General features: G+C 44.8%; 1 protein-coding gene across 1 annotated transcript; it reads right to left on the reverse strand.

Annotated features, from left to right (window-relative positions):
• Positions 1 to 18319: 18319 nt before the first annotated feature.
• On the reverse strand, positions 18320 to 58372 carry Klhl6 (kelch like family member 6). The gene is made up of 7 exons (XM_036203769.1): positions 58037 to 58372; positions 39427 to 39592; positions 32677 to 33126; positions 27925 to 28162; positions 22562 to 22764; positions 20959 to 21172; positions 18320 to 19646 (listed from the first exon to the last, which is right to left on the reverse strand). Exons 1-7 carry the CDS (start codon positions 58324 to 58326, stop codon positions 19345 to 19347), a joined length of 1863 nt encoding a protein of 620 aa, XP_036059662.1. The 5' UTR covers positions 58327 to 58372; the 3' UTR covers positions 18320 to 19344.
• Between the last annotated feature and the right edge of the window lie 13717 nt (positions 58373 to 72089).

Consider the following 72089-nt stretch of genomic DNA (forward strand, 5'->3'; position numbering starts at 1 on the left):
TAAAGGCAAGCTTACAGGGAATTTTTTAAATTAGTGATTTGTATCATGAATCTAAAAAGGTTTTATTAATAAAAAAAAAATACAGAGCCAGATATTGGAGTGAAGCTGGAAGATCAGAGGAACAGAACAAGCCACAGCCAACCTCACCTTACCAACTCCTCAGCCTCCAGAGCTACTGCATACTACTTCCTATATACTCACGCCTTTTATACCTTTCTGTGCTCTACCAACTTACTTCCTCTCTCTGCCCAGCTACATCACTTCCTCTTCCACCCAGCTCTATCACTTCCTGTCTGTCTGTACAGACCTCCAGACCTCTATGGGTAACTACCTGGCTCTGTTCCCAGTGTGGCCTTGAACTCACAGAGATCCAGACAAATCTCTGCCTCCCAAGTGATAAGATTAAAGTTGTGTGCCACCACTGCCTGGCACCTATGTTTAATTTAGTGGCTGGCTCTATTCTCTGATCCCCAGGTCAGTTTCATTTGTTAAAACACAAATAAAATATCACCACATTGGTTGATGGGTGAGGGCCCAGCCTATTGTAGGTGGTGCCATCTCTGAGCTGGTGGTCCTGGGTTCTATAAGAAAGCAGGCTAGAAGGGCTATCTCTGACTTTGTTACCTACTTTGGGGACCCTTTCCTTTTCTGTTATTTCATAGGAGAGGAGGTGCCTCCTCTTACTGCAACTTGAAGTGCTGTGGACGGCTGATAAAAATGGGAAGCTTGTCGTTTTCTGAAGAGAAAGGAGGAGGAGTGGATGGGGAGGGGAGTTGGGAGGAGGGACTAAGAAGAAAGGACGGACGGGAAACTGTGATCATGCTGGGAAATAATTAATTAATTAAAAGGAAGAAAGCAGACTCAACAAATCATAAGGAGCATGCTAGTGAGCAGCACTCCTCCATGGCCTCTACATCTGCTCTTGACTCCAGGTTTCTGCCCTGTTTGAATTCCTGCACTGACTTCCTTCATTGATGAATATGGAAGTGTAAGCCCAATAAACCCTTTCCTACTCAAGTTGGTTTTGGTCATGGTGTTTCATCACAGAAACAGAAACTCTAACTAAGAGCAATATTCTACCAGGATGTTTTTTGGCAAGCTGAACGTGCTCAACAATTGTACCCACTCAAGCATAGTACCTAGAGATAGGGCCACATGTAGTAATCTACAGCCACATCTCAGGCCCTGCATCTGCCCCTGGCCTGATCCCTTTTACTGTTTCTCACTTGATCTTGTGTTTCTGGGAAATTACTCAACAGATGTGCCTGTTACTACGTTTTCATTATGAAAGAATAGAATTTCACCCACAGAACTCATGTCTAAGGTCAGACTTACGTTTTTCTCTACAGTCAGATATGTCCCTCTGTTTTTTTATGGGGAGCTGCTGCTGGGGTTTAATCACAGACCACCAACTCTTTCTTCTCATCACCTTTACACAATCAACACCCTCCAGACTTGTTTTTCAGATGTAAGTTGTGACTCTCAACGGTAGGCGACGAAGTTAACTGGGTGGGTTGTGGTGGGTTGTGAAAAGCGCTTTAGTGAACAGCAGAAATGTGCAGTTTATTTTGATATTTGGGTTATAGTGGATCACAAATAGCACATTAAGGAATGGCAGAACACGCACTTTATTTTGACACCTGGTTTTAAAGTCTGAAAGTGCTTCTGTCGATAGATGGGTCAAAGTTTTCATACTAGTCACTTCAACATCAGTGCAAATGAGCAGCTCACCTGGTCCTTTGATTTTATTTACTTCATTAATCAAGGGCCACTGTGCACTGCAGTGCTCATCGTGTTCCCCCACCCCCATCCAAATCCTTCCCCCAGAGGTGTGGACAACACTATAACTTATCTTGTAGTAGCTCAAGGCCACAGCCCCAAGAATTACCCAACTCTCTCTTCAATTATTGCCTGGGATATGTCAAGGCTGCCAAAGAATTTATAAGCTGTACATACCCCTGCACTCAGGAACCAGACCAATTACAAGTTTGAGTCCAGCCTGGAGGATATAGCAAAAGCCTGTACATCATGTAACCTGCCACTAGGTGGAGACACAACCTTGTCTACTCCGTTAAGGGTTACTCGAATTGGCAGGCGGGGGGGGGGGGGGGGGGGGGGGGGGGGGGGGATCCTCTGGGAGCCACTCCCAGGAAGGCAGGCTCACTTGAGATAAAGCGCTTTTCCTTTACAGAGCCCCACCCCCCAGCACAGTCCTGAACTGGGGCAGCTCCTGCAGCTGTGCTACCAGGAGGGTCGGCTGGATTTGCCTGCAGCTCTGAGGCAGTCTTTTGTCAGCCTGTGTCTCAAGCGCCTTGGTTCTGTAAGATCGTCTGTCAGGGCTGGGTTCCTCAGGTCTCTGGTGTTTAACATCGAGAAGGCAATGTTCAACAGTGAATCATGTAGAGCCTCAAGTTTCTGTACTATTAAAAGATCTTGTGTCGACATAGTCATTTGGGTTGTTAAGTTGTTGGTTGGTTGGTTTGTTGTTTGTTGGTTTGTTTGTTTTGGCTTGGTTTGGGTTTTTTGTTTGGATTTTCAAAACAAGGTTTCTCTGTTGTAGCCCTGTCCTGGAACTCCCTCTCTCCCTCTCTCTGTATGTAGGCCAGGCTGGCCTTGAACTCAGAGATCCTACTCCCTCTAGGATTAAAAGCTAGCACCACCACTGCCTGGCCTGGTTATTAAATTTTTAAGAATAGTCTCTGAGCAGTAAAAAGGAAAACAGTTCTGGGACAAAAAAGTTTTACACATTTGGGAAGGGAACAGGAAAGACAGGAACCTGTTATGAAATGCAACAAAAAAATTGGGGTTTGGGAAGTCCCCATAAGGAAAAACAAAACAAACAAACAAACAAAGAGTAAGGAAGCCCAAAGCATTAGTTACAGAGTTTATAAGAAGGTTTGAGCTCTGATTAACATCTGAAGGAAAAAGTCAGAAGAGATGAAAAGAAAATAATTATGCCTTTCTGAGTCAGCCCTCAGAATAGCAGTGCTCAAGAAAACAGAATCAAGACAGACAGATGGATACCCCTGTCCTGTGCAGTTTGGAAGGACCCAGCGGCAGCTTTCCAGCTTCTTGCACTGTGAGGGTCCTTGCTTAAACAGGAGCATGGCACTAACCATTCCCGAAAAGGCAGGTTTCCCTGGGGAAGAGTGCTTGGAGACAGGAGTGATGAGCTTTGTTGCCAGTATGCTCCATAGAGCTTGGATTTTCCCCTCTTCTGCTAGAGAGTCATGAAAATCTGGATATAAAACATTAGATCATATATAATATATTAGATTATTTCCCTTGGTTTCTACAAAGTCAGTCCAGCTGTTGAATAGTATTAGAGGTTAATATTTCCTTTACCCAAACTTTTCCACCATGCAGCCTTGTACTGAGGCCAGAGAATATTGTAGGAAAACATTAGCCTCCCTTTTCAAGGTTCCCAGTATCTGACTTATCCTAATTCTGAAGGCTGTTATAGCCACAAGACTAAGCACATGTTGGCGATAATCCTAGGGACAAGGAGACAAGTAGTAGAGCCTTGGCAGTGGACTAGGGCAGTCCTGAGTCAGGGTTCTCTAGAAGACACAGCCAACAGGAAGAACTTACCCTGTTAGCTTTAAAACAGTAACCACAGCAGATTCACACTTAGCACTGAGGCTCAGCCATGGCACTCTATCACGGGATTGGGGGGGTCGGGCAACAACCACTGGTTGTTACTCAGTCCACGAGATCGGATCTCAGCAGTCTCACTCTGAGGACAGGAGCAGAGATGCTTCCTGGAGAGCAGAAAAGGTTTTTCCATGAGGAGAGCTTGGAAACAATGGTTCTGCTATCTGAGAAGGAATCAACAGCAAATCCATTTGGCACCATAGGGAAAACCATGTTAGCGAAAGGTGAGAAAATCCTCCTCCTACCCTACTGAGACCAGATGGTTAGTATGCCTTCCATTACTCCAGGTGTTCTTGAGGAAGATTCCTGAGCCCAGCCCTGAACAACTGGAAACTGGTTCCTTTATCAGCAGGGGCTGACCAGTGAGAGTCAAGAGCCACAACCAGCTTTCATCAGTGGGTATCAAGATCACCTCCTTCCAGTAGGAGACATACCATTGCTTCTTTCAGATATGTCATTAACTGTAAGTATTTGAGATGAATGAGAGGATACTTAAAAAGAAAAGGGGGTCTATTCTGGCCACAATGTGTTGGAGGCACAGGGTAACGTAAGTAAACTTTTTAAAGTGAAAGAACCCACCATTCAGGTCCAGTATTGCCTCCTTTGGATATATTGCTCAAGGGATACCTTATTATTTAGGGCAATATCTTTGAACCCATAGGTAAAGGGTTGTGTACAGAAATGAAACTACCAAGAATTGAGAGGGTTACGGGGGTGCAGGTGGTTGTTGCTGTGGGATGTTCTGTATGTCAAATGTGTTGCTCTGATTGGTTAATAAATAAAACACTGATTGGCCAGTAGGCAGGCAGGAAGTATAGGCGGGACAAGGAGAGAGAATTCTGGGAAGTAGAAGGCTGAGTCAAAGACACTGCCAGCCGCCACCATGACAAGCAAGATGTAAGGTACAGGTAAGCCACGAGCCACATGGCAACTTATAGATTAATAGAAATGGGTTAATTTTTTTTTTTAAGAGCTGAGGATCGAACCCAGGGCCTTGCGCTTGTTAGGCAAGTGCTCTACCACTGAGCTAAATCCCCAACCTGAAATTTAAGATATAAGAACAGCTAGCAAGAAGCCTGAGCCATTAGGCCAAACAGTTTAAATAATATAAGCATCTGTGTGTTTATTTTATAAGTGGGCTGTCGGACTGCCGGGGCTTGGTGGGACCTGGAAAGAAAACTACAGGTTGTCTAATGGATTGCCAAATTTGTTCTCTGGCACAGACAAAAATCTGAACATCTGGGAAAGAAGACAAAGCTCTGAAGAAAAGAACAGAAGCAACTTTAAGCTTCCGGGATTGGAGAGGCCTAATGTAAATCCATTAAATGGACTGTTGTGGGTGTTGTTTTGTTTTGTTTTGTTTTGTTTGTTTTGTTTTGTTTTGTTTTGTTTTGTTTTGTTGAGACAGGGTTTCTTTGTGTAGCCCTGGCCATCCTGGAACTAACTCTGTAGACCAGGCTGACCTAGACTTCACGGAGATCCACCTGCATCTGCCTCCCAAGTGCTGGGATTAAAGGTGTGTGTCACTACACCAGGCCTGTTGTGGGTGTTTTGGAGAGCTCTGGTCCTCCCCATTCATCTGTTGGTTCTGTTTAGTTACCCACACCCAACCCTGGGCCTTCATGTCTTCTTAGAACAAAAAAGCCACCACCTCAAGGAGCCTGCCTTCACTTTTCTTGTTTACCTTTGTCCTTCAAGAGCTGATAGAAAAGAATACACCAGAACAAAATAAAGCACGAAGTATAATTAATTAGGAGTTCTGAGAATGGAAAGAACTTACTGTTTTCTATCATATGGGGTCTTTCACTTGCTTGTTAGAGTTCCCCCAAGAAATTTCATAATATTTGAGGTATTGTTTCCCTGATTTTTTTCTCAGTTTGTCATTTGTATATAGGAGGGCTATCTATAAATTTTGCAATTTGATTTTGTGAGTTAATTGATTTTTGTGAGTTAATTTTGTGCCCAGCTACTTTGGTGGAAGTGTTTATCACCTGTAGGAGTTTTTGCATCTATGTTCATGAGGAAATTGGTCTATAATTCTCTTTCTTTGCTGAGTCTTTGTGTGGTTTGGGTATCAGGCTACTGTAGCCACATAAAATAAATTGGGCAATGTTCCTTCTGTTTCTATTTTGTGGAATAATTTGAGGAGTGTTGGTATTAGCTGTTCTTTAAAGGTCTGGTAGAATTCTGCACTAAATGTTAGTTTTTAAGTGGCGCTTTACCTCGCGAGGAACACGTACCGAACACGACAAGACCACAAAAGAGTTTTTATTAAAGAGGATAGAGGTGACAGGCCTGTGTGAAACACATGTGGGTGAGAAGATAAGGGGGGCTCATGCAAGATGGCACCGGCTTTATAAAGGTTGGGCTGCGCATGTGTACAGGAACTCCTGTGGGTACTCCACGCATGTGTGTAGATTACACAACCATGTAAAGCCACAGAGCCCTGGTCCCGAGAGATGTCTGACCCGGAGATGGCTATTCTGAACAGGAAATAGTTAGGCGGTCCGCCGGGCAAGCCCAACCGTGTGGACATGTAATTCTCTATCACTAAAACCATCTGGCCCTGGCTTCTTGTTGTTGTTGTTGTTGTTATTGGGAGACTTTTAATGACTGCTTTTACTTTACCAGGGGTTATAGGTCTGTTTAAATTGCTAATCTGATCTTGATTTAACTGTGGTAAGTGGTCAGATACAATTCTTTACATTGGTTCTCCATTTCCTATTGTTCTCTTCCTACAATGCTTTGTAGCATTGTTGATTCTGCTAGCTCACTTTGGTACAGCACTCCTGGCATTGAGGCTAACCACTGTCACCTGGAGGAAAAAACTTCTAACATTCTTTTACCTCTCTTGTGTTACAGTTCCTGGATTCATACACTGCTGCCCTTACCTCACCCCTGTTGGGTGCCCCTCTGTTTCACCGTAAATGCTTTGGATCGCTAAGAGCATAGAGGGAGCACCTAGAGGCAAGGGTGAGGCAGGTGTTGGCTCCCGGCCGATGGTGTACTGCCTGCCTGCTCTCAAGATCCAACTACAATCTCTAATTACCCAATTGAAAATATCTTTTGCACTGGCCACAACCCTCTATTTTTCCCTCTTCTAGCCACAGTTATGATCCTCCTATGGGCTCTACTCCTACCTCTCCCCTAATCTCTGGCAAGAGGGAGCTGGGTACCCCTCTTAAACCAAACTCACCAGGTTTTAAAGGCTTACTCATCCAACTGCTGGGTCTGTCTGCCCACTAAAGTCCAGTGTTCTTGGGATGCCCCTGGCCCCTCATCACTGTGGATCTACACCCCTCTCAAATTAATCTTTACATAATGACAATTCCTCCCAAGGCTCTCTACCCATAACAGACCTCCAAGATCACTCTGCTTTTTCTGGCCCCTCTCCATGCCTGATTCTGAGCTATCACTCTCTTCCTACCTATTAACTCTACCAGTATCCTTCCCGTTCAGACCCCCAACTCACCTCTGTTAAACACCCACTACTCCTTGAGACACAAGGCAGATCTTTCCCTGACACTATATGTTCTTGCAGGCTGCAAGAATATATCATAGAGATTAGCTATATATTAAAGCTATACCTTGACCAGTCAAGGGTCTGTCAAGAGACAAGTCATTTATTATGAATATTTGGTGCTATCCAGCCTTTAATATTCCAGCTGTCTTCTACTATGAAATTCCTGAGTGCTCAAATATTTCCAGACATGTTGAACTTCTCGGTTACTAACTCCCCTGCTGAGCCTAGGAGACAAGCTGGCTGGAGATGCATAGCTTTGCTTCTTGTGTAAATAAAGCTCAGACCATCCCCCCTGAACTGAGACTTAGTGGCTCTCCAAAGAAACTGAGAATAAAAGAGGTTTTTACATATCAAGGTGAGAGGTAGAATTACATTCCTGAGGAGGCCGAGAACCCAGGGGAAGAAAGGGCGGGCGTTTTCTGTACAAAGGGACAAAACAGCATGACAAGAGAGAAGAGAGGAGACAGAGGTTCCACAGAGGGGAAGCAGATCTCCGTAGAGTTTTCTGAGTGCCAGGAGTAGAGAGTAGCAGAGATGGAGAAAGAGGATGCAGAGGACGAAGATGAGGCTGGAAGCATAGGAGTTTAGTTGTTAGCAGGACTATGTGTGAGCTAGGGAACTGAAAAAAAAAATTTAGTTATGGAGACAGGATTTCATCCCAGAGAAACATAGTAGATGGATATAGAGTTTAGTGTATCTAGAGTTATTCCTGCCCTAAATGCTTGATGGAGCTATAGCTGTATTGATAGAATTTTCTCTTAGAGGAATAAAGTTAACAGACAGAAGAACATAGTGGTATGTAGATTTTTTTTTCCCTCAGATATCCCACACCAGATATAACTAAAACCCTGGGACCCCTGGGTACTCCATAATATGTGATCCCATACCTACAGATATCCACCTTCTTTCAATGGCTCCTTTCTGTATCTCTCCTACTTCTCTTCCTGCTTTACCTCCACCTTCCTGGGCAGTCCCTCAGTTTTGCTCTGTCACTGTGGTGGTTTGAATGCGGATGACCCCAATAGACTTATATATTTAAATGTTTGAGCAGCATAAGGAGGTGTGGCCTTGTTGGAGGAAATATGTCATTGGGGGAGGGCTTAGAGGTTTCAAGAGTTCACATCCTTCCCATTCTCTCTCTGTCTCTCTCTCTCTCTCTCTCTCTCTGTCTCTCTCTGTCTCTCTCTCTCTCTCTCTCTCTCTCTCTCTCTCTCTCTCTCTGCCTCAAGCTTGTGGATTAGATGTAAGCTCTCAGATACTGATTCAGCACTATGCCTGCCTGCTGCCCTTGCTTCCTAGCATGACGGCCATGGACTCCAACTCTCTGGAACTGTGAGGTCCAAATTAAATGCTTTCTTATATAAAAGTTGCCTTGGTCATGGTGTCTTTTCACAGTAAAAGAAAGTAATTAAGACAGTAACCAAATCATCCATTTTCAGCCCTCTAATGATTACTTAAATACAGACTTCTCCTGAGACACCAAGTTTTCTGGCCCCCTGAAACATCAAGATGATATATGGAAATCCCCCAACCCTTAGATTCTTTGCATGCCCCATGATGTCTCCCCCATGACCGCCACTTGTCCTTGTATGATAACCTTGACCCATTATCAGACCGCCACAACTGCACCCTGAATATACTGTCTTGCTATGGAACAGATGTCAAATTGTTGGGTCTTATCCATTTCCAACTCCTTTACCAGTGCATTCCAGAATTTAACTCTCTACCCTATTCATTTACAGCTAAAATCCACCCACAACTAAGACCTTCCAAATCCTCCTTTCTACTACCAACCCCTTCAACCCTTTTACAATAGCCACAAATAATATAAAATATCTTGGGGCAACTCTAACCAAGCAAGTAAAAGAGCTGTATGATAAAAAAAACTTCAAGTCTTTGAAAAGGGAAACTAAAGAAGATATCAGAAAATGTAAAGATCTCCCATGCCCATGGATCAGTAGGATTAATATAGTAAAAATGGCCATCCTACCAAAAGCAATCAACAGATTCAATGCAACCCCCTTTAAAATTTCAACAAAATTCTTCACAGATCTTGAAAGGACAATTCTCAACTTCATATGGAAACCACCCCCACACACACACCAAATAGCTGAAACAATCCTGACCAGTAAAAGAACTGCTGGAGGTCTCACCAGACCTGACCTCAAGTTATATTACAAAGCAATAGTAATAAAAACAGCATGATATTTGCATAAAAATAGATAGACTGATCATTGATTGGAATTGAAGATCAAGGCATAAAGCCACACACCTATGGACACCTGATTTTTGACAAAGAAGTCAGAAATACACACTGGAAAAAAAGACAATATCTTCAACAAATGCTGGCATAACTGGATGTCTGTGTATAGAAGAATGCAAATAGATCCATGCTTATCACACTGCAAAAATTAAAGTCCAACTAGACACAGAATCCGGTACACTGAACTGGATAGAAGAGAAAGTATCTTGAATGCACTGAACAGAACACTGATAGCACAGGCTCTAAGATCAATAACCAATAAATGAGACCTCATGAACCTGAGAAGCTTCTATAAGGCAAAGCACCCCATCACTCAGACAAAGAGGCACCTATATAATGGGAAAAGTTTTGGGGTTTTTTGTTTTTTGGGGTTTTGTTTGTTTGTTTATTTGTTTTCAAAACAAGGTTTCTCTGTGTAGCTTTGGTGCCTTTCCTGGAACTCACTCTGTAGCCCAGGCTGGCCTCAAACTCAAAGAGATCCGCCTGCCTCTGCCTCCTGAGTGCTGGGATTACAGGCATGCGCCACCACCGCCCAGCAGGAAAGGATTTTTATCAACTTCACAAGAAAACTGATTTCCAAAATATATAAAGAATTCAAGAAATTTGATATCAAAAAACCAAATAACCCAATTTAAAAAATGGGGTACAGATCTAAACAAAACTCTCAATAGAAGAAACTCAAATGGCCAAGAAACACTTTAAGAATTGTTCAACATCCTTAGCCACTGGGGACATGAAAATCAAAACTGCTTTGAGATTCTTACACCTGTCAGAATGGCCAAGATCAAAAACAAGTGACAGCTCATGGTAGTGAGGATGGGAAGCAAGGGGAACACTCCTCCATTGCTGGTGGGAGTGCAAACTTGTACAGCCACTATGGAAATCAGTATGATGGTTCCTCAAAAAGATGAGAATTCATCCACCTCAAGATCTAGCTATACCACCCTTGGACATATACCCAAAGGATGCTGCAACCTGCCACAGGAACACTTGCTCAACCATGTTCATTGCTGCTCTATTCATAATAGCCAGAAATTAGAAGCAATCTAGAGGTCCCTCAACAGAACAATGTATAAAGAAAGTGTGGTACATTTGCACAATGGAATATTACTTGGCTTTTAAAAATAACATCATAAAGTTTGCAGGTAAATGGATGGACTAGAAAAAAAAAAATGATCCTGGGTGAGGTAACCCAGACCCAGAAAAATAAATATTGTATCTATTTATTTGTTTATATCTGTATATTAGCCATTAAATAAATGATAACCAAGCTACAATCCATAGACTCAGAGAGGTTAGGTATAGAGGAAAGGACTGGGGAGGTGGGGAGAACAATGTATCTCCCTAGGAAGGGAAAATAGAGTAAGTTTTACTGGAGCTGGGTAGGCAGGACAAGAATGGGAGAATCAGGTGGGAAGAGGAAGGGGTAGGTTCAGAGTCTACGCTATGGGCCACAGAAGAGTCCCTTTTGTTAGTAATTGGGAAAGCCTCTGCCTATCCTGAAAATGTAGCTACCATTAATAAAAGGTATTTAAACCTTTTTTTTCCACAGGAGGCATATGGGTAAAGTCCACTTGCCAGGTCATGGCAGGCATCTGGTGTGTAGGAAATGATAGTATCTAAGGTTTGAATTGGAGTGGGTTCTCCTGCAGGTATCACAGGAGTTAGATAAGTCCCTTTGGAGCTATTTTTCTGAAGGTTGGAGGGGAGAGTGTTGTTGGAAAAATTGGGGTATGTAGTTGGAGTTTTCCTGCCTGGCCCAGAGTCAGGACAAGTCTCTCTTACCAGCCAGGCCCACAGATGCTCAGACCCAACCAAGTAAACACACAGAAACTTATATTGCTTACAAACTGTATGGCAGGCTTTTTGTTATCTAGTTCTTCTATCTTAAATTAACCCATTTCTATAAATCTATACTTTGCCATTTGACTCATGGCTTACCATTACCTTACATCCTTCTTGCCATGGCGGCGCTGGCAGTGTCTGTCCTCCCCAGCCATCTACCTCCCACAATTCTCTTCTCTGCTTGTCCCGCCTATACTTCCTGCCTTGCTACTGGCCAATCAGCATTTTATTTATACAGAGTGATATCCACAGCAGGGGTAGAACTTGGTTAGAGGGCTGGAACAGAGAGTGTAGGTAGGTGAGGATGTCTTTGGTCAGAGGAACACCAGCAGAAAGGGGTAGCTTAGGGGTGGGGGCCTGACAGGCGTGAGTGATGAGATTTTGTGGTCAGAGGGTGGGATCTGTAAGGTAGAGATGAGTGAAAGCAACTTGCTTGGAGAGACTATCAGCAAATTGTCCTGTGCCAATGAACAACCGAGGCTGTCTCAGTAAAGCAGCATTTAAGAGATTATGGACCTGGGCCAAATTAAAGATGGGAGTTCCCCTTTGGTTAAGATATCCCCTCTGTCTCCATACTAGGATGTTGGAGTGGATAATATTAAAGGTCTGTTTTTAATCTACATGGATGTTGACTTGTTTATCTGCAGCCAAGGATAGGTCTCAGTTAGGGGTGTGAGTTCTGCCTTTTACAAGGTCACAGTGTGATAGAGGAAGGGTCTAGCCTCAGCAAGAGTGTAAGATTGGCCCTAGATGATGGGATAGCCAGCCACAAAATGGGGTGTCATGAGTAAGCTCCCATTTATGGATGAGTTTAGGGTGACATTTGATGTAGCAATGAAGAGGGGGCAGAGAGAGGGCCTTGGAGGAGGTGGTGGGCAGTAAAGTGGTGCGGTTGAGGGTTTGGGGAGGGTTAGGAGGCTAGGTTGGGGTCCAGGAGATAGGCATGGAGAGTCTGAATGTATCAAAGTGCTAGGGTTAGGAGTGTATCATGATTAATGGGATCTTTAATTGACTGTGTGGAAAAAAGTAGTGAAGGAACTATGGTGTAGTTGGAGAGCTTCTCTCCAGGTTCCACCAAGCCCCCGCGGTCCCACAACCCACGTATAAAATAATCATACAGACACTTATATTATTTAAACTGCTTGGCCATTAGCTCAGGCCTACCATCGTCTAGATCTTACTCTTATACTTAGCCCATTTCTGTTAGTCTATACTTTGCCACATGGCTTGTGGCTTACTGGTGTCTTTACATGTTGCGTCTCATGGCAGCGGCTGGCAGTGTCTCCTCCCAGCCTTCCTGTTCCCACCTTCTCCTCCTCCTTGTCCCGCCTACCCGATCCTTCCTGCCTGGCTGCTGGCCAGTCAGCACTTTATTTATACGGGTGAACCCACAGCACTATGGAGGGATATTTCCTTGGCTTTGGGGATAAGTATGGTGGCAGTAGCCGTAGTCAGTAGGAAGGACAAGGAAGCCACCCTAACAAGTCAAGTTGTTTGCATTCAGTTGAAGTGACCCCTGCTCACTGACAGAGGACATCAAGGGCAAGGCCCTGGATAATGTGGAAGAAGAGAAAGAATGGCCAGGAAGGGTCTGGGAGTGGGAGGGTAAAGACTCTAGACAGAGACTGTTTTCAATTGTCAGTGGTACTAAGGACAGAGGGGGAGAGGAGAGCAGTTCCTTGATAGACCCTTTGGTGGGGATAGGCAATGAAAGAGAAGTTGTTAGGGATCCCGATTTAGAAAATTTGAAGAGGCCCAGAAAGGCCATAAATTCCCTCTTGGTGTATGGCATGGGGTAGTTAAGGGGTTCCTATGTTCACGTGAGTGGGATAGACCAAGAATGATGAGAGAGGTAGGCTACAGACAGAACTGAAATCTTGGGCAGAGGGGACCTCAGACCATTTGACATTTTGCCTAATGAAGTCTGTGAGGATTTAGAGATAAAAAATTGCTAATTCATTATCTCATTGATATTAGAGCCAGATATGGAAGGAGAGCAGCATAAGGCATAAGTCTGAAATCAATGAGATCTAAAGCTTCGGGGTTTGATTTTAGGAGTGTCAAAAGGGTGTCCCTCGGCACTGACAATTTGGAACATATCTCAGAAGGCAAGAGAAGCTACAGATGTTCCACAGTCACCACCTAGGTTCAGACAGCAGCTGGAAGAATGAGCCTGATTTACAAAAGAGGGTGTGCCCTGCTTGCTGACATCAGGTGGCAAAAGCTGAGGAACTCCTGGGGTTCCAGAGAAAGCCTTGGTCTGGACTCCTCTAGACATTGGCTGAGCCTTATTTTCCCAGTGAGTTTGTGGTGGATGCTGTCTGAGAGACAAGAGCAAAGGGTCTCCGTTCTGGAGATTGGTAGATACTGAAAGAGAGGGAGAGGGAAAGGGTAGAAAAGGGGGAAAGGGGAAGGGAGGAGGCAGATTAGGAGAAGGACACAAACTGAGTTTATATGTCACACCAATAAAACCCCAGAAAGAGACTTTCACATCTGAGGTAGATAAAGGCCACAAAACCCCAGAAGTTTCAGGTTGGGACTGTTGGCTGTTCAGTCCTTAGTAAGTTGGTGACCAGCCACACTGTCGCCTGGATGGATATCAGGAAAGGAAGGAAAGAGAGAAAGTGTTGACCAGAGAAAGGGGCTGAGGTGCAGGACTCCAAAACGCCTCCCAGGTTTTGGAACCAAGTGTTAGATTGGGATTGCTCAAGGCAACAAGAAAACAAGGAAGATGAGAGCAAGCTCTTCAGAAGTAGACTGCCCTTATTAGAACATGAAGGGCAGTGGTCTCTGCAGGGGTGGAGACTGTGCAGGGCCTTGAGGTTTTACAGGGCAAAGAGGGAACTTTTGGGAGAAGATTTCATCTGCAGCTCTTCTCCTACAGTCTCACATTGTATATATCAACAGAGATTGGTTGGTTGAACTCCTTATTGGGAGCTTCCAGGGTCCTAACTGCCTGCAGATGTTATCAGTGTGTCAACTTTCCGAATGTTCTCAGCTTCTGTGAGCCTTTTAGGACATTAGTGCTTCGGGCAATGCCATCTTGACCATGTCAAGTCACTATGATCAAGAATTCCTGGAAAGAAACTGGTTTAAATCACAGCAGTGTGGAGGGGTTGGAATGATGCCAGTCCAGAGCTGATTACCTGATCTTGGGCTAGCTTCAGTCCCTAGAACAGCCATCCTTTGTCCCCCTTTGTGTCCTAACTAATGTCCTGTGACAAATAGATTTAAAACCTTTTGAAATCTACTAACTTAGCAGACCGCTAGTTTCCACCAACTCAAAATCTAAGAACATCTGCAGAGCATCTGAGGTCTATAGAAAAATCTCCCATCTTGCTGTAACTGCCTCTCTGATGTACCCACTCATGTATGTTGATCTTGCCTTGATTTATGAGTTTCTTTGTTCTATAAAATTAGAAAACTTCTTTCACATTGGAACATAGAATTTGGGGTATCCTGGGCTAGAAGGGCTAGGGTGAGGTCTCCAGTGACTTTTTACGAATCATCAACATAATACTCTAAGGTCATATGATGTGGGTTTTTCAGAGAATGCTTGGCTGAATGAAAGGAATGAACTAAGGGCTGCCAAGCTGATGGAATTTCCTCCTTTACTGTTTTCCTTCCTCATCAGGACATGTAGAAATAGCAAATCTGTGCTTACCCAGATAGTTTTATTTCCCTGACAGCAGAGTTTGCTTTGAGTCCAACGGCAGATTTTATGTGCTTCTTTCCCGGAGCCACTGAGACCAGAGTAGATGAACACTAAGAAGAGAATGTGGTGGGATTTGGGTGAATTTAGCTCATGCCTTGGTCACTATGGCCCCTTAACTTCATCTAGACTCTACTGCAGTTTTGTTTTGTCTGTCTGTTTTTTCTCTTTCAGGGCCCACCACCCAGCTCCCAAATAAATACATGGAGACTTATTCTTATTTATGCATGCCTGGTCTTAGCTTGGCTTGCTTCTAGCCAGCTTTTCTAACTTAAATTGTTTCATTTCTCTTTAACTTGAATGTTTTGCCTCTGGGCTTTTTACTTTTCTTTATTCTATATATCTTTATTTCTTACTCCATGGCTGGCTGTGTGGCTGAGTGGCTGGCCCCTGATGTCCTCCTCTCCTCCTTTTCTCACTCCTCCCTCTTCTCCTAGATTCCTCCTCCTATTTATCCTCTCTGAATGGCAGCCCCACCTATCCTTTCTCCTGCCCAGCCATTGGCCATTCGGCTCTTTATTAGGCCAATCACCTGTTTTAGACAGGCAAACACAGCATTACAGAGTTAGACAAAAGTAACATAAAAGAATGCAATACATTTTTGTACCATTAAACAAATATCCCACAGCATAAACAAACATAGCACATCTTTTTATTTTCTGTTTTTTGTTTTTGTTTTGTTTTGTTTTATCAAGACAGGGTTTTTCTGTGTAGCTTTGCGCCTTTCCTGGAATTCACTTTGGAGACCAGGCTGACCTTGAACTCACAAAGATCCACCTGCCTCTGCCTCCCGAGTGCTGGGATTAAAGGCGTGCACCACCAATGCCTGGTAGCACATCTTAAACTAATATTCCACAACACTCTACTCCAACAAAGAATTGGCTCTATTCTTTGGATCCATTGGGATGAAGAGACAACCAGGGAGCTTGAAGGTCCCACAGTAAATTGCCTGCTTGCTGGTCTTGCTTGGACTCATGCCTCAAGTCTCAACATTGGATCCCTTCCTTGCTTGGAAGCCTATTCCTCATTCCCTTTTCCTCTTGCAAGCATGCTCACAAACTCCAGAACCTTTGTTTTCCCAAACCCTCATCCTTAGCTGCTGACCTCCACCTCCTCTCTATCAGGGATGCTCGGCCACTCGGGATCTGCTTCAACATGTAGACTGCAATATCTGAATGTCCTGTGGCATCCTCATTGAGACCTGGGGTACTCCGGCTCTGAGGTAGTCCCCAGCTCTCTCCATAGTGGTAATGAAGGTTAGAATAGTTAATTTGCTGATGATTTTGGTAGAATTTTGTTAGTACTGTTTGGGGTTTTTGTTTTGGTTTGGGTTTTGCCTTATGTGGTAGTTGAAGTAAGAAATACTCCCCTGCCCAGGCTCTGCTGGATATTTGAACACTTGGTCCCCAAGCTGGTGGCACTATTTGGAGAGGTGGTGCAGCCTAGCTGAAGAAAGGACATCAATGGGTAGGCCTTCCCCAGTTTCAGTCACTCTCTTTTCTGTGTCTGTGGTTAAAGATGGGACTCTCAGCTCCTGGCTCTGGCTGCCTGTGCCACGCCTCCTCACCGGTAAAGACTTCCTTTGGAACTGCAAGCTAAAAGAAGTTGATTTGGGTCATGGTGTATTTATCACAATGTGCTATTTTATCACAACAGAAAAGCAATGAAACCTCTTAGAAAAGAAACCCGGCTTAGAACTGAAGCGGCAGGAAAACAGTATAAGAGGAAATTCCAAAGATTAACAAAGAGTGACATCAGGGAAAAGCCTTTGGTCTAACCGAGCTTCATTCAGGCAAGAAAGCATGCTGGCAAAGACCTGTGTTGTGAACTTGGGTGACATGGGTACTATGGTAAGAGCTCACTGGTGTCCTCACTCCAGCCCTTCTCTCCCTTCAAGCACTCTTGGAGGCAGGTCACTGGGCACACTCCAGGCCTCTCTGTATCTCCCTTTAACAAGCCAGCTCTTTTCCGGCAACCATTCACGTGTCTCTATGATTTGCTGGAAGAGGCACAAGAACCTGAAAGCCTCAGCGCCTGCCTTTGGGAGCCACGCCCACACCTCTACCCCTGGAAACTCAATCCCCAATTGCTCTACAGATTGTACTCAGAATGGCAATGATTTCTTTTTTCTATGAGCTGGGCAGCTTCAAATGTAGAAGGCTAAATCTTTTCACAAGAATGTGTCCCCACTCCCACGCACTCCTGAGGGTCCTTGTTTTTCTTTCTTTCTTTTCTTTTTTTTTTTTTTTTTTTTGTTTTTCGAGACAGGAATTCTTCTGTAGCTTTGGAGCCTGTCCTGGACTAGCTCTGGAGACCAGGCTGGCCTCGAACTCACAGAGATCCGCCTGTCTCTGCCTCCCAAGTGCTGGGATTAAAGGCATGTGCCTCCACCGCCCAGTGGGTCCTTGTTTCTTGAGTACAAGTACCTGTGACTTTGCTACAATTCACATGCTTCTCTAGTGTATAAAAATCATACAGTCCTTCCTTAGGAGCTCCTATAATTCTGAACTAGTCCTGAAACTCAAGACCTCCTCTTTGAGTGAGATCTGTAAGTTGGATTCAAAGTCTGTTCCTCCTCAGTGTGCCACAGACTGAGAGCTGTGTACTGATGAATGTCATCTAAAGGTAGACAGCAGCTCTCCAGAGGTCTGAGGGAGAACCCTCTGTGCATGCTAATGATGTTGTCATGGCATTTGCTCTTCAGCAGCTCTTCCCTGGACTGGTCTTTGGACCAGACTGACTTTTCCTGTGGTCACAAATGGATTCCACCCTCAAGCTCAGAGAGAATCACATAAGCAACTCGACTAGCTAACCTTAGTGCCTGGGTTCCAGAAGGGGCCCACAGAAGGCAGCCAAAATATGGATGCAGCATGCGCTTCTCATTTTCAGTTAACACACTGATGTGCATTTCTATTTATCCTCAAAAATCTAGCTAGAAGTAGAAATAACTGGAATTTCCAAGGTTTAAAAAGTAGTTTCTTCCAGACATAACTTTTTAATAAAAATTAAATTCACTATCAACTCTAATTTCACTAACTTCTCAAACTACTGAGGTGTATAAGCAAGCACAGTATGAGCCTCTGATATGAAGTGCAACTCTACAAAGAGAATTGAGAACTTCTGCCATGAGAATAAGGCATCTTGGAGAACGTAGTCACTGTTTAGAAGGCGTGGCCAGCAGTCTAAATGTGTTCCTGAGAGGCGGGGAGAGAAAACACAAAACAGTATTTGAACACTAAGAGGCCAGGACACCAAACCATTGAGAAGGTAAAGTAATATTTCAAAAACGTTTTTAAATTTTTAATTCAATTTTATTTTTTTAACGTGTATGCGGTGTGTGTTCACAAGTGTGAAGACCCAAAGTTGATGGCAAATGACTTCCTCAGTCACTCCCCACTTTCCACTGCTGAGCCCTCTTCCAGGCAATCACACTCCATTTTCATTCCCTGACACAGTCTCCTGACTGACTGAACTGCCCAGCTTGACCTAGGGAAGCCCTGTGCCTGCTTCCCAAGCACTGGGACTTCAGGCAGCCATGCCTGCCTGCTCAGCTTTCCTGTGGGATCTAGGCTCCTAACACTGGTCTTCAGGCTTGTACAGCAGCAAGAGCTTTATCCAGGGAGCCACCCACCCCCAGCCACCAACTGGCAGTGATAGTCCAAAATGGCACATCCTGTCATCAAAAACAACCTTTACGATGTGGGGGAAATGGGACATGTCTTTCACCTTTTTCAAAACAAACAGGCTTCCCAGACTAGTCCCAACAGACATGTCCGGTGGGAGATGCTCTTGACAAGTGGCCCAAAAGTCTCCAAGACTCTCATACATACAAGGAATAAAAGGAAGGGAGCACAGAAAAACTCCTTTATTCCCTTGTCTTCAGCCACATTGCCAGAAAGAACCAGCCAAGTTTGGGGTTGGCTTTCAGTTTTCCTGAGTTAAGCAGTGTGGTGTGAGAGACAGGGACTGATATGGAAAGACCTGGGTTTATTCTGGCTTAGATACTTGCTCTCTGAGTGACCTGGTGAAAGTTGGCCTGTCTGAAATTCCTTTTCTTCACCTCTAAGACAGGCGTGATACTATCTGACAGCAGGTCATTACCACAGTTAAGCGAATTACCATGGATAAGTGGCTGGCACAGGCCAGGGCATGTAGGCATGTATGGAATGTTAAACATTACCCTTCATCCTGATAGGTCACACAAGCATTCCCGGCTGGGCTCATAAGGTGCCCCATGATAAGCCTTAAATCCAAGCCAAGCCTAAGGCTCACAAGAGACCTGAGCAAGCTAGGGTGCAGAATCAGTGCTCAGAGGCTCCGAGGGCACATTCTTGGTTTCCCTGGCAGTCACACAGACACGGCCCCAGGCACAACCCGCCGGATGTGAGTATATGACTTCCTGATGGTGACACTGCCATGGTGAGACACACCGCGTGGCAGGACACATTCCTCTGTCAGCTTCTGAGCCTCAGGGTCCCAGCAGAGCACAGTGGCAATGACCTCGTTCTTCTCGTCCCTCCCGCCGGTGATGTAGAGCTTGTTGTTGCAGGGCGCAATGCCGCAGCTGGCTCGCTCATGACTGAACTGCGTCACCAGGCACCAGCTGTCTTCCAGAGGGCTGTAGGCATAAAGCGCTCTCATGGCACCGCCTGCAAAGAAGGGACAGGCACGCTGGGCGCTCTTGGGGTCTTTTCTCACTAATCACAAGAGTTCTACTTCTGATTAGGCCACATCTTCCACCTTACCAGAGAAAACAGTAGACGGGTGGCTTTCTTCCCAGAAAGCCAGAATGGACCCCCAGGGTATAAATGTGGAGAAACTTCATCTCCTTTAAATTCCGACCAGGTGGGAATCTGGTTTGAAAAGATGCCTGGCTTAGCACAGCTGCAAAACACACCTTAAGACTGGCTCCCTGGAGGAACCCTGGCTGATGCCTCGGGTACCTCAGTGTGGCAACCTTCTGATCTGTGACCCTAAGCACTAACACAACAGTGTTTGTAAAGTAACACAAGGACCATGTGCAGAGGCAGTTCATAAACGTCATCAACGGGGCATTAACTAGGAACAGTATCGCTCTAGAGATTACATCAATTGAAGACATGACCTAGCAGGCCCATCCTGATACTGGCCTTTTGAAACCTTTGGGAGCCTGACCACAAGCAAAACTTCAAGAGACCTGAAGCAAGGCAGAGCTCCGTTTTCCACAATGTGTCCCAGTGTTTTACACACACACACACACACACACACACACACACACACACACACACACCCAATGCCTTCTCTGATTAGCCTTGATTAATCACGGGCCGAAGCTGTTTGTATTCTGGCATCTCTTGAATCAGTAGTTCTCTATTGTGGCTGCACGTTAACATCAGCTGGAGGTTTAAAGAACTGAGTTGCACTATTCCTAGAGACCCTTCTTCCCCTTCTCATTTCATAGGCCTGGGATAGGCCTGCCCATTGTAATTTTATAGAGTGCTTCCTGGTAATCCTAAGGAATGGTCAGGACTGAATCACCAGTCTTTAAAAATCACATGCCAACTGTGGTCTTGCTGCCCAAGGCTTCCTCTCAACTAAGTACATTTTTTAGGCCTCTAAAACCAAGCAGGAGAGGAACATTCCCATGACCGTAAACTAAAACATAGGAATGTTTCCTATTTGCTGAGCTCTTGTTACACTGCATGATTCCATTTCTGTGTGTTTGCTATGTTTACAATACAACTTCACCCCTGCTGTGACTTCTGGCCTCCTCCACTGACTACACTTCCATGCTTTGTGTGGCTATTTCTACCTCCAGGACTTCAAGGGAAATTCCAACAAGGCCTGGTCCAAAACCACCTTCTCTTCCTTTGCAGCCTTATCCACATCACCCAGGCATTCTGAAAATGATATAAATATCTTGTCTCCCAGGTGGTGATGGGGGCAAGTGGCTATAAATGCAGGAAGTCATTACTGACTCACCAACAACATAGATGTGATCCTGGAAACTCACTGCATTGATGCATTTAGCCTCTACTGGCATGGCCGACTTCAAAACCCATTTATTGGTCGAAGGATCATAACACTGAGTCTTGTCCGTGGCCAGCTTCCCATTGGGTCCTCCTCCAATGACATACAGCTTCTTCTTGTGGCTAGCAGCCGCAAAGGAACTGACATGGACCAGGAGGGGTGCGGCCTACAGAGGCAGAGGGCACAAGAAGTCAGTGTGCTGCTCAGATTGCAGGAGAAGCCCACAGAACACAAACATGGGCATGTTTCCACTGAAACAACAAAGCCATGGCTCCCAATAAAATGCAGAGAGAAACAAAACCCACTATCTCTACAGGCTCGTCCTGCTTGTTTACCCAGAGTCCAGCTCTCAGGGAAGGAGAGATACAGGCAAGACTAAATGTCTATGTACATGAAGCCAGCATATTCATCTTGATTCAGTGGTCAGTTAGTAGGGCCAATGTTGGTTTAAGGTTATGCCCATATGCTGGTGAATCTGTCAGAGATGTCATGGCAACATGGTGATATCCTTCCCTGTGCTTACAGTGACCATGTTTTAAACTTTCTGAAGCTGGAACAAGCTCTGACCATAAGAAAGGAAATCTGCACTTGCGAATGGACTGGAAATGCTGGCGATTAGGTTGTTTTCTGATCCTGGGGCAGTTTTTAACCAGAGGTAGCTTTGCTAGAGACTTGCACAAAGCCCTGTAAATGGCTCATCATTAAGGAGAAAATAAATACACCCTGACTTCTAATCATAACCAAATAACCCTGGGTTCACAAAAGGTGGAGGAGATGGATCCTCGGGTTTCTGGTATGAAGAGCTGCAGGACAGCAGGATTCTGAGGAGGCAGATTCTGGGCCAGCACATGCTACCAAATGGAGTTAACCGTCTTAGAGTAGGCTCAGGCTCCCTCCATATCTGGGGCTCTGGCTAGCACGGGACAATGACCACATAGAGCCCTGCCACTTAGAAGAACACTACTACTGGGACTGGATCAGTAATGTTGACTCACGGATCCTAGGAAGGGAGAAGCTCAGAGCCAAGAAGATGTCTATGGGAACAAAGTGATGGATCACCAGCCACAACCACAGGCAGGATCAAAGTGATGGATCACCAGCCACAACCACAGGCAGGATCAAAGTGATGGATCACCCGCCACAACCACAGGCAAGATCAAAATGATCGATCACCAGCCACTACCACAGGCAGGATCAAAGTGATCAATCACCAGCCACTACCACAGGAAGGATCAAAGTGATGGATCACCAGCCACTACCACAGGCAGGATCAAAGTGATGGATCACCAGCCACAACCACAGGCAAGATCAAAATGATCGATCACCAGCCACTACCACAGGCAGGATCAAAGTGATGGATCACCAGCCACTACCACAGGCAGGATCAAAGTGATGGATCACCAGCCACTACCACAGGCAGGATCAAAGTGATCAATCACCAGCCACTACCACAGGCAGGATCAAAGTGATGGATCACCAGCCACTACCACAGGCAGGGTTTTTGTTTTGTTGTTGTTTAAGCTTTGAAATTACTCACAGAAACACTCTCCCATACCTCTGACCAGCAGTTGTGGAAGGGGTCATAAGTCTCCACATTGTTGATCCTTTGTAAGCCATCAAATCCCCCAATTACATAGACTTTGCCACCCAACACGACCATCTTATGCCTCCAGCGGCCTATGTTTAAATACTCTATCTGAATCCATTTGTTGATTGAAGAATTATATTTCCAAACATCATGCTGTGTTTCTTTGCCACCTACAAGAGATACAACACATTTAAAAACACCAAGTAGATGTTTTCCCCCAGCATTCTCCAAACTCTAAAAATACTAAGTCTTCAGCTGAGTCTCAGCTAAGGGGGGTAAGGGAAATCCTGAAGTTCTGATGGGAGAGACAAAACAAAATCAAAAGAAAGAGAAGCCACAGAAGCTGGGACGGTGGGCTGTGCCACAAAAGTAAAATGGTGAGCTGGGCCACAAAAGCCGGGATGGTGGGCTGGGCCACAAAAGCTGGGATGGTGGGCTGGGCCACAAAAGCTGGGATGGTGGGCTGTGCCACAAAAACAAGGATGGTAGACTGTGCCACAAAAGCTGGGATAGTAAGTTGTGCCACAAAAGCTGGGATGTGGACTGTGCCATAAAAGCTGGGATGGTGAGTGGTACCACAAAGGCTGGGATTGTGAGCTGTGCCTCTAAAGCTCAGGAAGGGGGCCCAACCAAGTGAAAGGACCCAGAGAAGGCTTCAGTGAGGTCAGTCTGGATGGGCTGGAGCCAAAGAGGGTCTAATCCAGTGTTTGTGACCCCAAGAAGCAGGGAGCAAGGCTGAGCAAGAGTGATAGGGCCTTGACAGCCAGGAAGTTAGGAGGTAGTTTATGTTCTAACAAAAAAAAAAAAAAAAAAAGCAGCAGCAACAGTGTGGAAGAAATTACCAAGAGATCTTACAATATATTTTCACTTACGGCTTCAATCTATGTGAAAGAGTAAGTAGTACAAAGAATGGAATCTACCTCTAAGCGGAGACAAGCCTTTGCCTCCTCTCAAGGGTTAATCCAGTGGGACAGGCCAGGAATTGGGCCTGGGGATCCTCCCCGGAAGGCAGGTCCACCTTAAGACAATGTGCCTTTTCCTTCCCAGAATTCCCACCCTCGTGCTGTGCCCTCCCTGAGTCAGGCAGCCCCCTAGCTGGACCACCCTTAGGTGGGGCTGCATCTGCACCTTTCTCAGGCTAGTTCTTTGCTCCTGTCTTTTTCTGTCAAATGCTGGCCAGAACTTTAACACGTTTTAAACGCCCTAACCAATGCCTTGGGATTCCACACTCTTTCTAAAGGCATTCCCCACCCCACCCCACCCCCAGCCTCGGAGCTGCGTGTGCCCAGCTGGCTGACCTCCATGCTGTCTTATCCAAAGCAGTGTGACTTTTGTTTTTCTCTCAGTTCCAGGCAGCTGCAGAGAGTTACAGCTTTCCTCTCCTGGCTTTTTCTTTTAAACTCTAATTAACTGTTTAATGGCCTTGAGCTTCATTTGAGTCTGTTCTGAAGATCTTTTTAAGGACCCCAAAGAGAGAACAGGCTTCCTGGGTGCCATCAGGCGGCTCTTCTGGGGTTCCCTAGATTTCTCACAGCAGCCCTTTCCTGCCTTTTACTTCTTTAGCTGGCAGAGCAAAGGATGGGTATTCCTGAACCCCTAGATGGCAGTGGGCCTTGTCCTACTTTTTAATTATTTTTTCTTATGAAATGCTTACAGTTGATCATTTGAGAGGAAAATGGCCAATGTTTTCTTTACAACTCTCTTAAACCACAAAATATGATGTCTAGGTCAAAGTCACATGCTTGTGAATTTTTACAGATGCTTCCAACAGTCCTCCAAGATTGCTGGCCCAGCCTCTCTGCCTCTCTCCCTCCCTCCCTCCCTCTCTCTCTCCCCCCTCTGAATAGAGAACCAAGGCACAATGATGTAACCCGCAGGTCAGGAATGAAGCTACTCTGAAGAGACACTTGTATCCCTCAACCTCTCTGACTACTGAAATGAAACCATGGACCCCCCAAAATGAGAATTTCTCCAGGAATCTCACGTTGGAAGATGAGAAAGCATGAGAGTGAAGCACTGACTGGGAGAACTTGCCTGCCACAAAGAGACTGATTCCACAGAGTTCTGGCAACTTTTCAGGCAACCTTGTCAGGTCAGACCAAGCCCAGCCAAGGGTGGGTTGTGGATGGGCGGGACCACACCTTAGTGGTCCTTAGGGCTGCTTGCTCAATACCATGTCCTTGGGCCTCTATTCATGGTAATCTCACCAGTAGGGCTGTACCATCTCTTCAATCCCAGCACTCCAGAGGCAGAGGTGGTTCGGAATCTCTATGAATTTGAGGTCAACCTGGTCTACACAGAGAGTTCCAAAGCTGCCAGGGCTACTTAGTGAGACCCTGTCTCAACAAAACAAATCTTCAAAAGCCTGTAGCTTTAGTTTGGGGCCGCAGATATGAACTTGAGCAGGGTCACTGGATCACCTTTGTCCCTCTTTCCAAGGTGGCCTCACTGAATAAATTGCCTCTTTCTGCTTTTTACTATTAATTTGGCTGTTTTATTTGGCTTTTACTATTAACAACTGTTTGATTGGCTTCCTGGGTATAAGTGTGGCCAAACCCAGCTCCTTGGCTTCTAGACTATGTCCCCGAGTTTGGAGGATGTCACTGTTTGCTTCCATGACTGGAGAGGGCTGGGCTTCCTTTCCTGGTGCTGTGCTTTGTCTTTCTGTTTTGTACTTTTCAGAGGTCTCTACTCAAGACACTGTGGTATTGGTTCCAGTTGGGTGGCACAAAAGATTGGAAACCATCATGAGAACCTTCAACGAGATCTTTATTAAAAGAGAATAAACGCTCTGTTTTCCTTAGTGACCTAACACCTGGTTAGTTTGGAAAGCATATTGCATGCAGAGATGAGGAGAGCTGCTGTAACAGCTGTCCAAGCCCCTCAGGTGTCTGTGTCCTCGGTTCTCTTAAGAGTGTTTAGGGAACACGACAATTCTAAGATTCACGGGAAAAGCTCTCTGGTGTGGGGGAGGGAGCACATGCCAGGTAAGTGTTCCGCCACTACCAGAAGGACTTTTGGGAAAAGGAGAAAGGAGAAAGGTTTATTATCAAATATGAAAATATACTGAAAGCATTAAAAATGAAAATAGTGTAAGTATAGGATTAGATAAACCTACCAATTAAAATTGAATACAGAGATCAACTCAAATATATAGAAATGATTAAATGTTACTTAGCAGTTGGCCATTTGGAAACAAATTAGATATGACACTTCACAATTTAAACAACTTTCCATTGTGACTTGGGGGAGTAACTAGAGGATGCAGGAGACTAACTCAGTGATTTGGAGAACATGACATGAAATTAGAATCTCACAGCAAAGAAAGTTGTTGTGAAAATACAAATCAAAGGTAAAAGACAGCCACATCTGAGGGGAGATTATTTAGACCACAAAGCAAAAGATATTTAACAAGGAATGAAAAAAATTAGTAAGTAAAAGACAAACACAAAGCAACAGAAAAATAGCCAAAGAGTATGAGCAGACATATTTTAAAATAAATTCAATTAGCCAGTATTCTATAAACTCAACAGAACCAAATATACAAGAGTATATATAAATGTATATATTTAGTTTATTACATCAGAAATAATCGGTGATAACAACTGTTATTAGGGATGTAGAAAATGGGTACTGGTTGAGCTACAAAATGTGTAATCTGGTTTTTTGGGGGTTTTTTGGTTTTTTGTTTGTTTGTTTTTATTTTTCAAGACAGGGTTTCTCTGTTTAGTTTTGGTGCCTGTCCCAGATCTCACTCTGTAGATTAGGCTGGCCTCGAACTCACAGAGATCCACCTGGCTCTACCTCTTGAGTGCTAAGATTAAAGGCATGTGCCACAGCCTCCTGGCTAAAATGTATAATCTTTGTAGAGGACAATATAGCAACTGACAAATTCTGCATTCACTTACCTTAAGACCACTTCTAGGAGTCTTTCCACAAATGCATAAACTATTGTGTATGCAAATGTCTTCTAGAGAATTTTTTTCAAGTAGATTATAAACAGCAAATACATATGCAGTGGCAGAAATCAATTCTGATTACCAAAACTTCTTTCCTAGACAAGTAACTAAACTGCATTGCCAACCCCCCATCTATTCTGGGAAAGAAGGGCACATTGTTGGCTCTTGCCAGTGGACTATTTGTGGCCTTTGCAGACCTTGGCTTTGTGGAATAGATGTGTCTTCACATTCAGGCCACGTGTGGGAGATGGCAGAGTCACAAGTCAGAAGGAACCCGAGCCCCTGAGTGCCTAAGTTGAGTGATGGCCTCCTGACCCCACCACTCCCACACACCCCTGTGTTCATTCATTAAATGGGACTTAGGACTTGTTAAAAATAGCTAATATTACTCATCCCAGTAAAATATAAAAATATTTTATGAAAAATATTAAAACATGGGGAATTATCATGGAACCGAAAAACTGCCATATTTTACTTTCTATTCTCCATATTGTTCAAATCATATAGTATTTCTGTAGTAAAAAGAAACTTATAGCCTAGTCAATATTAAGAACAGAACCGGAGAACAGATAACGTTACAATCTGGAGGACACTAAATACATAGGATTAAGAAGGGAATGTTTGTGTCTTCCTTTGGATATGAATGAGAAGGACTGGGCTTAGCTCCTGGATGATAATCCTGTCCAATACCAGGATGTAACCTACATTACCTTCTAGAACCTCTCTGAGCCCTGTTTTCTCCTACTTCATAATTTAGTCTCCCCTGCTGTAACTGGTAATTGTATGCCGTTAGTTTACCTACTAAGCTGTAAAGATGACAGCTACTGTGTCATTCAAAAACATCTACTGAGCATCTTCATTGCTAGGTGAGAGAGAGAGATAGTGTTAACGCTCATGGAACTTCACATCTAAGGAGAAGGTGAGCACAAAGAACTGTTAATGATTAAACAAGTTAGCAATAAAAATGAATACGTATTCATAGTATTTCAGTAGACATGTATCACAGAATGTCTAAGAAATCTGGGAAGGTCGGGTTTATGGGGGATAAAACATTTCATTACTACTCGTATACCCAGATCAGTGCCCTGCGCCTACACAGACTGAACAAGCCCTAACATTACCTCATTTTTGCTCCTCCATGAGGACTGGAGCTGGCTGTGCTGCTCACATATCAGTATTTATTAAGTGATAATTATTAAGTGATAAAGTTTTCTCCAGGATAAGACCACCTAAGCTCCTGGTTCCATATCCTGACCCACAGAGTTAGACCACTGTGAACTCAGACATTCTTGCAGGGCGGTTGGTTGGTTTTCACTGAGGGAAGTGTAGGATGCTATCAGGGGACTGCTTTGATCCCTGCCTCCCGCTTACCTGAGATGTAGACCTCGTTTTTTAATGTCACACAGGCAAACTCCACCCACTTCTTATTCTCACTCTCCAGCTCATGCTCTGTCAGTGGAAGCTTGGCCACCTCCAGGCGACTGCGCCTCAGGGGGTCCAGGCAGGTCACCTCTGCCACAAATCGTTCCTCTTTGGTACAGCCGCCAATAATCATGAACACCTCAGACTGGAACTCATGCATCCTGGGCTTGGTGCGCTCTGAGATAATCTAGAAATCAATGAGAGGATGTGTGGGCAGAGGGGACACAGCACGGTGGTGCGGAGCTTAAGCTGTGGAACCACAGAAGGCAGATCCCAATTCCCACCTCCACCATGGTTGGCCTCGTGACTTCTCCTTGACCATGGTTTCATCATCTGTGTCACGGCTTTTGATGCTAACTACCCAGTGGGTTTGTTGTATTAAATGGCATAATACGCGGAAGGTGTTGACCCAGGGCCTGCAGTTTGATAGGTACCAAATAAATTGTTACCTTTTTGTTGCTATTTTAAGACAAAAGTCTATTTACCATCAAATGCACTTCCTGCCTCTTCTCTACTACCTGCTCTGAAACCTGAACCCCTGGAATGAAAGTCAAAGTTAACATTTACTCAATACCTATTGTCATAATGTGAAAAAGGAAGAATAGGATGGCAGGTCCATGGGGAGGAGCTGTCACACATCACCCTTCAGTTGTGAGGGGTTGGGGGAAACAGAGACAGAGAGTCTCTGCTTCAAATCCCTAGAAGAAAAGGTGTTTCTGACTCACGGATTTTCAGAAGATAGGCAAGCTCCACACAGGCACTGCAGTCTGTCCTATCCTACCTGCCAAGGGTCATGGAGCAGGCAGCAGGAAGGACCAGAAGCTTGTACAAGGGGGAGGGCCTACCATCCTGCAGCACAGAATGCTTTTTTTTTTTCTTTACCAACTGTTTGTCCTAGAGAGATAGCTGGGGGCAGGGGAGGCTCATTTTGGGGGGAAGAAATAGTAAGAGGCTCTGTGTTCTAATACTCACTATACACCAAGCCCTAGGCCAAGCCTAGGCCATCACTAATATTACAGTGATGAATTTATGGAGATGGTCACTGATACTACTGACATTCCCCAGTAGAAGGAAGAGGGGCCTTTATCTAGGAGTCCAACCATTATTTGTCTCCTGCTCTCCTCCGGCTGCAAGTGATCTTGGGAAATGCTACAGCAAACAAGAAGTCAATGAATAAGTGAAAATGGGATCTCAGGGTACAGTTCTCATCAAGTCACCATCCATAACGAGGTGAGACTTTTCAGGGATGCAGCTGTTTGGGGGGTCACCCCTCACCTGTGCTCTGTAAGTAAGTACAATGAACTATTAGCTCACCAAGTTGAACGTCAGTGGAACTGTTATTTTGGTCTGCCATTAGTGCCCTATCTAGAGTGAATCTAGTAGTTTGTGTCTCCCCATGAAAAGCTCACAGAGCATCAGCCAACACCCCACCTTTGCTTTTCCATCAAGTTTGTTTGTTATTTGTTTTCTGTGCTGAAGAGCCAGATCCAGTCAATTTCACATCCCTGGTTTTTTACTTTGGGCTGTGGCCATAACACTTGAGGTGGGCCTGTTAGTTGTGAGTTCAAAGGAGGTGAGCATAGACAGTAGAGAGCCCATAGAGTAAAGAGGGGAGCAGTGGACTGGAGAACTTCGAGACACTTGAATGTGCCGAGTACTTAATTAATGAGTTGGCACCACAGACAAACTCCGCTTCTCTGCAGTTTTCTTCCCAACATCAGTCTGGTCTCTGTCACCAAACGTTTCCTCCCACAGCCGAGGCACAGCCTCCAACGCAAGATGGTCGGTCACCTTTGTTCAGTGAGGATTTTGGTGCTGTAGGCAAGACTTCAAGGACAGTCTTATAATTTGCTATGAGGACATCCCCTTTTCTCTAATGGATTCTCAGCACCAAGAACAGTATCTGGGTCTTGAGGGTTTCTAAGATTCAATGGACAGATGGATGGACAGAAAGACTAACAGACAAAGAGATGGAGAGATGAATGAATGGATAGATGGGCAAGACAGGTCACCAAGGTCCCTGTCTACTACTACTTTTTACAATACAAATCACTGTGGTACCCAGTCTCTACAATGGCCTCAAGTAATGTCTTCCTCCCCGAACTCAGAGCCCATGTAGTTCCTTCTATAGTGGTCCAGAATCAGTCTCTCTAACCAAAAGATTACAGAAGTGGAGTTCTACCAGACTACTGAAGGCACTAAATCTTCCAAATTGATTGCTTTCTTAGTCTCTCTTAGGTAAATTGCTCTAGAAGAATGCCATCTGGTATGTAGACGACCACATGGCAAGAAACCGACAATATATTCAAGCCAATAGCCAGTCGGGAGCTGTGAGTGAGGATCATGTGAATTCTGATCTCGTCTGAACTTTAAGATTGCTAAAGTCTAAGCCAATAAATAGATAATAGATGTAAGAGACTTTAGTCAGCAACCCAACTAAACCAAGCCGTCCCTTTCTTCTTTTTCCTCTGGCCATGCAGGACTGAACACAGGGCATCACGTGTGCAAGGCAAGAACTCTACCATGGATCCACATCCCTGCCTGCTGTCTTAAACTGTGAAGGTGTAGGGTAATTCATTATGTAGTGATTCCATATGGGGTAATAATGGTAGGAGAAAGAAAGGTCTCAAATCCATGTCTTCAACTTCTTCTTTAAGAAACTAGAGAGGGAAAAACAGCAAATCCAGAAAGTAAACAGAAAAAAGAATCCTATCAGGATCAAAATAGGAAGAAAATTAAATAGAAAACAAACAAAAAAAACTGAGAAAATGAAATGAAATCAGGTTAGTTTGTTGAGAAACATCAACAAAATGTATGATATATCTAGCAAGACCAATGGTGAGGGGCACCAAGAGCCACTATCTGGAATTTAAGATGCAACATCACTACAGAGTCTATAGATAGTACAGATCCACATCACTGCATAGTTTACAGATAGTACTGATGACGAGGGGAAATTATCAACAGCCTTATTACCAACAAATCCAATCCTTGTATGGATGGAAAAATTCTCTGCAACTCCATTTGAGAAGAAACAGACAACCCGAGCAGCACTGTGCCTGTTAGCATGATGTGATTTGAAGTGAAAATATCCTCTCCGGGTTGGCCAAATCCTGTAATACCAAACACTCAGGATACCTGTGAAGGACACATAGGTAGCAAACCATTCTAAGAACAACCAAGAAGTACAGATTTCCACACAGATAAAGGACATCCTACAGAGGCGTCGCAGACAGATATGATTCCTGAACAACTTTGGGCTGAGGTTTCTACCGTACCCTGCAGATGAGGTTTGGAACTTTGGCATGGTGACAGGTACATATGAGGTTTCATGAGTGCAAATCAACAGCAAACTCTCCCTATACTATAGCTTCCTGGTGAGCTTGCTCCTCCACTAAACCCGGCCTTGTCTTTACAAGATTCTGAGTGAAAAACATCTCCAAAATTTGCAAAAGAGAACAGGTAGGAACAAATGCTCTCTTGGTGCCCATTTCGTCATCCATAAACATTGACATTCACAACACACCAGGGAGTCCTCATAAGATCTGGAGATGAACATTGACATTCACAACACACCAGGGAGTCCTCGTAAGATCTGGAGATGAAAAGCCCAAGAGCACCCAGTTCCTACTATAACAAGTTGCAAGTTTAGAATATTTACGAGATGATGAATTCAATGGTTATTACCATGTGGTATTTGGTGTCACAAGCAAAGATTGAGCCAATGGCCATAAGAACACGAAGTGTTCTCTGGAGAAGGTGACCTTAGATTGAATTTTGGAGTAGAAGCAGAAGCCAGGAACAGGAAGAAACGGAAGCATTTAGACAGTATCTACCTTGTCCCCAAGGCTGGAAAGACATATCCTTTGGGGGAACTGGACACAGTATGTCAAAACCACAGCAGAATGTCAACAATTAAAGAAAACAGAGACCATGAATTTGAGCATAAAGGAGATACAGGAGAAGAGTTAGAAGGATACATGGAAAGGGGAAAGTGTTGTGATTGTATTTTAATTCAAAAAATGGATTTTAATTAAATTAGTTTTTAATTTTTAAAACAAAATACAAACATACATAGTAAGTGTGTGGTAAATGACACCAGAACCTGGGCAGGAGGTATTTTAGTGGAGCAGAGCTCAGGGAACTTTAGGAGAAAGAGTGGATGGCTTCCTAGAAGTGATGGAGAGCCTGTGAAAAGGTCAGGCCAGAAGCAAAATTCACACTGCTCCTTCCATCATCCCAGGAGTGGGGATGAGTTGGCAGGAGACCAGACTGGGAGCACTGTGATGAGGTCTAGAGAATTTCCATAAGTTCAGGAAAGAAATGATAGAGTCTGGATCTAGGCAATGTCAGACTAGAACAAGAACAACAGATACAAATTCTCACAAGAGTGGGAAAATTTAAGGAAGTAGAACCCCTTCTGAAGGGTGACTGGATGGGCCACACACAACTGGGCAGAGGAAGGATGTGACAGGCACCATGCCGAGAGGTTTCCATTTCTCACTAAATCTTCCCCACAGCTGTGTGAAGATGTGATATCATCCTCACTATACAGATCAGGGATCCCCAGCTTCTGGAACGACTGACTCCTCTGCTTGCTGTCCTGGGAATTTGTGAGCAAGGGTCACTTGCATTTCTGAGAGCCCTGGCTAACTCCTTCCATTGCTGATGAAATGCAGCAACCTCTCACATCCAACCTACCTCATTTCCAGAAAGGTGGTACATCCTGGCTTCCTGCAGCAGTGGGAAGACCTCAGGACACTGTCTAATTAGAGGATCTGCTTCAACCATCTCCACGAAGTACCACGGGTCCAGAAGTGGTAAGCGCACATTCTCGAGAACACAAGGGAGGAGGCAGAGTCGTTCTGACTGTTTGTGCCGGACCCAGCTCATCACGGTCTCAAACACCTGAGCCTCCTCGGTCACACAAAGGTCGTCACTCTTCAAGATGTGATATAAGGTATCCACCGGAAGTTCAAGGAACTCCTCGGAGTTCAGAATCTGAACGAAGTTTTGAATGATGTAACTTTGAACTTGCATCTTTAAACTGTCCAAGGAGTGTGTGTCCGCTAGCCTCAGTATTCCAATGCAGTTTTCTGGGTTCAAGGCTTCTGTGAGGAAGCTGGCACAGGCATCCACCAACTGCAGAAACTAACAGAAGGGAGGGAGCCAGGAAGCAATTAGTCTACAAGAACATTGATCAGTGAGTTGTGTGTGCCAGCAAAAACTTAGAAACAGCCTAATGTCCAACAGCACAGTCTCACAGCCAACAACTCCATGAATAATTTAAAAACATCTTATGATTACATTAAGTCACGTGGAAAATGTAATGTGTTGGGTTTTCAAATCTGTTCACTAAATCTGATCAAATGTCTAGATTTGTTTTTGTTTATTTTTTAGTGCTGGGGGTGGAACACGCAGCTTTGTGTGTGCTGATAAGAAAGTGCTCTGCCATCAAGCTATCTTTCCTAAATTTAAGCCTCTAGATCTAATCATCAATTTACAGAAAAAAATAGAAGTAAACATATGATAGCATAAACATACATTCATCTAGATGGTGGGAAACTCCATGGAGCGACTGGTTTATTTCTTCCGTAACTATGCTACAAGTGCAAAAAAGGGGGAGGAGGAGGATGAAGTGTGAAAACAAGAGGTCTGCCTACATCCATGAGTCTATGCGGAGCACAAACTGGGTTGAGTGGCTTGTTTTTAAAAAGGGGGGATCGTGAAGTTGGGAAGAGGGATGAAGGGTCAGGATGGGTCCTGAAGGAGTTAGAGAAGAATGTGTAAATATGATCAAGAAACATTATATGCATGTATAAATTATCAAAGAATAAAAATGTTAAAGAGAAGAGAGTTAGGAGATATATCAACTTACTACCAAGTATGGACCATATTGGGATGCCCGATCTAAGCAACAAATTAGGTCAGGGAGATGTTTACAAGCACTAATATTTGGAAACATGAAAAATTATTATTAATTTTAGAGGCAATAATGGTCTTACATCTTTAATAAGAATTTTTAATAAGAATCTTTATCTTCTGAGCTAGGGCAACAGCTCAGCAGATCAAAGTGCTTGTTAATCAAGTCTGATGACCTGAGTTCTGATCCCTAGAACCCACATGAAAGCCAGGCTCAGTAGTGTAAGCATCTGCTATCCCTGCACTCCTTCTGAGGAGACTGAGCCAGGACGGATTGCAGCACACGGCCAGCCAGCCTGGTTTATGTATCAGTGAATACAACCTGTCTCAAAGAAGGTGGAAGGTGAGGACCAAATCCTAAAGTTGACCTCTGACTCCACACCCAGGTCATCACACACACACACACACACACACACACACACACACACACACACACACACTTTTTAAAAAAGAATCTTTGCCTTTTAAAGATACACCAGAAATATTTTCAAACTGAAATGTAGCCTACTGTGGGCAAAGAAAGCTGTTACATAAGCATAGAAAAAGACTAAACAGTTACAGGTTAAAATATTAAGTGTTTAAATCTTGTGTATCACATATCTTGTGGCAAACTATGCTGGAATAAACCAGCCCCCAAACCCCAGGAGCTTACAGTTAGTGTCTGTCTCCCATGATCTCACCAGATTCTTCATTCCAGGACCCAGGGTGATGGGAAAGCCCTGACTGAGATCTACTGGCACAAAATAGGAGAAGAAACAGGTCAGGGCCTCACAAAGCATCCTCAAGTTCGGAGGTAGCCTATGCGGTTGTTGTTCAAACTCAGCTGACCAGAGTAAGTCACAGTGCAAACCCTGGCACCTGAGGACAATCCATCTCCACAGAAACTGATCCCACAAGGGAATATGGCCTGTTAAATACCACAGCTTAAGGCATCAGAGTCACTAATCAATCTATGGGAAGTTTTTTTACCTTGTTAATGAATTACTGCCACTTTTGTAATTGGAAAAAACAAGTTTGTAAAAAGTATTGGTTGGCTCCCATATCTCATTTTAACTCCATCATCTTCCTCAAGAGAATACGAGCTTAAAGTTTTGGCAGCGCTAGACCAATGATTACAAAGCCCTACCATGGCCATTTGCTCATTTCACAGGCCACGTCTCACACACACTTGTTTTCTGGGCGCTGCTCTGAACGAGTCTGATCTCTTTGACCTCTCTTTGTCCGCTGGGTTCATAAGGTCACACTCTTAGTGTGCTTGAGCTGATCACTGAAGGGGAAGGGAGAAGGAGATCACAGGGAAGGCCAGATGAGACAGACCTCCTCGGAAGGCAGGTACTGATAAGAGATACGGGACAGACCTGTCAAGGGAAGTGTGGCATGCAAAGGATGGGGACCAAAGCTGTGGGGATAAAAGGGGAGGGCAGGGCAGGCTGGGACGGCTTGGAACTGGTGGACTGAGCTGAGAGAAGTTCCGGCTTTATACTGGAGTCCCTATGGCACATACCCCCATTTCAGGGCCACTTTCAATAACAAAACATGATTCCTCCCCATCAGACCGCATTTTCCAGCTGATAATACAGAAAATGTTCCTTTGAGAGCCAACACAAAGCTGGAGAAAGATGGAGTTGGCGTTGCCTCCATCTGTGGGCCCCAGTGCCTACAGCTCAGCTCCTCGCTTGGGGAACTATGGAACTGGTTGAGCTGAGACTCCTAAACACAACTGTTAGTTTGACTTTTGTATTTTTTAAGTTTTTGATTTATATTTTAGTGGCCCAAAGTGACCTCAAACTCTTCATCCTCCCTACCTCAGCCTTCCAAATATGAGATTACAGACTTTTGTCACTATGCCCAGCTCTGGGAAAAATCTATGAGCTACTCACTGTCATGGCAATATAATGAAGTATCTACTTTATCCTGGGCATTTTAGTTCTGGGTAAATAACTGTGAAATTAAAAGGTGGTATAGGAAAAACAGAGAAACCCCACCTTTCTATGAAGCTCTCTCTTAAAAGCCAGTTCTTCCCAGTGGCTTCTCTAATTCTCTGATGTGGAACCAGTTCTCATCCCTTCCACAGCCTCACTGTGGAGGTGCTCTGCCCAGCCAGGTCAAGCAGCTCAGAGGTTCTAGGTCATGATTTTGTTTTTATTTCCAGCATTATCTACTAATAAAATACTAAAAGTCTGACAGCGGACAAGTTGGAAAGGCCGGATAGAGGAAGGAAACATGTCCCAGACATCAGGAATGCACTCAGACCTGTATGCTTCATCAGTCATTGTACCTAACAAACCATTTTTGGTGGGTCGCTTTTATTTAATTAGTAAATAGGATATTCAGATCACATCTGTAGAGAGGAGGAAATAGAGAATTCAGAGTAAAAGACATTCCTGAAGAAACAGAGCTAACCAAAGTGCAGGCTTCACTGCTCCAGAGACCTTGCGACCACAGGGGAAGGCAGATTTCTCCAACTGCCTAAGTTCTCCTCTAAGTGTCAGCAAGCACTTCAGAGTGATCCAGCCAGCAGCTAGGAATTTGCTGGCACACAAGGCAGTCATGAGAACAAGAAACTGTTTTTTATATTATTTGCCTTGTGATACATTTCCAGCACACTGTTCCTGGAACTTGGTTTTGAGAACTGAGAGATAACAAATAATGGCCACAGGTAGCCAGCTTCCTGTTTAGAGGGATGAGTGAATAAAAAGTTACAGTAAACACCTGACTCTTTGACAGGAACTCCTAAAATACCACCAAAGAGACACAACCACACAGGAACTCCTAAAATACCACCAAAGAGACATGGCCACAGTTACCAGAAGAAATGTCTGCCTTGAAAAAGCCAGTTGTAGGTCTTCTTTTGAGGAGTATCTATTCAGATTATTTATTCATTTTAAGAACTTTTCAGTGTGTGTGTGTGTGTGTAAGTATGTGTGTAGTACAACACCTGCACATTATATCAAACATCAAAATGTCAACGTGGTGGCTCTCACAATTAATAGCCTACTCCAACAGTAATATATAGTTGACACCAGGCCTTCTGAGATGCTGGACTATAGAACTATTTTCTGAACACTCAATTCTACCACACCTAAGTCTCATGTGAACATTGCAAGTACTTGAACTAAAAGAATACAGCTGATAAAAAACTAAACCACACAAGGAAATAGCACCAAGTGCACACAGTCCAAGGACGTAACATGTGAAAAGCCAAGATAGCATAATTCCTCCAAAATTTAATTCCACAGTACGACATCTGGTGAGGGTGAATTAAATGAAAGCCCAGACAGAGAACTCAAACAAGTGATTATAAGTATGTTCAAAGAAGAAACAACGCACCTGGGTTAGGATGCAAACAGGTGAATGACAGAAGCAAAGTCACTTGCTGCCGGGCACACTCCCTGACCCAGGAAGTAGGAGGGTGTGCCTTTCTGACAGTTAGAGAACACACAGTTCTCCTTACACACCCCAGCGAGTATAGTTACAGGCTGCAGGATGCCCCACTCCAATACATGCTTACCCAACACACTCCTATGAAGCCCAGATCTGCAGATCCGCTGACATACAAAGCAGCTGCCCCAGTACAACCCCCCAATGTACCCCAGAACTGAGTCTCAGGGTTAGGGGGAACTAGAAAGTTGGCTCAGCAGGATGACCCAAGTTTGGTTCCTAGCATCCTCATCAGTCAGCTCACAACTGCTACTAAGTCTAGCTGCAGGGAATCTGACACACTCTTCTGGTCTCTGTTGGCATGGGTACATACATCACATCACACACACACACACACACAATACTACAAATAAAAACTACATTTAAAAAGAAAAGTAGATCTTTTGTATTGTGTAACATCTGCTTTGAGACAGTGAGAGAATCAGGAGACTTGACAACTATTCCAGACTTCGTCATTCAGAAAAATAAAATTTGTATTCATTGAGTTTCTACTTTGGTGCCAGACACCATATCTGTAACAATAAATGTCACAGCTATTACTATTGCCAGTTCCCATCTTTAGACAATTCGGCATCCCTCCCTATGTCTCAATAAAGGAAATCAGCATGAAAATAACAAGGACTGCTGGGGCTGCTTCCTTGACACAGAATCCTTCCTTGACACGGAAAGACTGCTCTGAGGGTGTATTGTTGGACAGTGGGCAGGAGTGAGTGAACTATAAACACTGAGTGTGAAGTTGGTGAGTCCCCTCCCCATAAGGAAGAATGGTTTCCTGTCAATCAAAGAGGCTGAGGATGAGCACACAGAGAGAGAGTCAGGGCAATGAGTGTTAACTGATTTGGGTATATCAGAAAATCAGCCCAGCAGGAAATAATTGGCCTGGCATCTTCAGGATGCCCTGGGGAACTGAGCCAATGAAACTTACTAAACTGGTGGCCAGCCACCTGTTACTCAAAATCCCTCGGGGCCACTTTGGAGTGGATTTTCTATTTCCTTTCCCTGATCCTGTCTTTTGTCAGACCTTACAAATCCCTCCCTGACTCTACCCTCAACAGAGCTAATCCCACTGCCAATAGTCTTGGACCCTGAGCCCCTCGGAGATACTTACGTTCTCAGACTCTGGGTTCGGTTGCCTTCAACTACCAAGTTCATTATGACACAAGCCGACACCACCTCCACAAGAACCAGGCCATGCACAAGATTTGATACTTATCCCTGGTCCTGGAAGTGACCTAGACTACACCTGGACTCCTTTTCTTCCACTTCTGGGCAATGAGACAACATTAATACAATGGAATCAAGTTAAATAGTATGATCCCAGACCTAGGCAAAGATGATAACTTGGGTGGGACCCTTGTTATAATTATTGATGCAACTGATATTATCCATAGCCTAATCATTTTATGAAGCTAGTGTAATGGCTACAATCATACGAAGCAAATATTATTGAACAGAAACAATATATTACTTTAAAATAAAGTGTAATTCTTAAGTCCTCCTTCCTCTGTGACACTTCTTACTCAACGCTCTTCTTTCACAGACACCACAAAGCGCTTGTCACACAGTGTCTTGATTCCCCCATACCTAGATAGCATCACCCGAAAGCTGCATGATGTGATGGCAAGCAGCAGTCTCTTCAATCCAAAAAGTCGGTTTCAAACCACAGCACTTTCAGGCGTCCTCTGCATTGCCTTAACTTCGAGTCCCACTTATGATAAGATCAAATGAGTGCTACACCCTTGGCTCTAACTGGGCTGCACACTAGGCAGCCACTGTGCTTCAGTCAGATACCTGCACACACACACACGCACACACACACGAGCATGCGGCTTTATATGATGATACAGGCAATACCTCATCACATCACCTGTCACTAAGTGTCCAAAGAATGAGCATCTTCTGCTCACTCTCTCACTCCCTATCTCTCTATCCCTGTGTGTGTGTGTGTGTGTGTGTGTGTGTGTGTGTGTGTGTGTGTGTATGTGTAAATTCCAGATACAGTTCTGGAAGCCAGCCTGAGCAGGTCTCTGGGGGCTCCCTGCTTTCATTCATTTCAAAGAAGAGCACAGAACCTGTCGGTTCACACACCTGGAAAAGATTGGCAGCCTCCAGAATCCGCTGAACATTCTGCTTGGTGATCAGAGCCTTGCTTGTGTAGGTATAGTTCAGGAGAGCGTGCATGGTCTCCGCGTCCACCCCTTTAATGATGATCCTCTCCTCGTACTTCTCCTTTAAGTCATTGCAGAACATGGCCCTAGAAGAGAGACCTGTGATGTGAATCTTCCGGGACTCTGGGTTCCAGACCTGAACAGCTCCCTTTTAGAGTCATCTGCCTGCTGCAACAGTGAAGTCCCAAATCAGAACCTGAACCGATTGCCAACATGGAGACGGAATCATTTGACAGGCTGACTTCTTGAAATCGTGCCCATTAGTTCCTTCTAAATGTGAATTCAATGCCTAGCATGAAGAAGAGCTCTTGAACGAAGTCAGTGTATTTCAAGGTGGCACATCACTAGCCTGACAGGGATCACCTGTACTCTGAACTGAGCTGTCATCCCTAGATATGGCCTCTGAATTCTCTCTAAGAATTCACATGCAGTGGATAACATCCTACTCCAGTGTAGCCCACACCTGTAACCCCCAGAAAATCAAGGGAATCGGGGAAGCAGGGAGCAGTTCATGGGCAAACAAGCAGGACTACATCCAGAGAGAAGGCCACTTCAGCCTAATCCTGCAGGGACCGGAGAGTGCACTCCACAGCTGTCCCAGCAAAAGACAAAGACACTGCCTTGGCACTGTGGGACCACAGACAGCCTTTGGTCAAGGACCGCTCCAGGAACAGGTCATTCTCAAGCATCCTGGTTTTCCAGAAGCCTAGGAGAAAGCTGAAAAGGAGTGCTGCCCAGTGGCTGTGGCTGGCAGAGGGAGGCTGGAGTCCAGACAATGCTTGAACTCACCCACTCCATACATAAATGAGAAAACACAAATCAATGCGTCCGTTTCGTGGTTATTGGTAAATCCCTACCTTACTGATGTATTTGAAGAATAAGCAAGAGACTATATATCAGCCAAAGCTCAAAGCAGCAGGATAGTCCAGATCATCATCTCAGGGGAATTTCAGCTGGGGAGAGACAGGGAGTGGGTGGATGAACAGTTACTGTTGCACTTAACAAGAGGCCACTTAAGGGAAGATGATACTCCAGCTCCAGGTCTGAGGGCAGGCTACTGTGGGAGAGAAGGTACAGTAGCAAGGACAGCTGCGGTAGCAGGGGTGTGCGCGGCTTCCTTGCGTGTTCAGATCAGACAGCAGAGATAGGACAGGAAGTGGAGCCAGCTACAAGCATCAAGGCCTGCTCCCTGAGACCCACTTCCTCCAGCTAGGTCCCACACCCTCCCTAAACAGCACCGTAGCTAAGAACTAAATGTTCAGACACAGGAGCATGCTGGGGATGCTTTTCATCCAGACTCTGAGAGTGGGTCACATACCATTGCAGCCTAACTTGCCAGCATGGGTCCTGGTCTCTCTCAGGTCTTTGGTGTCAGAGTTTCTGCATGCTGCCCACCCCATTCATTCTACAGCAAAGGCAGAGTCTGTGTTCCATTAACACTGCTCTAAGGACACTAACTCTGTAACTGTTTGTGGGAGAGGGGAAAAAGGAAGTGTAAGGGAAGTGAAATGCCATGACGAAACCCACTCTTTGTATGTTAACTTAAAGCAATGAGAACAACAGTTGTTAAGAATTACAGCAGTTGCCATGATACATGCCAGTAGAATATGCCAAAGAAGCAGAGGTAGGCGGGTCAAGGAGTTCAAGTCCATGATATATTTTTTAGGCTAGGTGTAGCAGTACAAGCCTTTAGTCCCAATACTTGAGAGGCAGAGGCAGGTAGTTCTCTAAGTTCGAGGCTTGCCTGTCTCAAAAAAAAAAAAAAAAAAAGAAAGAAAGAAAGAAAAGAAAGAACGGGGATATATATATATATATATATATATATATATATATATATATATATATATCGAGAGAGAGAGAGAGAGAGAGAGAGAGAGAGAGAGAGAGAGAGAAGAGAGGCCTAGTGAGATGGCTCATGGGTAAAGATGCCTACCACCAAACTTGATGATATGAGTTCAATCCCTAGGATCTATATCGTAGAAAGAGAGAACCAACTCCCAGATGTTGTCCTGTGACCTCCATACATGTGCCCACACACTTATTGTTCCACGGCCCCACCTCTCTCAATAATAAAAAGAATAAAAAGCTCACCCCACAGCATGTAAATGAAATATTACATAGTAATATTTTCTACAAAGATATGGACCAACATTTTCAGAGCAGTAAGCTAGTTTCCCGATACAGTGAATCGGGGATGCCTCACAGCAGAGCCCAAGTCATCCAGCATGGCTCTCTCACCACAGCCATGGACATCCCCACAGGCCCAAGACTCGCCTAGATGATGTCAGGCCCTGCATGAAAACACTCGGCCTGGGCCACACAGCTCTCCAGTGTCCACAGGGATCATCTCTCAACTGAGGTCCCTTGTGAAATGTCATTCCTTCGAAGATGTTCTGCCTCATCTGTACCCAATCTAAAATCATCACTCCACATTTATTGCTCTCCTTCACAGAGCTCTCACAACCCAACATTGTACTGTATACCTATTTATTCACTAGTTTAACGACTGTCTTCCCAGCTATGGACTGACTGTCACGGTTACAGGGTTCCTCGTGCTAGAACAACACTCCCAATCCAGTGGAGATTCAGTCTCTAAAGAAAATGAGTAAATAAGGGAGTGAGCTAGTGAACAAATTGTCTTTCTGAGATCCTTAGAGTGGGTTTTTGTCAGACATCTGCCACTCCAAAAACTGTCACACATCCTCCAGTGGATGAGGAGGAGCCAAACCCTGCCTCCCACCAAAAAATTCCTATCCTACACCCAGGGCCCGGAATTTGAAAGGGATAAACCTCTACACGTATTCCACTTACTACTCCTGAATAGCCTGAACGTCACTACTGGAATTTTTCATCCATCCCAGATAACCTATGGTTTACCTTCTCCTACAACCTCCGTGCCTCAGAGCTCCCAGCCTCAGCACCAATCGGCCCTATGAACAAGCACTCCCCCATGCAACTCTGCTGTCAAATGTGTTTTAACCCCTGCCTGCCCTTCCTTAGTTCCCTGCTGATCCCTTTCCCATCCTCTTCATGCCAAGAGTTAACTTCTCTGCTTCACTAAGATATGCTGCGTCGTGGCACTAACATCAATTGCAAAGTGAGTAAAATTCACTCAGGAGTGCAGCTGTGTGTAGATGGCACACACCTGTAATTCCAGAACTCAGAAAAATGGAAGCAGGAAGATTTTAAGGTCAAGATCAACCTGAGATCAAGAACCTGTGTGTGTGTGTGTGTGTGTGTGTGTGTTCACATACATGCAACTGGGTCTACAAAAAGACATTCTTTTACATTTTTGTTTTGTTTTTCGAGACAGGGTTTCTCGAGTAGCTTTGTACCTTTCCTGGATCTCACTCTATAGACCAGGCTGCCCTCGAACTTACAAAGATCTGCCTGCCTCTGCCTCCCGAGTGCTGGGATTAAAGGCGTGCACCACCACCGCCCAGCTTCTTTTTAATTTTTTAATGACATCATATGATGCCCAATGAGCAATGCTGTTAAGAAAGGGTTATTGTGGGTTGGGGATTTAGCTCAGTGGTAGAGCACTTGCCTAGCAAGTGCAAGGCCCTGGGTTTGGTCCTTGGGGGGGTGGGGGGGGGAGAAAGAAAGAAAGAAAGAAAGAAAGAAAGAAAGAAAGAAAGAAAGGGTTATTGTTCCATTGTAGCCAATCAAAGGGGTTTCCATGGCAAAAAGTCAAGGAGTCACCAGATCCAACTGTGATGGAAGATGGAATGGTTTTGCTGGCTATGGTAGCCAGCAACTCTGAGCTGCGGGCATCAAAACCTTCCACCTTCCACTTACCAAACCAATTCTTATGTTTTTTTTTATTAATTCATTTATTTTTAGCGGGTGTGGGTGTTCTGCCTGCATGTATGACATGCACTATGTGCATGCAGTGCCTATAGAGGCCAGAAGAGAGCATCAGACAGCCTGGAACTGGAGTTAGAATTGGTTGTGAGCTGCCATGTGGATACTGGAAACTGAACCCAGGTCCTTGGAAAGAACAGTCAGTGGTCTTAACTGCTGAAGCATCTCTCCAAACGTTTCCCCAAGCCAATTCTAACCAAAGAAAGCATGCAGACATTCAGCCCAGTCCAGTTTCTGATCTCTAGTTATTCTCTAATACCTATTATATCAACTCCCACGTAACTGGAGTCCAGCTTACATCCTTAGCCTCAAGTACCACAGCCTCATTGGGGTGTCACAATGTGAACTCCAAGTCCAGCCACATCTGAATACTGTGTGTGCCTACTAACCCTCAATTTTACCAACCCCAAATCAAATGAATTAGAATCTTTGGTAATGGGTTTAGCCAGATGAATTTGATTAGATCCTATGCTGGCTCTCATGATTCCTCAGCAAAACAAAATTTAAAAACCACTGTTCTACTCTGAGCATGATAGCACATGTCTATAATCCCAGCATGAGAGACTGAGATTGGAGGGGCATACATTTAAGGCAAGCCTAGGCGACTTCCTGGTTACTTTGTTTCTTTCTTTCTTTCTTTCTTTCTTTCTCTCTCTCTCTTTCTTTTTTCTTTTTCTTTTTCTTTTTCTTTTTTTTTCCCTCCAAGACAGGGTTTCTCTGTACAGTTTTGCTCCTTTCCTGGAACTTGCTTTGTAGACCAGGCTGGCCTCAAACTCACAAGGATCTGCCTGCCTCTGCCTCCTGAGTGCTGGAATTAAAGGCATGTGCCACCACCACCCAACCACCCAGCAAGATTTATTTATTTATTACATATACAGTGTTCTGTCTGCATGTATGTCTGCAGGCCAGAAGGGGGTGGCAGATCTCATTACAGATGGTTGTGAGCCACCATGTGGTTGCTGGGAATTGAACTCAGGACCTCTGGAAGAGTAGCTAGTGCTCTTAACTGATGAGCCATCTCTCCAGCCCCCTGGTTACTCTTCTATTGCTGTGTTAAGTCACCATGACAAGGTAACTTACAGAAAAAGTTTACTTGGGGCTTACAGTTTTGGAGTCCATTACCGTCACAGCAGGGAGCATTGCAGCAGGCAGGCAGGCATAGCCCTGGGGCAGTAACACTGAGGACTTAACAGCCTGATCCACAAACAGGAAGCTGAGAGAGAAAGCTAACTGGGAATGGTGTGGGCTTTTGAAACCTCAAAGCCTACCCACAGTGACACAAGTTCTCTAGCAAGGCCACACCTCCTGGTCCTTCCCAGACAGTTCCTCCAAGTGGATATCAATCATTCAAATATTTGATCATGTGGGGATATTCTCATTCAAACCACTAGCTACAAAATGAGAACCTGTTTTAAAAAAATTATTTTTAATCCCCTAACACAGGCCCCTTTGGCCCCTACCTAACAAGAAGTCATCTGGCTTGGGCTAAGACAAGTATGCACCTGGAAATGCCTTTTTTCGCTGTAGAGGTTCCCTTCCATCTTTGAGATCCAGCGCTCCCAGGATCCCATCAGGCCTGGGGATACTTCACAAAGGAAAGGGACTAGTAATAGCCTCTTCCCAGCCTGGAAAGCTCTCAATGCCAGGCTTTGCCCCATCTCTTATGTCTCTAGCTAATACACTCAGAGAAGGTGCTGCAGCCTGTACTCAGATAGCACAGATCATTGGAGCTTGGAGTTTCCATAAACAGCCTGACATAGAGCCTTATTAATAATAAATAACGTGCGATTTTGTTCTTGTCTGTTGTGAGCATGCAAATGTCTCACACCTGGGAGAGCGCCTTCTACCATGGTTTATTCCCTAAGGGTTTGTGTGTTCTAAGTTTGGTCCTCACTGTGGCAGTGTAGACGGTGTAGACAGTGTAGACATACTGGGACCTTTCAAACACTAAGCACTTAATACAAGGTTGGGCTTTGAGGGCACCGCCATCAGAAGTTCTGATGTGGTTCTCATGGGACACTGCTCAGTTCTCAAAAGAGGGTTATTTGGAAGAGGAAGATGGGCCTATCCCCCTGCTCTCTGGCTTCTTTTCTCACCTTCAAGCAAGGGACCTTGTTCTCCCACACAGTGATACTGACTCCCATTAAGGCCAGAGCCAGGCCAATGAGAGCATCATGCCCTTGAACCTCCAGAACTACATAACCCTTTATTCTTAAAGTTCCCAGCCTCAGATATTTGTTATTTAAAAAATAAAAAATAGAAAACCAAACCTATATATTCAGAGTAGCACTTGGAAGTACACAGACATCTTTCTCTCTGCAGACACAAATCTGATAAATAGCATCCATGTTTCTCTCTTGAGCTTGAAGTCAGATGTTTAACACCTCCAGCCACTGAACAAGAATTTGAACTAAAATGATAGAGGAGCTTAAAACTGAGATTCCCTCCACTGACTTTAGATGATAGCATCAGGCCTGAAAAGAACTTCTGTTTGCCAACCTTCTGGCTCATGTTTACCAGTCCTCAGTCACTACACATGGCCTTGGGGAAGCAGAAGCCAACTTGCTTACTGTGCAACCAGAACCCCCAAAACCCCACTGAGGCACTACTGGTGACTCAGCAAGCCATGGAACTCTTATCATCCAAATTTGAGACAGAAAGTCTTCTGCCCCACAAGATCAGACCCAGTAGAATGGAACAAGTACTTGTGTCCTGGCTGCGATGATGATCCAGACACAGATGTAATGGCTATTCTTGTTTCCTTGCTCAACATCATTCTTATACTGTTTAGTGGGAGCACCCATGCTTCCCACAGTGAGCTACCCCTCCTCCTACACTGTCTTGAATGTCTATGTGGCCAGTAGTGAACAAGGTCCAAGTTATATGGTACATCCCCCAAGCCATAGCAATTAGTTATGGCTGAGCACAGGACAAAGTTGGTCCAAGCAAAGCCAGTTTCAGAACTTTATCTGGAACCACTACTATGAGAAGTTTGCTTCCCACTAAAATGGTTGAGCTGGTAGAAATGAAAATTCAAAGATACTTGGGACCTCCTCATCTCTATCCAGGAGAGGGGAGGGAAGGAGGGGAAGGAGAAAGGAGAAGAAAAGGAGGAGAGGAGGGGGGGAAGGAGAAGGGAAGTACAGAGAGCAGAGAGAGACACACCACACCGAGAGATTAACTTGAGCACAAGGGTCCATTTGCACCTGAAAGCAACACATCTAGACTTTTAAAACAAAATGAGTGAGCACACTTTAGTCTTTTAAAAATGCCACAAGCATCTAACAATAGCCAGATGCAGAGGAAGATGGACAGAGGGACACCCATATGGACAGTCTAGGCCAAGAAGATTTAACTACTCCACCCTATACTCCCGTCCATACTCTGCTACCATGGGCAAAAATGACAGTGAACTCCCAAATGCCCTTGCACAGGTATGTGTGATGAGAACCATATTGTCTGATGATTCTTGGAACCAGACGTCCAGGTACTGATGCCTATCCCGAGCTCTCCTTCCTGAGCTCCTATGTTACACACATGGTGGTTTATTACTTGACTCAATTTGCCTTTGAGTTTGTACCTCACACTCCCCACTGGAAGTGAAGCATAGCTGTCCCTAACCCAGTGGTTCTCAACCCTTGGGTTGAGACCCCTTCTGGGGGCAGGGGCTGAATGACCCTTTCACAGGGGTCACCTAAGACCATTAGAAAACATAGATACATACATTGTGATTCATAACAGTAGCAAAATTACAGTTAGTAATGAAAATAATTTTATGGTTGGGGGTCATCACAACATGAAGCACACTATATTCAAGGGTCACAGCATCAGGAAGGTTGAGAACCACTGCCCTAACCATTTGCCTCCCAGACCACTTTCTTAAGGTCTGCTTAGAGTGTCACTTCCTTATTAGATCAGAAGCATTGAGAGCATTGATATCCACTGCCCACAGCCACACTCTGACCCTAAGCATCCCATGCCAATTTCCTTCTCTTCTGAAAATGTCTCATTCCAATCTACCCAGGACCCTGTAGTGGCTTGCCATGATGGGCAGGTCATAATCTAGACGTTCCGGATCGATCAGCCTCTGACCTGATGGAGCATTCTCTGGTTCTAACCACTCAGAATCCTGCACATGTACTTTGGTCCCCTTCTTCATCCCAAGATATTGACGTGTAGACGGTCTGTCAGGTGCAGATCATCCCTACCGTGGAGCACAGTGCTGGTCCCATGCTTGTTCCAGAGTGTTCCCTCTGCCAGCTGCCAGACTGATGTGGACCACAAACCTGATTTGTCTGTCCCTGATATGGAAGCCAGAGGGCAAGAGGAGAAAGCTGAGCACTACTGCCAGAGGGTAACAGCAAAACCAGAGGAGGAGGAAGGGGAAGACAGAGAAAAAAGTTATACACACGCATCTTGTGCACAGGTGCCAAGGCTAGGGTTCCAAACCAGCACCTATGGCACATGTCAGCATTTGCCCCTGAATGTGGACTTCATCAGTTCCCAGGGAAAGGATTCTCTACTTCCAGTGCTCCCTCATAGATAACTTTTAAAATTGGCAGTACCCCTAAAGCCAAAGCCGGTCTAGATGGCACAGGGCAGAGTATAATAACTGTAGTACTTCCTGCAAGGTGGTCAAAAGTTGCAATGCAGCTTTCAGTGCTACTGAGCAGTGGGAAGAGGAGTCTCTCCCAGAAGCCTCTTGGATAGCTCTGTACTGAGCAGTGGGAGGAGTCTCTCCCAGAAGCCTCTTGGATAGCTCTGTACTGAGCAGTGGGAGGAGTCTCTCCCAGAAGCCTCTTGGATAGCTGATTGTCTGCATGCCTGGGAGCAGGCAAGCTTTTCGTAGCAATTGGACCATATGCTTCATCTGCCTTCAAATTATTTCTAGAATTGAGTCCATAGTTCCGTGCCTGTGTGAATGAGAACTGGGAAAAAGCTGTGACTACAAATGCTGACTCACTGATTAGATCATCCGTGACTGTGTGGAGAGTCTGGATGTCAAAAGTCCCAAATCATCATTAGTGCCCTCAGTAGCCATTTACTGCCCTCCTCTGTGTGTGACCTAACATCTTTGTGACTGTTAGGTAATCTTTGGAATGTACAAACCCAACACTAACTTTCACCAGCAAAAAGGCTAAGAATGCCACCAGATAATGTCTGGGGTCCTATAGCTGAGGTTTCTCACTTTGCTAAAAATGCATCGATCCAATGTACCCATCAGTGTATTAGACAAGCATATTGATCCCTTACTGTGTTCTGTTTCTGTAAAAGCTTCATGAAATTGCTACCTCACTGAAGCATGGCATTCAGGGAGAATCAGAATCCATGTTCCTGGGCCATGGTCTCTCCTCCAGAATAGACAATATATTCCTTTTGTTCCCTCGAGGTGAGAACTGTACCTTTTGTCAATACCTAGAACTTACCCTAAACAATTTCAAAACATCTAACTTTATAGCAAAAGCTGTTCTAATAATTATGATAGTGTTCACAGTTAAGTAGTAAGTGAATTATAATATATCCACAGCTTGGAAGAACTCATTAAACTAAATGTATAGAGACTACAGAATGAAAGAGAACATGCTTGTGCTGTATAACTGAATTGGAAATAAAGAATAAGTGACAATATGCAGTACAGGCAAAATGACTTCTTAGCAGCTATGCCCAGAAGAAAGAAGTGACAGCACATTTAAATGTTAATAAAAGATTTCTGGGTAGTTTTTCCTGTAAATGTATAGCTCAATACATATTTATCAGTCTTTAATATTTCTTCTTTTCCCCAGATTTGCCTTCAACAAATCTGATGTGCTTGTGTAATAGAAAGTAAGCATTAAAAACAACAGCAGGATTACTTACTGTGGTAGGAATAAGACAATATATAAAATATAAATATAAATCCTCCTTCTGCACAAGAGGATTCTGGGTAACTGATACTGAAACTATTAAGGAGTAACGTTGTGGAAAAGGAACAAAGCAGAAGAACCATACTGAAGTGAGCATAGCATGTTCTTAACATGGCTGTCCTGACATCAGTGTGTCTTTCCTCATGATGAAACACTGTCGATATTTAAAGACAATAGAAAAAGAAGTCATTGATGGGGAGGAAGCTTCGAGATCTGCTAAGTCGTTATTTAAATCACACAACTGGGTTGAGAAGCCAGCCAAGCACAGCGGAGGGGGACAATGGCATCCACCCCGTTTCTGTGAACACAGCCTCAGCAATGCCCATTAATTCATGTGGTGAGCATTGTTACCGAGACCACACGGCCCCAAAGCCTAAAACCTGTGTTTCCCAGACCCTGACAGACTAACACTGTGTCAACCCTTTACCTAAAATAAGACGTTGCAAATGTGAATAATCCATGTTTTATCATTCTTCCGCAGTTAATACATGTATACAATAGATTTAGGTCGTTTTTACACGCACCCTTCCCCCATCTCAGCCCCCTCCTTCTCCCCTGAAACCTTCTTATTCCCAAGTCCCCCTCCTCGTTGGACATTTCTTTCCTGTGTGTGACCACTGAGTTCACTAGAATTGCTTCCACGAGTGTGTGGGGGGGGGGCGGTATTTACTGGAGCATGGGCAATTCATCAGTGGTTACACCACTGAAAACATGACATTCCAGGACCCATTACCTGTCAATAGACCCCAGGGAAGCCTGGGCCTATGGACCCTCCCACACCTCACCTCTGTGATATGCTGTGGAGCCCACTCCTATGCAGACAACCAGAGCTGCAGTGAGTCATGAGTGCCAGGGCTACCTGTGTCTGAAGTCACCTCTGTGCTGCACATCCCCCCTTCCCCTGGCTGTCAGAGTCCTGCCACCTCCTTTACTGTGACATGGTGGTGAGATCCTGGGCCCCAGGGAACCTACAACTATTGTTTTGCTAAGTGGTCATGTCAACCGGCCTTCTAAATTCTCCAGTTCATATCATTACATCAGTGCTACTCTCAGAGAGGTTTACTGTATTGCTGGTGGTCAATGGAGAAACCACTACCTGACCGAAATGCCAGGAACAACCCATGTTTTCTTTCTATTTAATTTATTAACATTTACTTCATTTTTCTTTTCTATGTATGGCTTCTTCCTTGCATGTATGTGTGTATACCACGTGTGTGCCTGGCGCCTGAGAAGGTCAGAAGAGGGAATCAGATCCCCTGGAAATTCAATTACATATGGTTGTGAGCTACCATGTAGGTTCTGAGAATTGAACCTGAGTCCTCTGGAATAGCAACAAGGGCCCTTCATCACTGAGCCATCTCCCCAGCCCTGAATAATCCATGTTTTTAATTAAATTGAAGTGCAGGTTCAGAACTGAGTGACTTTGAAGCTGCTTGTTTTGCTTCTGGCCTTGTCTCTGAATGAGCCGGGTGGTCAGGTGAGGGCCTGGCAAGGCACCCTCTCTTATCTGTCCCTTCCTGATCTGTAAACTCAGAGCAGGTCTTAGGGAAAGCATTATGTCAGCTCAGTTCCCTCCCAGCCAGGAGCTGTGTTCTCCTCCTAGGCAGTGGGAGCGCCAGGGGATGTCTGTGCTCCCCCTGCTCCAGGGCCATCAGGGAGCAGTCTGAGGGGTCCTTGCGGTCGCCTCCCACTCCTCTGCCCTCACCCTTCCTTCCAGCAGACAGCACTCTCGCTGCAACTTTTTCTTATGACAGGATCTTGCCGTGTGGCTCAGAACGGCCTCCTATTCTGGATCCTCCTGCCTCTGCCTCCCAAATACTGATGTCGCCATGCCCAACCACACTGTAACTTTTACACTCTAACTTCTAAAGGGTCTCTCTGATGGCGCGCTCCCTACTTACAGCCTAATATGGTATTTTCACAGAGATGTCAAATCGTGTCCTGTTTTTATGCCCTGATACTCCTCCCTGACCTCCTTGCTGGTGAGATACATTCCACTCCTTAGCCAGTCCTAACAAAACCTTTCATGGTCTGACCCTAGCAGTCTCTTGGCTGTACTGCTGCACATCTACTGTACTTCCTGCCCAGAGATCTGCGTGTGTGTGTGTGTGTGTGTGTGTGTGTGTGTGTGTGTGTGCTACCTCTCCAGGTGGTCCTCCCCTCCAGCTCCAGTCCACTGCAGGTCTGACAACTAATATACTAGCTGGAGTGTTAGGATGCTGCTAGCAAATTGATGCTACCCCTTCCCCATCTTCCTTGTTTGTGCATGCTGCTGCTGCTGCTGCTGCTGCTCTGTGTGTGTGTGTGTGTGTGTGTGTGTGTGTGTGTGTGTGTGTGTGTGTGTGTCCTTGTCTACTAATCCCTCTTTCCAGGATAGTCCCTGGGCTCTGACCCTCTCCAATTCCTCCTAAACCAAAATGTCCCATCAAACTTACTCTATACGATTAAGGATCCCATGGATCTGGGAAGTTTTTTATTTGATCCAGAAATGGATCATTATATCTATCATGTTAGTTTTTCAGCTTTATCATGTTTTAAAGTCACAGTGGTATCCTCACCCATGTAATTAGTATGGGCTCTTCATTGAAACTGAGAGTAAGCATGAGCTTCTAGACAGCCAAAGCAAATACAAAGTTACAGTAAATTCGCCACAAAAAGGAAGTAAAGCAGATTTATTATCTGTCTTTAATGCACATTTACTTTTTTTACTTTTTGTTGAGTGTGTCCCTTTTCTGGGGCATTGTCTCTCCTACCCAGGATTCACTCAGACTACACTGTTCATGTGTTCTGTGGAGGCTCTCACTTTTTGGAACTCTTTATCTCTCTGTCTCTCTCTCTGTCTCTGCTGTCTGTCTGTCTGTCTCTCTGTCTCTCTCTCTCTCTCTCTCTCTCTCTCACTCACACACACACACACACAGACACATACATGGACACACACACACACACACACACACACACACACACACACCCCTCCCTCCTCCTTTGGCTAAGCTCCTAAATTAGGCTGATCATTGTGCCCTAATTCCTTGACACAGTGATTGGTCTAGGAATCATAACTGAGTGGATCTAGGCCAATCAGCATCTTTCCCAGGGGCTTTTTATACTAAAAGTAGAAAAAAAAATCTCTTAGGCTCCCTCTGGAGCCAAAGCTACAAAAATGAGTCTCAGATCTACCAAGAAGCAAACATCAACCATGTGGCAGAAGTCAGAGCTGTAAGGTCCAACAGGAGGTACAGCCAGGCAGAAGTGGAGAGCAAGCGAGCATTCTGACCGCACGGAAGGCCTGGGGCTCTCCCTGGTCTCTGCTGCACTCCAGTCTTTCTATGACACAGAAATGTGCTAAAGCCAGTCTCATTTGAGTCTCTATCCCTTGGAACCAAAATCAAACAAAACCCAGCAACACCCAAGAACCCATCCACCAAAACGAGCAGACAAACAAAAACCAAAAACAACGCTGACTAATGTGGAAAATGATGGACGGCTGCAGGCCCATCTATGAACAGCTCAGATGCTACACGAAGCCAGCTCTTCTCGGGGGCTAGCTGTTCGCCATCACTCTGCCCAGTCCTCACACAGTGTTTTAACAAAGGACTGGCCGCACACCCATGGGAAATATTTCTCTATTGTGCTTTAATTGAAAAACTGCACGGAAAATATTCAAAACTAAAGGGCTAGACTTCCTGTTCTTTAAAATTAATACTTTTGCCACATTTGTTGCGTTTGTGTAAGCTTATGGACATGTGCGCATGCCATGGCCGTGTGGGAGGTCAGAGGACAACTTGAAGGAGTGCCCTCTTTCTACAGTGTGAACTCAGGTCCTCAGCCTTGGAGGCAAGCCATGACTCCAGGACACTAGTTCTTGATTAGAAGAAGACCCAGATGCCCCAGACACCAGGTGTGGACTGTTAGGGACCAAGATGTCAGGAACCAAACATGAACCATAGAAAGTACTAGCTAAACCAAAGAACAACTCATAAGCCCCTTCCCAGAGCAGTAACCAGAGGCCTCCCAAGATAAGAGAACATCCCACAGTCAGGTGCCATGACAACCGAATGTAAAGAGCATTCCAGGGTCAGGTAGCCTAGCAACAGAATAAACTGCCCCTGACCAGTGACCTTAGCCGATATCTCGCAGGTGCACTCTCAGCCTCACATGTCTTGCACCCCTTCCATGTTCTACACGCCCCCTTTCCCTTTCCCTCCTTCCTGCCCCTTCCCCCCTTATGCTATATAAGCCATGTGGAGAACAATAAAGATTGGTGGCTTGATCAGAATACTGTCTTGCTGCTGTCTCTTTGTGTTGCCCTTCCCTTTCATTCTCTCCCACAGGTGGGTGGCCCCGTTGACACCCCACTGGCTGGGGCAGTGGACGTGAGTCCGTTTTCCTTAAAAAAAAAAAAAATCAAGGAACTTATGACTCTTGCCCTGGAGCACAACACCACCACCCACTCCCCCCTACAATCCCACCCACCCCATACACATCCTAGTGAAAACTAGTGCTATAAGAATGACTATGTGGGCATGTGTCCACATGATTATATGAGTGACCTATTGATTCTGTAATATTCTGAAGCAGTTTGGAGAGAGAGAGTGTGTGTGTGTGTGTGTGTGTGTGTGTGTGTGTGTAAGTATATAGACCCTTGGATATATGTATAGAGGCCAGAGGTGGACATGGGTGCCTTTCTCTGTTGCTCCCCCATCATATTTTGAGTCAGAGTCTCTCACTGAATATGGCGCTCACTGAGTGGCTAGACTGTCTCTACTTCCCAGGACTGGGATTACAGGCCTGCACTGCTATGTCTGGCTTTTAACACGAATGCTGGGGATCTGAACTTGAGTCCTTCTGCTTGAACAATAAACACTTGACCCACTGAGCTTGAATTTTAGGATTTTTTTTTTTGAGACAAGGCTTCTCTGTGTAACAGTCCTAGCTGTCCTCGAACTCATTGTGTAGACCAGGCTGGCCTTGAACTCACAGAGATCCATCTGCCTCTGCCTCCCGAGTGCTGGGATTAAAGGTGTGCGCCACCACCGCCTGGCAATTTTTGAATTTTAAATTGGAAATTTTTCCAGTTTTTCCTACAATGAGCAAACTTCATCATCCTTCCTTTCTCTAAAGCTTACAATAGCCTCCCAACCCTGTGAGAACTTCTACTAATCAGTGGCTCAAACTGTAGGAGGACTCTTCAGGTTTTACTAACTTTGAATATATATGGAGTACCTGCTAAATACCAGCTACTGCAAATGGCACCAAAGACAAAAGAATGAATAAGGAAGTCACTGCCTTCACATAGCTCACTATACATCCCTGGCTGGCCTGGAACTCCCTACATAGACCAGGTCGGCCTCGAACTCACAGAGATCTTTCAGCCTCTGCCTCCCAATCTAGATGATGCCCTCAGGCCACAGATTCACAGAGGATGGGGAGAGGACAGTTGAATGTGTGAATGATTGCCTTTTTGCCTGCTGGGACCTTAAGTTATACACCCCATGCCTGTGAGACAAGAGTCACAGTGTCTTCTAAAGTTGTGGCCTTGTCAAGATCCCATAACATGGTCTTCATCTAATCCAGGCCTGGCCCACATAAGTCATATTGGGGTTCCCCAGCATTGGGACCCCCCCATAAGTATGGCAAATTTGAGTGGGCCATGTGGCAGGAGCCTCCACTCCAGTAGGTTCAGAGGCTTGATGCTACTTCCCAGTTCCTGTCCCAGCCAGGCATCAACAGACAATCAGAGCCGTGAACTTGGACATGAGAGCCTGCTTATGTAGAAGTAACAGAAGCTCCCGTGACTTCCAGTTTCTAGGAATAGCCACAGAACAGTGAAGGAGTTAAAGTTCTACACTGTCCCCTCAGGGTTCCGTAGCAGCTGGGCTTCCGACACAGGCTCAAATGGCTGAGATTTTTTTTTTTTTTTTTTTTGAGCTGAGGATCGAACCCAGGGCCTTGAGCTTGCTAGGCAAGCACTCTACCACTGAGCTAAATCCCCAACCCTGGCTGAGATCCTGACTACCGCCTGACACATAAATTTCTCTTTTCATGCAAGCCAGAGACCATTTCTGATCACAGAAAGTAAGAAATCTGACTTAGTGCCACACATGATATGTTTCTAGGCAAAGAGATTAATAAATGAACTGCCATATTATTTGCATTCCATGACAACTCAGTAGTAAATGTAGCCCTGCAAATCTTTAACTGCGAATACAGGTGCTGAGCCTCAGAGGTCAAGCAATTCCTCCCAGATTTTATGGAGCCAAGGAGCTAACCCTTAAGGCTTACCATCCTTTGTTCATGTCTCGGTCTCAACAAAACGTATTTTTCTCCAACTTCCTCGTTCTTCCCCAGACGTCAAAATAGATCCACAAAGGGAAATTCGCTGTCTGGGCGACTAACATTGCTCCTGTTTGGCTCACATTCCAGCCCTGTCGTTCTCCTGGCACAGCATTAAACTCTTGCAACCGCTTTTCCGTGTGTGAGAAGAACAGAACCAGCAGGCTGCTGTGGGTTAACTAGCTCCGATGTATTGACAAGGCAAGGCACTGAGTCTGAGGGAAGTGATTCCTACTCCACCACCAACAGAGGCTGCTGATTTCAATCTGCTGTGGTGTGCTGACAGTGACAGATGGATGTCTCACCCCTTTCAAACCCTTAGAAACAAAGCAAAGACACACTGAGTCACTGTCAGACCGAATGTTGGTCCTCAGTCTTAGGACACAAGTTGGCTATTTTTTTTTTTAATTAGCTGGCATCCTAGACTTCATCCCTTCATCTGTAAGATAAGCCCAATATCCCACCTCATTAGGTTGGGGTGCACATTCAACGGGCTAGGTGCATGTGACACTGGGCCCACACAATTACTCAACCAACAAAATAGAGTCCTGTCTCCAGAACTGTACCCGCATAGGAAGAAAACCATGTTGGAAATGCCTAGATGTAAATCTAAAGAAAGAGTAAGAATAAGACCAGGCAGTTTGGTTAGAAAGTCTAACCACTGCGCGTCTGCTTCTCAGCACCACCGCCTGCCCCGAGGACCAGCAGAGTGTTTTCTCCATCAACAAAGACAGAAGATCTGAGCTGAGGCACCTCTGTTTTCAAGGAGAAACCCAAGGACCAAACAAAGACATGTCTCAAGGGCAGAGGGCCAGCAGTCCTGTTTCATAAGCAGGCAAACACACTTATAAAATTAACAACTCATGATTGCAGTTTTTCAGTGACTCACAACAGAATACACTGCAAACGAGGACCCAGGACACTGAGGCAAATTGGCTTCCCTTCACTCCTAAGTGAGAAAGCTAGTGGCCAGTACAGCAGCGGGGAAGCAGTGTGCTGTGTCAACCCATTGCTATGACTCGGCTTGCATTTTACCTAGGTGTGCTGCCCACAGAATGATGCTCCAAACTGCAGCTTGTACTGCAGGTAAACTGCAGCTTGTACTGCAGGTAAACTGCAGCTTGTACTGCAGGTAAAACAAGGGCTTTTTGAATGTGTGCAATCCCTGTTCCAGCAACAGCCAGGCAGAGTGTGCGGCTTCCATTTCCTCGTCTGAGAAGGGGTCGTCTGTCACCTTCATCAAAGCCACTGCAGACTGAAACCAACCGTTGTTTGTGGAACAGAGCAGGCATGCCGTCCCTCAAATTCTCATAGCCCGCTGCCCCCTGCCTTGCCAATATAGGAGCGCTATTTACCCACAGCAACCTGCAGACCCTGCCCTTGGAACTCCGAAGAATTTTCTCCTAACCCTACTATAAAATATATATAATATATATTACATTCTATGATACCTTCTTAAAATCCTCAACCAGAACTGAAAGGTAGGGAAAATCTCACTAAAAATAAACAAAGTGATCCCCCCCCCCCCCCCCCCCCCCGTTTCCAAAACGCCCCCCCCTCATCTACACCACCCTTACACGCTGGTTCCCTGTCATGTCCACACTGTTGTGGACAACGCTGGTGCAGCTGTATTCATAGGGGATTTGAACAAAGACGCTTTGAGCAAATGTATCTGCCAGGCACCGTGTAAGACTTTTTCACTTCCCTCACAACAACAATGAGAGAAAACTGTCACTGTCCCCATCTTCCAGCTCACAAAACAGAAACGCAAGAGTACCTGGGAAACTTGTCTAAAATCTCCCAGCCAGGAAGGGCCCAAGGGACATGGAAGCAGGTCTTCTGGTCCCAGGTCTCCCTCTGTGACACCCAGGAGCCTTTCACACCCAGAGCCCTCTTGCATTATTTACCCTTCCCACTCTCCTTGCACAACAGAAACCCCTAACTTTCAGCAAGTCATCTTACAACTCCAAGAGGCCACACCCTTTTCTCCACCTCTACTGATAAAGAAAGACAACATCATGTTTCTAACACTTCAGTCAAACTGAGGAAAGGGAGGGAAAAAAATCCCCCTGACTTAAGTAATTTCACATCCTTAAAATGAAGGACATACTTTCCTATGTCAAGTTTGCTGTGATAAATAAGCACTGCTTCTAAAGGGTCCCAGTTTCTCTTAGAATGTGGCCTACGTCCAAAATCTAAAGTTTGATAGTTTCCTTTCTTATATTTTAAGTAGGCACACAAACCTTAATATATGTACATACATATTTGCAATGTATATAATTAATATATGATATAATATATAACATGTGTCATATATTATAACAATCTATAACCATAAACTTAACAGTAAGCAAATCAGGTTGAGCTCGCACATCTATGGATGTTTTCCTTGCAGCACGTACGCAGGTTGACTCTGATTCAAGGCAGGCTGACCTGAAGTAGTTGCTGGCGGCAGCAAGCACCACACGATGGCAAGAAAACTCCTGAACGTCCACACACAAGATGACATCTGTCAAAGCGTTTTCCTCTCGGAGGGTCTCCAGGCCGTTCTGAAGAATTAAGGAAAGCCTCGTGTCGTCAAACTTTACCTTCTCCCCATTTAATATCTCCACCAAGTCTCCCCTCTTCTGGGAGGGCTTGTCTGTAGTGAGTGCTGAGGGTCCTTCCAAGCTCCTCTCTACCATGTCGTCGCTCATGGTGCAGGCGCCTCTTTGTCCTGCCATCAACGTCCAGACTAAAGGAGCTGCCAAGTTTCGGGGAGGTCACACTGCAGAAGCTGAGCGGATTTCCTGCGCAGGCCCCTCCACTTATCACCAGCTGTCACACACACATAACAGGAAGTCTCACACTTTCTCATCCTGTTACTACAAACGCCAGCAACAACTCCTCCTCCTCTTCTTTCTGTGGACTGTCACAGGGTTAGGAATCTCTTCGAGTGGGTGTACGGGACAGGAGAGAAAGGGTGGCCTCTCAGAATCTCCTGGGAGTACAGTTTGGTCATCTCCTGCCTCGCACTCATGGGCAGCAAGCCTCTGGTTCTGGGCTTTACCTGTTTCCTGGTGCTCCCATAGCCCACAACATCAGTGAGAGAACAGGCAGGTGGTAGTCTCCATCTCCCATCGACTGAGACCCCTTTGAAGCCTAACAATCCCCCTCAGTCAGCACTACACATCTTCTGTCAACCATCATGACAGTCATCAATACCTCCCACACAGAACAAGCATCTCCTGACTCGAACATGCCTCTATGAGAGAAAGAGCAGGAATAGTGTCCAGAAGCCCCATCCCCAGAGTCTCAGCTCTTACCTTAGGGTAGGTCAATACCTCATTGCCCTAGCAAGTCTCAGTGTGGCCTGCTCTTACCCAGCATTGATCAACCATGTATTTAATAGTAGATCATGAACTGTCTTCATTATCATCTTGGCAGGTCTGTATTGCTTAGTAATAATTTTAACTCATTAAAACTTCACTATCTTAGGGTTTTATGTGACTTAATGCATGTTAACTTTTATCAAAATGCAATGGCACTAGGAAGGAACTTCTTGTTTTACACCTAAGAAAACTAAGACTTGCCGGGTGGTGGTGGCGCACGCCTTTAATCCCAGCACTCGGGAGGCAGAGCCCGGTGGATCTCTGTGAGTTCGAGGCCAGCCTGGGCTACCAAGTGAGTTCCAGGAAGGGCACAAAGCTACACCTGTCTCGAAAAACCAAAAAGAAAAGAAAAAAGAAAATAGACTCTACTCAAAAGAGTACCAGGGCGCATTCTGCTTGCCTCCAAAACCTGTTCCCTCCAAGAGAACTGACTCCTACAACCCAATCTCTGACCTCCACAAGTGCTCTGTGGCACACATGTACACCCCATAAATAAAAGAAGAGTTTCTTATGTAAAACAAGAATATCAGTATGCAAATTTACTTTAATCTTCAATAAATGGTAAAAGTATGTGTATACTGAAGAATTGTTTTGAAATAAATTTCTTTGTAATTAAGATTAAAATGTTTCCAGCCAGGTGGTAGTGGCTCATGCCTTTAATCCTAGCACTTGGGAGGCAGAGGCAGGCAGATCTCTCTGAGTTTGAGGCCAGCCTAGTCTACAAAGTGGGTTCCAGGACAGCTAAGACTGTTTGTTACACAGAGAAACCCTGTCTTGTAAGAAAAAAATGTTTCCTCCAACGTAAGAGACTACCGGGGCTGAAATACTATGCTAGCCTGAAGTCTGTGTCTCCCACAGAGAGAACTGCAGGGTTTGCCTCCCACAGATGTAAGGGTCCTGTGCACCAGACCACAGTAGCTTCCATGCTGTCCTCTGTCCTGGCGCACAGTGCTGGCCGCCCTCTGCAGGAGTTCCCGGGTTGCTGGGCTATCTGTGTCTTCTTTGGACTGCTGCTCCTAACCTGAAGGTCTCTGATAATCCTCCAAAGCTGTTTTTTACCTGGAGCTCTTACAGCAATGATGCTTTGGCTTCCATGCCTTAAGCAATGAGAATCTTGGTGGAAGAAAGCAGCATGGTGCCTCACACTTGTTGCTGTTGCTACTGTTGACTTTAATCTCTTTATTTAATTTTTTCTTTTTAGAGTTTCATGCATAAGCACTATAGTTACATCATTTCCACTCTTCCCTCTACCCATACCAACTCTTCCCATGTCTCTCTCCACCTCAAATTTATGACCTCTTCTTCTTTCATTATTACTGTTATATACATGTATACACACACACACACACACACACACACACACACACACATATATATATATGTGTGTGTGTGTGTGTGTGTGTGTGTGTGTGTGTGTGTGTGCTTATATAAACACATAAGTACAGCCTACTGAGTCCATTTACTGAAGCTTATATGTATATGTGTTTAGGGCTGATGGCTTAGGATTGGATAACCTATCAAGGGTCTTATCTGTTGAGAAGACTGATGCTTCCCCTCTCAGTAGCCATGAATTATTTTTAGCTCTTCATCTAGGGGTAGAGCTGAAATGGTTGGAATGAGAACAGCCTCCATAGGCTCAAATATTTGAAGGCTTGGTCCCAGTTGGTGGAACTGTTTGGGAAGGATTAGGAGGTGTGGCCTTGTTGGAAGAAGTATCACTGAGGAAGGACTTTGAGTTGTCAAAAGTTCATGCCATCCCCAGTTAGTGCTCCCTCACCTCTCCGCCCCCCATCTCCCCCCCCCCCCCCCCCCGCATTGTGCTTGTATATCAGTAGATACACTTTCAGCTACTGCTCCAGTGTCATGCCTGCCTGTTGCCACGCTCCCCACCATGATGGTCATGAACTCTAACCCTATGAAACTGTAAGCCCCCAACAAACTGGTTTTGTTTTGCTTTGCTTTGCTTTGCTTTGCTTTGCTTTGCTTTGCTTTGTTTTGTTAAGTTGCTTGGTCACGATGTCAGCACAGCAACAGAAAAGTAACTAAGACATAAGCCTTATAAGACTTCCCCCATTCACACTGACATGTCAACTGGTGTTGTCACTTTGCTGGTTTTGTTTAGGCAACCATATTGTTAAGATTTCATGGGAGCAGCTTCCCTATCATATTAGAAGACACTATCTCTCAGCAGATATCCTGCTCCTCTGGCTCTTAGAATCCTGCCCGCCTTTTCCAAGATGCTCCCCAATCTGACTATAAGGGTTGGGTTGAAGATGTATCTACTGGCATTGGGCACCCAACTGTCAGTTGTTTCCTGCAATTTATCAGTCATGGATTTCTGTGATGGTCCACATCTGCTACCACAAAAAAAAACTTTTTTGATGGAGGGTGAGAGTTACAATTACCTGTGGGTATAAGGCTAAGTATTTATAAATTTAGTAAAGTGATAGTAATAAGTTCTCTAGGGGCTATGATGTCACCAATAATGAATAGTTGGCTGGGTTTATAGTATTAGGCATGAACTCCTTCCTATTGATTATGTCTCAAGTCCAATCAGATGACTTTTGGTTACTCCGAAGATGTAAGTACCATTTTTGCACCTTTGAAGACATCTTACTATGCTGGTCATTGTTGCAGTACAGGCTTTACAGCTGGGAAGACTGGTTGCTTTTCTCCATTGGCAGTGTGCATTAGCACCTTTGAGTGCTAAGAAAGTCTTCAAGGGGAAGGCTTCCAGGTTAATCCTAGCTCTATTACTCCAAGTCCTATGTCTGAAGTTTATTTTGTGTTTAGTGACACAATCTTACCTTCAAGTTCGGGGGGGGGGGGGGGGGGGAACCAAGAACAATGGCAACAGCCTATACCACTTGGGGAGTGTCTTTGACCCTCTGTGATTGCTGGCTTTTAATTTTTTTAAGATGTGTTTATTTTTATTTTATGTGAATGGGTGTTTGGGCCTACATGTATGGCTGAGCACCACATTTATGCAGTGCCCAGGGAAGCATCAGATCTCCTGGAACAAGAGTTACAGGCAATTGTAAGCCTCCATGTGGGTGCTGGGGAATGAACCCAGGTCCTCTGCAAGAACAGTAAGTGTTCTTTACCACTGAAGCATCTCTCCAGCCCTGATGGCTTTTTAATGTAAGATGTCACTCTGTACCTAAGCTGGCCTGGAACTTATGAAAGCCTAGGCTGGCCTTAAATTACTGCTTCTCCTGCCTCTGCCTTCCAAGCGACAGGACTGTAGAAGTGAGTCACCATAAGTCAGATGGAATCCACATTTTACAAAGGAGCCCAATGGCATCATAAGAACACATTTTTCTCCCCATCTCACCTTCAGTGATGTCACAGGTAGCTTCAGTAGCTTGAACATCATACCTTCTCATGTCCCCAGTTCCAAATCAAAGGAAATACTCAGGAAAACTGTTTTTTCCATCTCTCTTTTTACTGTAAAGAAAGTATTTCCTAATATCTTTAGCGGAATTCTCCTGGTTATGTGACCAACCAGCAGAAAAAATATAAAAATATAAATGAATTGCCAAAACTGGCTTAGACAAACCTTGATTCTTTCTTGCCAGCAAGCGATCTTTCCCAAGATCAAGAAAGATATATCTGATAACCGAACAAAACCAAATCCTAGTAACACACAGGAAATGAGAGAGCTGTTGTTCCCTTAAACATCCGTACTTGCCAAAGGGCGCCCACCATTCTCACATTCCCTGAAGGAACTGCTGAGAGGCTTGGCTTCTGCCTACTGGGTTGTATTAATTACCTTTGCATCACTCTGATGATAATACAACAGGAACAACTGTTGTGGAATATTTAACTATGTAAAGATGTGTTACATTTGTTTATGCTGTGGAATATTTAACTGTATAAAGTTTTAATGATGTAAAGATGTGGCACATTTGGTTATGCAGCATTTGTTTAATTATGTAAAGATGTATTGCATTTATTTCACCTTGCCTGCCTAAGGCTGAATGGCCAATGGCTAGCCAGGAGAGGGATAGTCAGGGAGAGAGAATAAGTAGGAGGGGAAATCTAGGAGAGAGGGCAGAAGAGGAGAGAAAGAAGAAGAAAGAGAGGGCACACCCAGGGCCAGAAGCCAGGAAGCCACCAGTGAGACGTGGAGACAGCAGGAAAGTAAGACATACAGAAGGAAAGAAAGGTAAAAATGCCTGAGGCAAAATGTAGATAAAGAGAAACAGATTAAAATAAGAGCTAAGCTAAGGCCAAGCATTCAAAACTAATAATAAGTCTCTGTGTCATGATTTGGGAACTGGTTGGTAGCCCAAACTAAGCCTGGTACAAACAACTTCAGGACAAAAAGATACTTTGACACGTAGTTACAAAGGTTTCAGTCTGTCATAGCAGAGAAGGCATGGTGGATTCTGTGGTGGTAGAAGCCCTTGGCAAGGGACCAGGAGGCAGTGAATGAAGACAGAACCAGGGCTGAGCTATAGACTTCAAAGGCTTCCCATAAGACCTCCTTCTTCCAGCTGGGTCCCACCTCCTAAAGGTCCCACAGCCTCCCACAGCAGTGTTACCACTAGGGAGTAAGTACTGAGAGCATGAGCCCATGGAGGATGCTGATTTTACCTCTGCCATTTCTTAATGCGAGGTGCATGTAGTTCAACTTTAAGAGTCATCCACAGGCTTAGTAGTCCCATACTGTTCAAAAGTCCAAGTCTTCTGAGGCTCAAAACAATCTCTTAGCTGTGAGCCATTGTAAAATGACAAAGAAAAGTTACCTACTTCCAAAATAAAATGGCCCAGAGCAAATATTTTCATCTCAAAGGAGAGGAGCAAGGAAGCAAAGAAAAGCAAGGCCAATGCCAGCAGATCCAATATGGCGCCTCCGGCCTCTCTCTTGTGCTGGTCATAGTGTTTGCCTGCAGGTTTTCCCCATATTCTTTCCAACATCCTGCCATTTACAATACAGCTTTGGCTTGGTACTCACCATTTTAGGAATCAGCCTTCCTTCTGCTCCCTGCAGGAACTCTGCTGCTTGGTCCCTGGCTACAGGCTTTCCTTAAAAATCTGGGTACAAGCAAGCCTCCATGACACTGATTCATGCACTCTATGTAACTGCAAAACCAGCATGCCATGAATGGCAGCAAGTTCCACTGCCAGCTCAAGCATCACTCAGGCCCCCGTGAGCTGCAGCTGCAGCTGCTTCTGAGTCCTTGTGAAGCTGAGCCTGGGAAAGTACTGTACCAAGTGGTCCTGCTTCAGCAAGAAATGTGCTCTCTCTTCTTAAAGGTAAGTCTGTGGAGTGGTTTTAGTTGTTTTACATCTCCGAGCCTTGCCAAATCCAAAAATGCCCTCAAGGCACATCTCCTGTTGTCCCAAGGCAAGTAGTCTGGCTTCTGTATTAGTTTGCTTTTTGTAGCTGTGATAAGTACTTTTTAACAAAAAGCAACTTAGGAAAAGGGTTTATTTGGCTCACATAGCCAGATCGCAGTCCATCACTGAGGGAAGGCAGGGCAGGAACTCAAGGCAGGAACCTGGAGGCAGGAACTAAAGCAGAGGCCATGGAGGGGAACTGCTCACTGGCTTGCTCTCTCTGTCTTGCCTAGCCAGCTTTCTTACACAGCCCAGGACCACCTGCTGGGGAGTGTTACCACCCACAGAGGGATGAACACTCCCACATCAATTATTAACCAAGAAAATGCCCCATGACATGCCTGCAGGCCAGTCTGCTGAAGCATTTCTTCAGACGAGGTTCCTTCTTCCCAGGTGACCCTTGTGTCAAGTTGACAAAAATTAACTAGCACAGCTTTTTAAAATTACATGAACACCTTTAACATGTGGGGCTTCTCTGCCCAGTGCTTTAAACACTCTGTCAAAATTGTACATGGTTGGTGTCTTTCTGCTCTACCCTTTGCTCCCAACTCTCACTGTAAAACTGGCTCAAGAGAGCCCGTAGTCATTGTACGGGCAGTCCAAATGCTATGCTGCCCTGCAATTTCCTTTACCAAATCAATCAGTTCATACTTTGGATTTCAGACTTACTCAGATCTTCAGGACATAGGCAAAGTGGAGACAAATTCTATCTCAGAGGAGTGACATGAAGACAGTCTGGTCCAGTTTCCATAGAATTCTTATTTTAATCTGGAACTTCATGGGTATGATTTTTACTGTCCATATTTCTTCTGGCATTGTCGTCTTCCAAGTTCCTACCAGAATCACCCTGTAAACTTTCTTCCCAAATTTTAGGGCTTCTCTAACACACAGCTTCAGACTTTTCATCTTCCTTCTGCAAACCAGTTCCAAGGGCCTAAGAAATACATGCTCAGATTTAGTCAAAGCAATGACCTTACTCCTGGAATCAATTTTCTTTATTAGCTCTATCTGTATCATTCTGATCAAAATATCTGAAAGAAAAATATTTAAAGTACAAAAGATTTGTTTCGGTTCAGAATTTCCCCCCTACCATTATGGCAGGAATTGCATAGGATAGTGGGTCACTCTCCAATGTTAACATCATGTGGCATATGTTGTTCACATGATGATCTATCAGGAAGCTGAGAGAGTATCAGCAACAGGGTCATAACCTTTGATGGCCTGCCCCAAAATGATTTCCTTATACCAATTAGGCTGAACCTCATAAAGTTCCATAGCCTCCCCAAATAATACCTGTCAGCTGAAGAATAAACATTCAAAATATAGGAATATGAGATGACTTTTCAGAGTCAAACCATAACTATGATGTTAGCTATATCCTCTGGGAAGGTTAAAGAGTATATACAACCACACAACCCAAGCCTCTTCATGGCAACTTGTATCCCATAATCTCTCAAATTATAAACATGAGGCTCAAAACTGCTCTCTCTACCTCCTTACCTCTCCTTCTCACACACACACAAAAACAGAAGAATAAAATTCAATTTCTCTTTCATGATTCTGTCCACCAAACTCCTTTATTGTTTTATCTTTATTTTTCACATGCCTCAAAAACCACTAGCTTAACCAGATGTTGGCTCCTTCCCCTTACATATCCTTTACCTTGTAGGCAGGCACAATACAGAGTTGTATCATAGGCCACTTTATTTATGTGTCAACCTGAATGTATTCTAAGATTCATCATTAACTAGTACATAGTCTTTATAGACACCAATTCCATCCTGTAGGTTTTTTTTCTTCCTATAAGGCAATAAAATACAGAAGCCACTAGCAAAATCTTGCTGTTTGTTTTTGAGACAAGGAGAGTTCCACCGGCTTTAGCCTCCTGAGTATTAAAAGTATGCCCCACCATGCCTAGCAGCAAAAGCTTTAATGCTGCTCAGATGGTCCAATATATATTTCTATGCCAGTTAGATTTATGACACCCATACAAAATAGATTATGTTCCCAAAGGAGTAGGTAGCTGTGATGCTTAGTATTGATCATCAAATTGACAAGATCAAGAATAACCCTAAATACAAGCCCCCACTCAGATCTGTGAAAGATCATCTAGGTTATAGTGGTTGTTGGGTATACCTGTGAGAGACTGTCTTGAGTAACTAAATTGAGGAGCAAGACTCACTCTGAAAATTGGCAGAAAAAAATCCCTGGATATATATACACATATATACATATATAAATATTTAAGCCTTATGAAAACCCACTACTTTGTAAGCCTTTTTAAAAAATATTTTTTAAAGAAGTTTGAATGGAGGTACCCCGAATGGTCAGACAATGTTGCTCTCAGAAGACACGTATCATTACATGGAAATCTCAGTATCAGGCATAGGATACGTTCCCATGAGTCAAGGAGGTCCCTAAGACCTGCAAAACAACAGGCTATTACCATTGCTCTTGGTTCTTGTGCTGTTAATTTATTTTCATCTCAATACCATCTGGAGTCATCTGAGAACAGGAAACCACACTGAGAACACTCCCCAATTAGACTGGCCTGTAGGCAAGCCTGTGGGGCATTTTCTTGATTGATGGGATAAATCCCTCTGTCTGTTCAGGTGGATGTATGTGTAGTAGCCACCCTAGTTTTCTCTCTCTCTCTCTCTCTCTCTCTCTCTCTCTCTCTCTCTCTCTCTCTCTCTCTGTCGTCTCTGTCTGTCTCTCTCTGTCTCTCTCTGTCTTTCTCTCTGTCTGTGTGTGTGTGTGTGTGTGTGTGTGTGTGTGTGTGTGCGCGTTTTGTTTCCCTGTATTGACCAGTGGCTTCCTCTGGTGTGAGATGCCCTGCCTTAAGACTCATGCCCTCTTATTTGGGTCTGAATTGTCTCTGTCAGCTCATGCCGGGAAAGATTAAAGAGGAAACCCCGCCTCTGTCTGTTCCACTCCTGGAGCACTCACTTCGTAGCTTGACTCTCACTCACCACCAGGGTCATCATCCAGGGTCAGCCGAGGTCCCAGTCAGTCCCTGTGTGGGGTTGGGAAGGGCCAGGCCTCTCATCCAGGCCCTCTGCCATCTGTGGAATATACACATGTAGGGAGAAACAGTTCCCAACTCCAAAGAATAGAGAGACAGTTCACGAGGTCCTGGGTGTGGTTGGGCATTGCTGCCTCTGAACTCCAGAGTCCATGGAAACAGCCTCCTACACCAGCTCAAAGGGAGCACCGAGCCCTAATCTTGACTGAGAGTAAACAAAAGGCACTGGAGGCTTTTCAAACAGCTCTGACTTCAGCCCCAGCCCTAGCATTTCCAAACGTCTCAAAACCTTTTCATCTGTTTATCATGAAACAAAAGACAAAAGGGTTTTACCCCAAACTCTGGAGCCATGGACATGCCCTGTGACATACCTGTCCAAACCAAAGGACCCTGTAGCCACAGGATGGCCCACCTGTATTGGCTACTGCTAGTCTAATGGGGGGGGAGGGGGAAGCAGCTAGTTAACTCTGGGGCAATGTCTTCTACTTACAGCATCCCATGCCTGGGGGCCCTCCTCCAAGGAGCACCAGAATGCTGGCTGTCTGATGTCTGTGTGACCCGAACTAGGCCCACTCCTGGACCACCCTCAAGTCTAGTTGGAGAAACTCACTGCCATTAATCCTGCCACCCCTCTGCCTGATAAAGACCCAGAGATGCTCATCCAGGACTGTCACAGGATGAAGCAGAACAGATTGATCTGACCCAGGCTCTCAGAGGGGGAAAAAGAAGGTCCACCACTATATACACGGACAGTATGTGTATGCTATGCTTTTACTACCACACATGTCCACAGTGTAATCTATAAAGACAGCTTCTCACCACTTGAGGGAATGACATTTAAAACAGAAAAAATCTTGGCCCTCCTGGAGGATATTTGGCTTCCCCTAAGAATTACTGTCCTTCACTCCCAGGCAAATAGCCCTAAGATTGGCAGGGCCTATTCATCTTCTGATGACATACCCCAACCTGATGCTTCCTGAGACTCCATGGTAAAGAAGAAATAGATGGCTCAAACCCACACGTTGATGGAGGATACCACAGGGAAAGATCATTCTCCCAGAAACAATTGGCAGGACTCTGGGAATTGATATTCACCAGGCTACTCATCTGGGGTCCACAAAACTTTCAGAATTGCTCAGACCGAGGTATGTTATACCTAACCTACACAGCCTGGTGTAGGATGTCTCAGCCAGATGCCAGGTTTGTGCTCAAGTAAATCCAAACAAAAAGTCCTTTCCCAGGAAGGGGTCCAAATGAGACGACACCAAGACCCCAGTACCATGTGGGAAAACTAACTTTACTGAAAGCTGGCTGCCAGGGGAGGATACAAGAAGCTGTTGGTTTTCATAGACACCTTTTCAAGGTGGGTAGAAGCATTCCACACCAAGACTGAAACTACTAAATTAGTAGGTATAAAGCTCCTCCAGGAACTGGTCCCCTGATGTGGCCTCCACCTAGCAATGGGGTCCAACAATGGCCTGCCTTTCACAGCCAAAACCTTTCAATTAATAGTAAAAGCTTTAGGGGTGAATTGGAAACTTCATTGTGCATATAGACCTCAGGGTCCTGAACAGGTAAAAAAATAAAATAAAATAAACAGGACATTAAAAGAAACTAACAAAACTCTCATTTAGTCAGCCCATTAGTACACATCCACTAAGCAGTCTCAGAGGCCCAGTAATATTCCTATTATCCAAATGAGTTAACTCACAAGACAGAATAGCAGGCATCAGAATAGAAGGGAAGTTCCTAGGTTAAAGGTTTGGGGTGTTAGACAAGTTTTAGCTCCTTATAAGTCCTCTAATGTTCATTTGGCTGCTCCCAGTCACAATGAGTTTTGTTTGTCAATGGGCTGACAGTCTGGTTAGTTCCTATCCCTATGTAGCATAGGGGCTGGAGGTCTAAGCATAACCAGCAACCTTGGTCAGATTTCTGGCTGGGAATGATGAACTCAACTAGGGAGTCCAGCTGCAGGCATGTATACATTCTGTATTTTTAACTCAGAAGATAAGTTCCCATCTTTCCTTTTTCCAGACAACCAGACACTTAAAGAGAGCATCAGTGAGCAAAGGTGAAGATGAATACAGGTTGCTGGTCGCAAGTCACACTAGCTAATAGCTTCCCTGTATCTGTCTTCCTCAGTTGCCAGGCCCGAGGGCAGTGGAGGTTGAACTATAACCCTGTATTTATCCAAACATAAGACTGAGGAGGAGGTGGAGGGGCAGGGAGTGGAAAGGCCTGGGTCCCACTGAAACCTTAATGGGTCCACAATCCCGAGACAGTCCATGTGGCACTATCTGTCATCTACAGTATCTACTTCCTTGGCCCAGGTGTGGTGGGTCCACGATGTCATGCCAGCTACCTTCATAGCTGCAGGAGTGGAGAGAGTCATCATGTAGGGCCCTTCATTGATATCAGTTTCATGGTCCCCTAGCCAGCCTCTCTGCTGTCAGCACTGACTGGGTCTTCAAGTCTCATTCTGATTGGATTAACAGTGGGGCCTGCATGTTAAATTATATGGCCAATTAAGGATCAAGTCAGTAAAATTAATGGTCTTTAAGACCATTCATCTTTAAAATAGGATGAATCCATGATTTAACTCATTCAGTAAGACTAGTGGAGAGTGTAATAGGCCCCTAGACCTTAACACAACTGACTCCATGATAAAAAAAGACCATTCAGGCCATAAAACTCACCAAGTAGACAGCACCACCTGTCAAAACTAAAACAAAGGTCTAATCCATCCAAGTCCATAGTTCTTGGAAAGTTTCTAAACACACTAACCCTGCCTTTTTAGCTTCTGTTAGTCCCACTTCTGGGAACTGTTCTTGTTAACTGAGGTATGTCAACATAGAGTATGGTTTTGTACTTTTAAGCTCACCCTGAGAAAGGTTTGGGGCTACAGTGGGATCCAGGACATCCAGTGTAATTGTCAGCCAGCTAAAACAGACTTTCTATTTGCTTAAATCCATGCCTGAGCTGTCTTCTCTGGTGGATATCCCACAAGACTGTGAGTGTTTAGAACTAAATGCTACATCTATATCAACCTTCCTACCAAACCTCAGAGAGGACAGGGGTAAACCCAATGTTAGAGTATAGGGAGGAGTGTCTGGGCTTTTTGTTTCCACCTTTAGTTTTGGTTTGGTTTTTGAAGACAGGGTTTCTCTGTGTAACAGCCCTGGCTGTCCTGGAACTCGCTCTGTAGTCCAGGATGTCCTCAAACTCAAAGATCCACCTGCTTCTGCCTCCTGAGTGCTGAGATTAAAGGAGTGTGCCACCACTGCCTAGTGAGTGTTGTTAAATGCTGTCTTCTGGACACAGCTGTTGCACTCATGAACTCACCGTGGCTACAGTTACCTAAATAAGATTTGTGCAAGATGGGGCTGAAGAGGTGGCTCACAACCTCTGGAACTTCAGTTCTAGAGTAACCCATGCCCTCTTACGGCCTCTGTAATCACCAGGTATTCATGTGAAGCACAGACATACATGGAGCAAGACATCTACACACATCAAATAAAATAAATTTTAAAAAGGAAATTGTAAGCTGGGTGGTGGTGGCACAAGCCTTTAATCCCAGCACCCAGGAGGCAGAGGCAGGCGGATCTCTGTGAGTTTGAGGCCAACCTGGGCCACAGAGTGAGTTCCAGGAAAGGCTCCAAAGTTACACAGAGAAACCCTATCTCAAAAAATCAATAAATCAATAAATCAATAAATGAAATTGTATGTTCTAAAAAGCAATGGGGGAGGCGAGGGCAGGCATCTATGCGGTCCCATCCTTCCACCTCCGCTGAGAGCTACACAAGGGAAAGTCACCAGGCAGTCTGGGTAACAAGCCATTCAAACTGCCAGTCACACACACCAAAGCATGAAAACAAGAAGGGATTTGTTGTGGAGAAGTAGAGTTCCAGCAGGAGAAGTGGGGTAATAAGATAAGGCAATAGAGGTTAGGTGAGAAAAATTAAAATTCATTATGTACATGCATGAAACCATCAAAGAATAAATAGGTTAAAAACAAGACAAGCAAATAAATAAAATCAGATGATGAGACATTGAGGAAAACACTTAATTTAACCTCTCTAAGCACGTGCTCACACCTGCACACATGAACCCACATGAATATACATGTGTGTACACACACATACACACACACACCCCATATAGAGACAATTAATAAAAACCATAGTAGTAATGTCATAAAATTAATATATACAAAACAAACACTCTGAATCCTGATCGATAATCTATAATCAGGTGGAGGCACCACCTCCTGTGTCCCTGGCAGCAAAACAACTTTAAGGAAGGTGAATGGGCTGCTCTGAGTGAAAATGGTGCCCAAGGCTCATACACTTGAATGTTTAGTCCCCAGCCAATACATGTTTGGGAAGAATTAGAAGTGTGGTCTTGCTGGAGGAGGTGTGTCACTGGGCGTGGCTTTGAGGTTTCAAAAGCCCATGCCAGGTCCAGCGTATCTCCCTCCGCCTATGAATCAGGATACAGCTCTCAGCTGCCTCTCCAGCACCAAGCCTGCCTGCTTGTCAGCTGCCATGCACCATACCAGTGATGATAACAGACTACAGCCGAAAGCAAGTCCCATCACAGTCGCCCCTCCCGTGAAGCTGAGGCTATGAAAGGGAAGAAAGCATCACTATGCCCTCCTCCATAAGAATTAAAAAGCCGTATAGAAGGAGGGAGGGAGGGAGGAAGGGAGGGAGGGAGGCAGAAGTAGCAGGAACCTTTTTAAGGG

Source organism: Onychomys torridus, chromosome 12 (genome assembly GCF_903995425.1).
Source record: "Onychomys torridus chromosome 12, mOncTor1.1, whole genome shotgun sequence".
NCBI lineage: Eukaryota > Metazoa > Chordata > Mammalia > Rodentia > Cricetidae > Onychomys > Onychomys torridus.

Bases quoted from the DNA above. Each gene is read 5' to 3' on its own strand.
- Klhl6 (XM_036203769.1), bottom strand. From the start codon at position 58,326: ATGGCAGGACAAAGAGGCGCCTGCACCATGAGCGACGACATGGTAGAG. The intron at 39,593-58,036 runs GTCAGCCTGCCT...TCTCTCTTCTAG, and splicing joins GCCGCCAGCAACTACTTCAG to GGCCATGTTCTGCAATGACT. The intron at 28,163-32,676 runs GTAGGTTGGATG...ATTGATTTCTAG, and splicing joins ACCACCTTTCTGGAAATGAG to ATTATCTCAGAGCGCACCAA.